The sequence below is a fragment of the Nelumbo nucifera genome, chromosome 4 (assembly GCF_055504915.1).
Source record: "Nelumbo nucifera cultivar China Antique chromosome 4, China Antique-T2T, whole genome shotgun sequence".
Lineage (NCBI taxonomy): Eukaryota > Viridiplantae > Streptophyta > Magnoliopsida > Proteales > Nelumbonaceae > Nelumbo > Nelumbo nucifera.
The window spans coordinates 12,499,395-12,571,483 of NC_142652.1; the positions used below are offsets into that span (position 1 = coordinate 12,499,395).

At 40.9% G+C, this 72,089-nt stretch overlaps 3 protein-coding genes, 1 long non-coding RNA gene and 1 pseudogene across 4 annotated transcripts; 1 reads left to right on the top strand and 4 right to left on the bottom strand.

Annotated features, from left to right (window-relative positions):
- Nucleotides 1-204: 204 nt before the first annotated feature.
- LOC104607912 (RING-H2 finger protein ATL46) lies at nt 205-2,747 on the bottom strand. The gene is made up of 2 exons (XM_010273687.3): nt 735-2,747; nt 205-472 (listed from the first exon to the last, which is right to left on the bottom strand). Exon 1 carries the CDS (start codon nt 1,936-1,938, stop codon nt 763-765), a length of 1,176 nt encoding a protein of 391 aa, XP_010271989.1. The 5' UTR covers nt 1,939-2,747; the 3' UTR covers nt 205-472; nt 735-762.
- Nucleotides 2,748-12,340: 9,593 nt separating this feature from the next.
- On the top strand, nt 12,341-14,538 carry LOC104607913 (tropinone reductase homolog At5g06060-like). The gene is made up of 6 exons (XM_088903946.1): nt 12,341-12,480; nt 12,572-12,928; nt 13,020-13,227; nt 13,482-13,698; nt 13,817-13,992; nt 14,157-14,538. The coding sequence occupies exons 2-6, from the start codon at nt 12,840-12,842 to the stop codon at nt 14,343-14,345; spliced, it is 879 nt and encodes a 292-aa protein (XP_088760072.1). The 5' UTR covers nt 12,341-12,480; nt 12,572-12,839; the 3' UTR covers nt 14,346-14,538.
- Nucleotides 14,539-27,011: 12,473 nt separating this feature from the next.
- LOC109115472 (secreted RxLR effector protein 161 pseudogene) lies at nt 27,012-27,752 on the bottom strand (annotated as a pseudogene).
- Nucleotides 27,753-29,173: 1,421 nt separating this feature from the next.
- LOC104607914 (ubiquitin-conjugating enzyme E2-23 kDa-like) lies at nt 29,174-37,219 on the bottom strand. The gene is made up of 7 exons (XM_010273689.3): nt 37,029-37,219; nt 32,553-32,630; nt 32,272-32,351; nt 30,528-30,642; nt 30,179-30,231; nt 29,836-29,964; nt 29,174-29,576 (listed from the first exon to the last, which is right to left on the bottom strand). Exons 2-7 carry the CDS (start codon nt 32,594-32,596, stop codon nt 29,443-29,445), a joined length of 555 nt encoding a protein of 184 aa, XP_010271991.1. The 5' UTR covers nt 32,597-32,630; nt 37,029-37,219; the 3' UTR covers nt 29,174-29,442.
- A 9,533-nt stretch (nt 37,220-46,752) lies between these two features.
- Nucleotides 46,753-51,642, bottom strand: LOC148792025 (uncharacterized). Its single transcript, XR_016085343.1, has 3 exons — nt 47,969-51,642; nt 47,565-47,897; nt 46,753-47,487 (listed from the first exon to the last, which is right to left on the bottom strand). It is a non-coding gene; the product is annotated as an uncharacterized LOC148792025 (long non-coding RNA).
- Nucleotides 51,643-72,089: the final 20,447 nt, after the last annotated feature.

Consider the following 72,089-nt stretch of genomic DNA (forward strand, 5'->3'; position numbering starts at 1 on the left):
ATGAGGACGAATTTTATCCCCTTCCTAGCTGCATGCTGCTGTCTCTGCCCAGTTTCGAAGATTTCTTTAGCTGCGCGCCTTGTACCCAAAAAAACCATACAAGAAAAAAAAAAAAAAGAAAGAAAGAAAGAAAAAGTATACATCAGCATTCAGCAGAGCTTCTCTCCCACGCGCAGGCGCACGCGGAAAAGGATGGCTCATATCTACCCAAAACCAACCTCTTTTTCACAGTCGGCTCAGCTGGTCACAAATCCATTATTCAACCCAAAAGGGCCAAAACAAAGTGCGACTCGATAGATAAAATCCCACGAAATAGCCGATTAAGGAGAAATTTTGGAACAACAAACAGTAAATAAACTCTGAAACACAAAAACATTTGCAGCTTTTCGCTTAGATGCCTCGGGAAATTGCTACTATGGTTTCACTAGACTGGCTCGGATCACTTCATGAGTCATGAATCATCATCACCTAGCTACATTCATACACACATATTCAATTAAAAAGCAAAAGAGAACAGAAAGAAACACCACAAAGGCTTGCTTATTGTGCTCGGAATTTAATTAAAAGATAAAAAGTACATCACCCAAGCCACAAAAGGAGAAGCATGATTTGGTCAAATTTGCACCCCCAAAAAAAATCAAGAAAATATAAACAGAAGATCAACACTTTGTATTGATGGTTAATGGATGAACGACTAATAAAAAAAAATAGAAAAGAAAATCAAATTCACATGCCTTGAGAGTTAGAGACCCGATTCCTGAGTTACACTAAAGAACGTAAATTCACAGGCCCTGACTCCTGAGTTCTCCCCGTCGTCCATGGCAAGCCGACGTTAACTGAAGAATGAAACTGAAAATCCGTATGGGCATCTGACGAAAAATCTGGAGATTTATTACCCTTCTTGGACCAAAGCCAGATCTTGGAAACAGAGAAGCTCTCCCCTCTGCTCCAACTGCTTAGCTTCTTTCCCTCAACGTCCCCATCAACCGAAGAATTTCCATTCTGTCCTCCTCTCCCTTTCACAGGCTTCACACGCCCGGCGTCATTTCTTTCGGGAAACAAGGTCACTTGCAGGTTGGAATCGCCAACAACATACTGAAATGAACCCATGGAGTAGCATCTCCTCGCATCCAAATTACTACTACTGGTCTCTCCTTCTCCCCTTTCTCCTCCGTTCATGTTTCTAAACTTCCCAAGTGTCACAGGGAAAACCCTCTTTTCAGTAGCAATCTCCTCCGTTTCTACTACTGTTTTCTGACTAGAAGCAACCCCACACTCTCCATCGCCCGGATGCCCACCCTCCTCCCTTGATTCGTCAAAATCAAAAACTGGGTTTTCAATGGAAAGGCTAGGGCTGAAAATGGTTCCTCTACAGAGAGGGCATGTTGAATTTGAGAGGAGCCATGTGTCTATACAGTTAATATGAAAAGCATGGCTACACATCGGAAGTAATCTGAGCTTGTCTTGTTCTGAAAATTCACAGAGACAAACTGCACAATCGAACGGCTCTTTGAGACCCATTATTTCTTTGTAGAGGAAGACGGGGAGAGCATCTATGAAAGCTTGATCTAGACCAGAGTCATGTAGATGGAACAGCTGTTGCAACTGTCTTTGGAGAGCATCGGATCCAGACATTTCTGGGTATTGGTTTGACTGTGATGTGGACGAGGAAGACGGTTGCTTTATGAGGAATCTGACAAGCAGGTGGAGTAGACCAGAGATGAAAAAAATAACAGCTAGAATGACTATAATGAAAAGAATAGCAGGGCTGATTCTGCTGCCAGATGATGATGGGGTCGACTCTTTCTGATAATTATTACTGTAAGGAGACGAGAAGGAAGAAGAGGAAGAAAGAGCAGGAGAAAGCAGTGGAGAGACGGGAGGTGGGTGGGCCAATAGACCCTCTTTTTCCTGCACTTGAAGCCGAATCCAAGACATTTTGGTAGATGGTTAGCTTCAAAAAACCATCTTTATTCTCAGCTTCCCGAGATCAAATACAAAAGTGCTGGTAGCTAGACCCCAAAAATTCATCTTATTCCTTGCCTTGTAATAAAAAAGAGTCGTATCTTTCCGATGTGAACAAGCCGAAGCACCGTTTCTTTTTTCAGACAAAACCCAATTCGTTTTATAAGATGTCTTGGCCAAAATACCAACTTTTTCTTAGATTTGAGATAAAAAGCCAATTGCTTGGAATGTAGAAAAATAGCTTTTCCCTTTGCTTGGTTGCAGAGTTGCAGTTGCTTCGGCTAAACCCAAGTTATTTATTGTGAAAGAGAAGGGAAGAGTGTACTTAGGAGAGTTAAGGTTGCAGCTTACCTACCTCAGATTTGGAGAGAGCCCGCCTTTAATGGAACCCATTTCATTTGTTTGGATGCTCTTGTCCTAGCGTTACAGCAGCAGAAACCCTAAGCAGACGGGTTGCTTCTGGAAGGGTTTTTATAAAACTGGAATGGAAAGGTAGGTTGGTTGAAGTCTGGTATAGACTTTGGTAGTAGCTTCGAAAGGGAAAGGGAACAGAAGGGGGAAGCCAAAAAGAGAAACAAGGGTTGTTCGTGTCATTCCATAGACCGACTAGTGAGTAGTGACCACACACAAGGGTGAAGGGTGTTTTGGTAAATTAAATTCTGAGGGAAGCAAATCATCCAGAGTCCAGACAAGGAGTTAGGACGACTTAAGAGGTTGGTTGGTTTGTGTTTAGCAGCAATCTAATCACAAGGCTTATTTGATAAACAGGACCAATCAGGGAAAATAAACCTGATAAAATCTAGATAATGAATGGCACTTATGGGCGGGCCCAAACCTATGGATCGGTTAGAATCCTTCGGTACTGAATATTTAGAACTAAAAATGGTACAGGCGCAAATATTTGATTAAATAGTTTTGCACTGAATCAATTCCAAAAGTTGAGAGAACTAACCACCCATTTGCAATTTTGCAGTACCTCCTCCACTAGGGTCAATTGACTTGCTTTCCAGATTCAGACGATTCATTTCCTCGTCGCCATGATTGTAGGTTGTGCCTTGTAAGGATGAAAATGAAACTTGTTATTGCTCTCCTTTTGATAATTTGAGCGAGGTTTAAATGAACATGAAGTACACAACCGAAGAAAAGAAAGGGAAAGAATTATATTTAAATGCTTTTGTTGTCATATACTTCTAAGCACAATTACTTGTTCCTCACTTTATCATCGCAATTGGTGGAAATTAGATTAATTATGTTGCTTAGTTTTATCATTTCTCTTTGTCATGACTCATGACACCATCATGACCATTGTATGATATAGATTTTGAGGGTGATGCTGTCACGGAAGAAATAAAATTTGATCAATCAGTGGTTGGCAACAGAAAAAATGTTATGAACGGATCAACTGGTTGGCCGGGGGATTGTCCATGATGACCATTTTATCCCTTCACAACTGTTTTTCTTGCCAAACAAGGTGCACGATGGTTCCCAAATTTTTTATTTTTTATTTTTCTGAAGTTCAGATCTTTGGGTTTAAAACCTTGCTTAGGCTCCATTTGTTTACAGTTAAATTTTGAATTGGTGTAAATGCATGAGAATATAAATGGGCTTAGTGTAAATTTTGATTTACTTTTTGTTACAGGTTTGACTTCTTTTTGTTTTTTGTTTGTTTGTTTGTTTTGTGAAGAGTAAAATGACAGGTAAAAGATTTGGTCCCCACTTTATGTTAACGAGGATGAAAGGAGAGAGAAATTTTGGTTTTTGGGAGGAGTAAAATAGGAAGCCAAATGACATCCCAACTTTACACAATAGTCCATAATACTTGAAAGTAGGGATGTTCATAAAAAGTCGAAAAAACCAAAATGAACTGAGTAAATGGAATAAAAAATGTGATATAAAGAACCGAAACGGTCAAAAATGAAACCGATCGACTGGAGGTACCAGTTTAGAGAAATGCTAAAACCGGTAAAACCAGGTTGATATCCGAAAATTGTCTATAATTTGATTGACCAAATCGAAATCGTGAGTGCCCCTACTTGAGAGAGAGAATCAAAGTGGTGCAAATTCAACAAAGTACAAAATTTGCATCAGGTAGGAGAGTGAATCATGGAAACAAACAAACAATCATATAACAAAATGCAAAATTTAGGTTGGGTTCAGATTTGTATTACAAACAAACAAACCATAAGTTTGGTGTGAATTTCATATAATAAGCTAACTAGGGAAGACTTGTGTCTATGTTCATGAACCAACAGAAGTATTAGTGGGCCGGGCCGGGCCGGGGCAAGGAAATGTTGGTTGATGAAGACTTTTAGATATCAGTTGTGCCAATATACTTTAATGAACGATGGGTTGCTTGGACTTACGAAGCTAAGCTGGACAGACGAATATCGGTCCAAGAAGACCAGCTATAAATTATGTCTATGACCTATTGACCTTTGTGGGTTGTTTGGAATTAGGAATCATTGATTGATTCTATTTGATTTTCTTCTGGTCAATTAGGGCATGGCATTGATGAAAAGCAAAAGCCAATATTACAAGGCGACCAGATAAGATTGTTTCTCCAAGGAATGACTGACAGCCTCCTTAATTACTTTATACCTCTAAACTACCTCTTGTCAAACACATTTATAGGTTAACTACATAACTACCTTCCATTAAGTCATTCTTTCATAACGAAAGTACCTAATTCTAACTTTTAAACGGTAAAAGTGACTTGGACCAATAGGTTAGTTTTTTGAACAATTTTTTTACATGACCAAATTGCCTTTGTCATTGGCATCCTCTAAATTGATTCGCTATAAGGTTGTGATTTATTTGATAAATAAACAAACGAGAAAGAGTAAGTCGAGGAGGGAATGTTGTAAAAATTCCTAAGACTCGGTTTGGAAAGAATACAAATACAATTATATACAATACAAGTATATATAAAATAATATAAAATAAGGTTTTGTGCGCACTCTGCATACTTGTATTTGTAGTCCTTCCAAATGGAGCTAAGAACTTTCCTTCAACTTTCTTTATCTAATTTTCTATCAAACCAAATTCAGCATAGAAACCCAACACCGACTCAATAAAATGCCAGGGGATTGACCCATTGACATTGATGCAGTATTAAAACATTAGTGTAGATAGCTTTTTCTTTTCTGTTTGTTTTTCTGGGTTATGGAGATATATAGAAGAAAGACTCCAAAACAGAATTACCACCACACAAACATCCAGGGAGGGCTATCTAAGTACCTAACACGATCATTCTAATATATATATGTGCCATTGTGCCAAGCTAATACTTTCCAGCTTTATGGTTTCTTCTCAAAGTTATTTATCTTTTTCTGGTTTTCTCTCAGAAGCATTAATAATTTTTTCTGATATTTTGAATTTTTTAATTCTAAAATTGAAAAAATAACTCAAGTACTAGCCAATATAATCACCTTTATTAAGAATTTTAACACTCCTTAACCCACCATTAACTCTCTCTTTCTCTCTCTCTCTCTCTCTCTCCTCTTTCCCATTAACTCTTTTAATTATCTCTCCTCAATTATTATGCCATTAATTCTCTCCTTCAATAACTAATGTCACTAATTATCTCTCATCTCCATTATTCTATTAATTTTCACAAAATTCGTTAACTTTATCAACATCTCTATTCACTTCAATTTAACTATATATATATATATCAGATATATTTAAATTAAATTGTAATTATTAGTAAAGATTAATTATATTGAAATTGAGATATTCAATGATATATTGTTACGCTAAACAATGTACTTCCATTTAAAATTATAGTCCATTTATATTCCATTTGAAAATAATAAAAAATAATGAGCCATAATAAGAATAATTTAGTAAATTATTTAAATAAAATAAAATAAAATAATTATTAATTGTTGTTATTGATAAAAATAATTTCATTAATATAATAAAAAATAATTTAATTAATACAAGAAATAATTAATTTACTAATATCAATTTAAAATTAATATAAAATTAATACAGATTTATAGATCGATTTCACTGTTGCTATGGCCATTTTTACTATTATCCCCAATACCATTTATCCCTCGCTGAACAAGAGACTATGGGGATATCATCGATTTTGAAGGTGATGCTGTCACGAAAGAAATAAAATTTGATCAATCAGTTGTTGGCAACAGAAAATGTTATGAACGGATCAACTGGTTGGCCAGGGGATTGTCCATGACCATGAGCTTGAGCCCATATCTGTGGTTCCCCAGGCCCCAACCATTTTATCCCTTCACAACTGTTTTTCTTGCCAAAAAAGGTGCACGATATTTCCCTATTTTGATTTTTTTTCCTGAAGTTCAGATCTTTGGATTCCAATGGAAGAAATTTTCAAAATTTAAAACCTTTCTTAGGCCCCATTTGTTTACAGTTAAAATTTTGATTTACTTTTTGTTACGGGTTTGACTTCCTTTTGTTTTTCTGTTTGTTTTATGAAGAGTAAAATGACAGGTAAAAGATTTGGTCCCCACTTTCTGTGAAAGAGAATGAAAGGAGGAAAAGTTTGGTTTTTGGGAAGAGTAAAATAGGAGGAATTTAAATGACATGGACCCCACTTTACACAACAGTTCATGCTTGAGAGTAGTAAATTGAACAAAAAATGCGATATATATATATATATATATATATATATTATATGTCACATATTATCTATATATTATAAATATATATATATATATATGCATTATGTATAAATATATACATATTATATTTATAATCATCTATTTATATATAATATAATATATATATATATATATATTTATAATATATTATATTTTTTACAATATATATTATAAATATAAAAAACCAAAAAACCGGAACAGTCAAAAACTGAAATTGATCAACTGGAGGTACTGGTTTGGAGAAATGTAAAAACCGGTAAAACCAAGTTGATTTTAAAAAATTATCCATAAGTTGATTGACCAAACTATAAACACCCCTACTTGAGAGAGGACCAAAGTGGTGCAAATTCGACAAAAGTACAAAATTAATATCAAATAGGAGTGTGAATCATGATAACAAACAAACAATCATATAAATACCCGAACAGAATGCAAAATTTTGGTTGGGTTCATATTTGTATTGCAAACAAACCAACCTCAAGTTTGGTGTGAATTTCATATAATAAGCTAACTAGGGAGGACTTGTGTCCATGTTCATGAACCAATAGAAGTATTAGTGGGCCGGGGCAAGGAAATGTTGGTTGATGAAGACTTTTAGATATTAGCTGTGCCAATATCTTTTAATGGGTTGACCTTTGTCGGTTGTTTGGAATTAGGAATCATTGCTTGATTCTGTTTAATTTTCTTTTGCTCAATTAGGGCATAGCATAGATAAAAAGTGATGACGCCCGATCTGACGTTATCTGTTGGTAAACAGCTTGGATGTCATACTGAGCAGGTGGCTTGGTCGAGTTGTAAGAGAAGAGTTATTAGAGTGTTCGGTTTGCTATATTCAAGGTGGGTAATCCGATGTTTAAATTAGCGAATTTGATGTATAGAATAGAAAGCGAGAGAGTTAGAAGATTTTGACAGCTAAGTCACATGTATCTCGTGAGGTTAAAGGAGAGGTCTTTATATAGGCTAACAGCCATGAGCTTCACGCAGCACGTCTGAGATATCTGGGAGGACATGGCTCCCTGGTCCACCATCCTGGTAGGTAGTTTCAAACACGGAGTAGGCTTTTGTATGAAGTGATAAGGCCTAATCTGATTTCCTCTGGAGTGGACGTTCCGGGAGCTGACTGCCAGAGGACTCGGGAGTGATAAGGTGCATGTAGAGGAAGTTGACAAACACATCGCGTAGGTCGCCACCTGGACCTCAATCAGGTCGACGAGTCCTTGGGGGAGGTCGTCCCTCACGCCGAGGTCCTCTGGACCGATATTGATGAAGTACGAAAGGTCGGCCCTGGATGAGGTGCTGCTAGCCGCTCTTCCAAGGTGCCCAATTTGTATACAAGGTGATTGGATTGATTCTGGGAAGTGCCTCCTTGACTTAGCAAGATTCATGATTGTCCACGTGGTGCTGAGGTGTCATACAATGAGGACGGATGCCACATGTTGCTGGGTCACTGGAGGATCAAATCACCCCTCATCAAAAAGCAAAAGTAAATTATTTGTCAAAGACCCAAAGGCTGTGTTTGATTGCAATACAAATAAATATTCAGTGATACAAAACCATGGTTGTGCAAATTATTCAGGTGTAAATTCTAACCTATTTTTGTTTCAAATTTTAACTTATATGGTTTGATTACAGTGCAAATGAAGTAAATTAAGACATAAAACATAATAAAGTAAAATCCAAAACAAAATTAAGCAAGAAATTGCATTTTTTATATTCACACTCCCATACATTTTACTAGTGCAAATAAAATTACATTGCAACCAAACACAGCCAAAGGGAACAAGAAAGTTTCTCCAAGGAATGACTGCTCTTGCCACCAATGAAACTGTATGATCTCTCTCTCTCAACTGCATTTGTGCATATACAGCCTCCTTACTTTATACCTCTAAACTACCTTTTGTCAAACACATTTATAGGTTAACTACATAACTACCATTCATCAAGTCATTCTTTCATAACGAAAGTGCCTAATTCTAACTTTTAAACATTAAAAGTGACTTGGACCAATAAGTTAATTTTTTGAACAATTTTTTTTTATATGACCAAAATGCGTTTGTCATTGGCATCCTCTAAATTGATTCGCTATAAGGTTGTGTACTTGTGTTTCATTTGATAAATAAACAAAAGAGAAAGAGTAAACCGAGGGAATGTTGTAAAATTCCTAAGCCTAAGGGTAAAATATAAAAACCTCCTCTGAACTCCCCTCCCCCCCACCCATATATGAGCAAGCTTCTATTGCTTAAGGTACACTGAACAAAACAGAGGACCAAAAAAGTACAAAAATTACCTTCTATAAGCCACTGGAACAATCCCAGCTCTGTACTGAGCAATGCGTTGGAAGACAGGCTGAGAGAGATCAAAATGGTGCTGGGGAGGGTTACACCAACCCCCTGCATTGTTATGAAGGGCATTGTTGGGTGGGCAGAAATTAGTTGTTGTGACGACAATGAAGCCAGGCAGGCACCACTTTGGGTCGTTCACACACCTAATCTCAAAACAAGCCCCACAGCTCAGGCCATTGTTGAACAGAGCGGTACTCAGAGCTGCAGTATTAGTCCCGTAACCCTGGCTGTAGAGGTTTCCATAGCCGCAAGCCCCGCCTGCAAAGAGGAAAAACAACAATCATAAGAGAATGCCGAAATAGCTAGTTTGCTAGCTAAGGTACGCCTTGGGTTCTTTATATAAACGAAAAAAAAGAGAGGAACACACAGCGAAAAGAAGGGAGGTATTGCCGTGTGAAAAGAATGTCCCTTCTCTCTCTCTCATTCTTCAATCTTCATCAATGACATCTCTGTGTCTGGTGTGGAAGCCTCAGTCAGAGACAAGAAGAAGAAAAAGGGAGAGCAAGAGGAGACGTAGAGATGCCATTGATGAAGATTGAAGAATGAAAGAGAGAGAGAGAGAAAGGGGTAGAGATGCCATTGATGAAGATCGGAGAATGAAAGAGAGAGAGAGAGAGAAAGGGGAATGATGAATCGTGCTATTCCCTATTGGTGAGGAGAGAGAGAGAATAAGAGGGAAATTAAAGTAGAGGGAAGGTTGGAGGGGGGAGTGCACCGCCATTCTGTCATTTTGCCTCGTGATGAAGATGAACAGAGTTCATGAAAGGATAAAATAGGTATTTTAAAAAAATGATAATCTCTTTAACCTTTTGGATCGTGGTCATTGATGAAAAAAAGGTATTTGTTAATTTTGTAAAAAATAGAGGGGAGGTTTTTGTTAAGATAAAACTATAGAGAAAGTTTATACCCTAAACAAAAATATGTATAATATAAATATAATAAAATAATATAAAATACAAAATTTTGCACTCTGTATTTATACTCTTTTCAAATGGAGCCTAAGAACTTTCTCTCAACTTTATCTAATTTTCTATCAAATCAAATTCAGCAAAAAAACCCAACACCAACCCAATAAAATGACAGTGGATTGACTCATTGACATTGATAGATAGATTTTTTCTTTTTGTTTGTTTTTCTGGGTTATTGAGATAGAAGAAAGACTCCAAAACAAAATTACCACCACGCTGACGTCAAAAAGAAGCAACCATCATTAGCGGTGCAATTTGGGCGGGCCCAGCCTGAGACTGATTTGGCCCAACCCGGAATTCTACACGGATTGGACTTGGATTTTTGATCCTCAGGCTGCATTCGGGCCCAAGAAAGTTTTTTTTTTTAATTTTTTGGGCTAGGCTAGGCTTGGGCCTAGCCCTTAGGCAATAATCAGGTTAAATCCAAAGATGATAATTCTCCGGTCACAGTTGCAGGTAACTGCATCGACTGTTTACAAAATGGTTTCTTTTTGGTGATTCTGTATGCTTTGTTGTGTGCTACTTATTTTTCATCCATCACAGTTGCATTAAATGGAACCCTTGCTTTTATCCTTTTATTTATTATATTTTTTTGGCGAGTGTTCTTCCAGTTTTTCCCCTTTGTTATTATTTTTTTTTTCTTTTTGAAGGAAATGGTTCTGCTGCTAAATATGAAAATTTGTTATTTGTCTGAGGGACTGAGGGTATGGGTTCCGTTTCGTTTTGTAGTAGCCAGATCTTGAATTTGTTGGCTGGTTTTGGTTTGGTTTGATTTACAACTGAAGTCTGGGAGATTTTACCAATATAGGTGGATTTTTGATTTTGGTCAATGGAAGAGACAGAGTTGCAGATGTTGCAGCGGTTCTAACTTGTACACCCGTCAGTTCAGGATACAAGATCTATTTTTGTGGAATACCGTAACTGAAGTGAAAGCAAATATTCTCTTTTCTATTTTTTGTGGGAAAACCAGATATAGTTGTGACAGAGCAATTACTTCTATGACATAGCAATCAATCAAATCAAATATTAGTTTTAGAGAAAATAAAAAAGATATAAAGGAACTAACACACCTATTTGTTCAAATGTAGGAAGTACTGTTGCGGATCAGACCAATACAGAATGGGAGGCAATCACTTTTGAGGAAACTCTTTCTTATCAAGAGTAGATATAGTATGACGCTCTCACTTGAGTTAAGGTACTCCACCAGGTAAGATTGCTCTCATACCATTGAAAACACCTAACAAGATGGAGTTGATGATGATAAAAGGCTCGGATTGCGACATCTGTTGGTGGTTTATGATACAAGACCTTGTACCATTCAACAGCACCAATATAATTGATTTGCAGAGAGAGAAAAAATATATTTCACTTGTGCAATTTCTCCAATTCTTCATTCCTTTTTATAGTGCATGACGAATTTGTACATTGGAAACATCTTGAATATAGATAACCACTTTTGCTTTTAAACCTGCCACTTATCCTCACTCTTAGTTGGGCTCTAATCAGGACATAGAATGGGGATTAAAGCCTATTTTTCTAAATCACTCTTGCCAAGTACTCTATTCCTAACGTCGATAAACTTAACCCAATAAATGTATACATGTGAAAATGTATAAAAGGCTTATTTAAAAAAACATTTTATTTATATAAAAATAAAATATAATATAATAAAATAAAAGAAAAGTGATATTGTGAATCACATTGTACACCAAAGCTAAATCAATGAGGGCCATAGGCCACTCCAATCCAACAGGTTCTTCGGTCCTGAGAAGTTTGAGTCGTTGAAAGGACATAATCCTTCGATGGTATATGGGAGTATGGGACATGATAAGCGGTAGTATCAACGATGGTGAGCATCAGGTTTATATGGTCAGCTGGAATGATCATTTCTTCAATTTGAAGATTGAATCCAATGCCTGTTATATAATTGATACTTTGGGAGAACGAGAACGACTGTTCGAGGGGTGCAGGGGGCGTATCGGACATGTTGATATTTTGAACCTGACCCGATTACTGATCTGAAGACTGTTTATTCAAACAAAACGACGTTCTTTGTCTCCTAACGGGGCCCATCACTCTCTAATCCCATCATCAAGACTCGAGTGAGGATTGACCGATTGAGGAGGGAGAATAATGTTTCTGTGTTGCGAGTTCTATCTTCCTCAAGTAAGTAGGTCTCGCCAAAGCGTGGAAAATGACGAAAGTGCCAGCAGCAGCCAACGGGACACGCAACGCAACCGCAAGCACTTCCGGGCAACGGGCAGCAACAAACGGCGTTGCTCTCGATTCACTGAAGCCGTCGACGGCTCTGACGGATAAACAATCATTCGCTATACAGTAATGAACAGTTAATTTACAGTGAATTCTAAATAGCGATAGGGCATCCCTTAATATATATATATATATATATATATATATATGTAAGATCAGTAAAGGCTCGCAAGGCAGAACAGAATCGTGACCGGGAGGCGAGATGGCTTCTTTGGCCGAAGAGTTGAGGAGGATGAGATGGTCTCTCCAAGGAATGACAGCACTCGTCACCGGAGGAACCCGAGGAATTGGGTCTCTCTCTAGATCTCTCTCTAATAGTTTGTTCACGACTCACTCTGTGAATTTATGTAACGGCGGCATGTGTTTTTCATCATCTTTTCAGGCGTTCAATCGTGGAAGACCTTACTCGCTTTGGAGCCTCTGTACATACTTCCGGGCAACGGGCAGCAATAAACGGCGTTGCTCTCGATTCACTGAAGCCGTCGACGGCTCTGACGGATAAACAATCATTCGCTATACAGTAATGAACAGTTAATTTACAGTGAATTCTAAATAGCGATAGGGCATCCCTTAATATATATATATATATATATATATGTAAGATCAGTAAAGGCTCGCAAGGCAGAACAGAATCGTGACCGGGAGGCGAGATGGCTTCTTTGGCCGAAGAGTTGAGGAGGATGAGATGGTCTCTCCAAGGAATGACAGCACTCGTCACCGGAGGAACCCGAGGAATTGGGTCTCTCTCTAGATCTCTCTCTAATAGTTTGTTCACGACTCACTCTGTGAATTTATGTAACGGCGGCATGTGTTTTTCATCATCTTTTCAGGCGTTCAATCGTGGAAGACCTTACTCGCTTTGGAGCATCTGTACATACTTGTTGTCGGAATGAAACTGATCTCAACCAGGCCTTAATCGAGTGGAGTAAATCGGGTCTCCAAGTCACTGGCTCAGTCTGCGATGTATCAGTTCAACTTCAGCGGGAAAAGCTCATGGAGGAAGTTTCCTCACTGTTCAAAGGGAAGCTTAACATCTTAGTGAGTATAGTCGTCTTCTTGTATAATTTCACTGGATTTCGAAAGATGTATGGTTTCTATCTCATCTCAATCTATTTTGACCCACCCTTTTCTGTTGTCCTGTCCTCCTTGCAACATCTTCTTCTCCATTTCTAGCTTTGTCTTTCAGTTTTATATCTTCCTTGCTTAATCAATTTCAGACTTTAGCTTCATTAACCAACAACAGTTTTCTTCCATACAAGAATGCGGTTTAATGCCAGGCTGCTCTGTCCCAGGTAAACAATGTAGGAGTAAACATTGGCAAGCCAACCGTGGAGCAGACTGCAGAAGATTTCTCCGTGGCGATGACTACCAACTTCGAATCTGCTTATAATTTCTGCCAACTGGCATATCCCCTTTTAAAAAATTCAGGTCAGGGAAGCATCATCTTCATCTCCTCTGTCACCGGTGAGACAGTTATTAAATCAAGCAGTCTTTATTCAGCTACTAAAGGTGCCTAGTTCTTCCAGAAAATTAGAACCTTGTCAATAGTTCTGCAGCTTTTACTTCTCAGAATTTGAAAAGCAAAATGTTCACAATAATACAATTCATAATTTCTGTGCACCATCAGCTGCATTGAATCAGACCACCAAGTATTTGGCATGTGAATGGGCGAAAGACAATATAAGGGTAAATTGCATTGCACCTGGGATTACCAGAACATCCATGCTGGGAAAATGGGTAAAAGACGATTTTCAGCCTAGTAGCTCTGCGGATGAACGTATGACAATCTCCTTGGTGGATAAAGTAAGATTCGCCTCTGTTTTTCTTTTCTTTTTCTCATTCAGGATCTCATGTGCAATTCAGAACCTAATTTTGCATCTAGTGAGTTAAAAAAAAATACTAAAATAGTGTGTTTATAAATAAATAGTTCATAAATCCTAATGCTTTTACATTAACTATTTCTTCAGGTTCTTGAAAATAACAAAACATTCGCAGATGTGCTCTCCAGAATTCCTCTTCAGCGGATTGCAGAGCCTGATGACATTTCACCACTAGTCACATTCCTTTGCCTACCGGCTGCTTCATACATCACTGGACAAATTATTTGTGTTGATGGAGGATGGATCATCAACTGTTTCTACCCGTTGAATGATTAAAGACTAACCAGTGGTTAGGCTTCGCAATGTTTCTTCTCTTCTTCTGTATTAGCAAATAAAATCCATAAAATAAAACTTCCCTGATCTTTCTGGGTTTGCATTTGTAATCTCATTTTCTTGTCTAAAAGCTTCAACTTGAAAGTTTTATATCTACTCATAGAATAAATTGATGGGAACATTGGATTTGTTGTAATTGGTCTTACATTTGAAAATTAAGAATGTGATTTGTGGTCTAATTCTAATACCAATAGATTAGTTTGTGTTAGCAAGATGCCTCCAACAGCTTCAACCATTTGGAAATAGAATTACTTCTATTCTATCTTCACTCCGGGGGACAGAGGCACAGAGCAGAGTCCCACTTACGCGCGACGCAGGTTTGAATATTTTATCCCTTACCTCCATTTTCAGAGGGGTGCCGAATTTCACTTTAATGGCTGCGTATGTGAGAATATAGCTTCTCATCACCCGCGAGTTTTACATAAACTAAAATACCGGGAACATCTATTGTGTTCATAAAACAAAAATGATTCAATGAATTTAAGCCAATCGTGACAACGATTTCTTACCTACTTTACTCAAATTCCCATTCTTCGTTTTAAACGATTTAAATCTTTTCGATTCAACCCGCTCAAACCACCTATTTTATTAAGTTTATGGGTTGTGACTGATGGATGGTCCAATATGACGCCTGAATTTAGTTCCGTGTACGTTTGATGATAGGTATTTATTAGAAAGTTGTCATGTCATTGTCAAAGTAGTATTTTTTATTTGATTTATGTGGATAAGCGTTTATCAATTATTTTTCTCAGTTTTGAAGATAAATCAAATATAAACATTTATTTAATAAATGGAAACTATAACAAATACATAAAACAATGTGACAGATGTTTGGTTAAGGGTATTTAACGGAATCAGAATGGGCTGTTCCAATTCGAATTGTTTGATTGAGCAAATTCAGAGTTCCATTCCTATTCTTGTGGGAATGATATTTGATAAAATGGCCATTCCCTATCCATTCCTTGGGAATGAAATCCCCATTCCTGCCACATAACAATTAATCAATGTGTTTGTAGAAGCTATGGAACAGTCTGGAAGCCTTCTATGTTGTTGGTACAACAATTAATCAGTTTTCGTCATATAAACTAGTGTCAATTTAGTAGTAAGTTGAAAACATACCTCCCAGCCAATCAGGGCAACTCTTAGGGACCATTCTCTGATTCTAATTATTTAGTTGGGTGGAACTGGAACCTCCTCCTTATTCTTGGTGGAATGACATTTCGATGGTCATTCCCTTCCCCAATGAAAATCCATTCCATCCAATTCTGTTTTCGATTCAGATTTCAAACTGAACCAAATGGGTCCAGGGAAAAGATCATTCCAATTCCAATTGTAAACCAAACGGGCCCTTACTTTTTATGGACACCCTCAAAGTAACCAATGACTTGAAATCTGGAAGGGTTTTAGTCTTCGTTTAAATATCTCCTCAGGACGACATCACGGCATCCACCTTTAGGACGTCCAATAAAATTACCATAATGCCCATCCAGCCTTGTCTAAGGCCATGAAAAACTTCATCTCATTCATTCATTTTATATATCTTAAATTTGTAGACTCTTTACTTGGATGTCAATGGATCAGGTTCGACCCAGCAAACACAATGGACCTGAATCGATTAGGTTAGTTCTGGTTCCAAAATGTGATACCAATGAATCAGTTTCGGTTTTTGATATATTGTCCCGACTATCATTACTTTAAAATTGATTTTACCCATTCCAAACTAACTCCAGACCCGATTCAAATATGTATAATATTTTCAGAACCGATCAATTAAGTTATGAGTCTAAAATTAAAGACTCTAACGGGTCTGATTCGGTTTCAATTCCTGAATATTTCTTGCCAAGCCGATTCTGGTACAAGGGATGCAAAAAATGCTGGAAAATTTAGACAGAACCTTGAGATATTAAATTTTAAACACCTCCCCTCCTCCAATTGGAAGGAAATCTAAGATCCATTTTCTACCTTTTTGGACTGAAGTGTTATAATAACTGAAACTGAGGGGGAGCAATCAAATCCTAATCTTGCAGTAGCATACCAATACAACACATGAAGAACAAGAAGCCATGTTGCACCCCAAGTATATCATGCTGCAGTTATCAAGGAGGTTGAATATAAATACCTGTATCCATCGTAGCAGGCAAATCCTTGCGGAATAAGTGATGAATCAAGCTTGGCCGACTGGTGTGGTTTTCCTCAGTTAAATCTTCATTTTTTCTTAGGTTTTCTTAGATCTTTGACTCTAATGGGGGTAGAGCAAAAGGGCGGCTAGATGATTTAACATATTGGGAACCATAACTTAGGAGCCTTTATATTTTGACGTAATAGGATCCCATTAAGCCTATATGGGCGAAAATGTGGTATCCACTCATTAAGCCCCATACCTTCTTGTTGAAATCTACGGGCTTTGCATAAATGAATCACTTGATTTAGCCCATTTACAAAATAGCCCATCAATGCAATTGTTTCACTGAATATGTAAGCCCACTTAACAGAGATTAAAACCTAACAATCTCCCACTTGGGCTACATATGAGAACTGAAACACTTATATTGAAGGAATTCTTTATGTGTACACTACTTATGCTAATTTCTTTAGACTTTTCCTTAGTTTCAATCTGGTCCATCTCCTGTACTAATATGAGACCATGATGGCTTTCGCCACATACATGCGTGACTAAGCCTTTCATGCTCACCATATCAATGCATTTAATGACATAAATCAAGTATGGATGAGTGGCATGAAAATTACATGCAATGTGATCTCAAAACATGCCTATTTCCAACTGGTTCTACTTTATTCTTTAGAGAGATCAATCAAAAATCACAAACATATTCAGAGATGTAGATGATGGAAAGAGTCATAAACTTTGTTATGTGTAAATGTAGACATGCAAAACATGCCTTAATCCATAGTACATCCAGAAGCAAAAGAAAAAAAAAACTCCCACTAAACCAAGGTATCATAAAACATGCCTATACCCATACAAGCAGTGTGCTCATGAAAGACCTTAGGTGGCAATCCCTTGGTCAACGGATCCGCTATCATGGAGTTTGTCCCTATATGCTCTATGCAAATCTGATCACTCTGAACTCTTTCCTTAACAGATAGAAACTTGATATCAATATGTTTCAACTTCACAGAACTTCTGTTGTTGTTGGAATATAGAACTACAGATTTATTGTCACACAATAACTTCAATGGCCTTTCAACGCCGTTAACCACTCGCAGCCCCGTGACAAAGTTACGCAGCCATATCCCATGATCGGATGCCTCAAAGCAGGCTATGAACTCTGCTGCCATAGTTGAAGGGGCTATGGGTGTCTGTTTGGCACTTTTCCAAGATATAGCTCCTCCAACTAACATGAAAACATAGCCCGAAGTGGATAGTTTGCTGTCTTGGCATCCCGCAAAATCAGAATCGGAATACCCAATGATCTCCAAACTGTCCGATTTCCTGTAGATTAACATGAAGTCCTTTGTTCTCTATAAATACCGCATGAGCCGTTTGGCTGCTCTCCAATGATCCAGTCTTGGGTTACTTAAATATCTGCCCAATAGTCCCACTATAAATGCTATATCGGGACGGGTACAAACTTGAGCATACATCAGGCTTCCTACAGCCGAGACATAGGGAACCTTTTGCATCTCCTTTATTTCAAGGTCTGTTTTGGGGCACTGACTGAGACTGAACTTGTTTTCTTTAGCCACAGGCGTATCACCCGCCGAACAACTTTTCATGCCGAATCTGCTTAACACCTTTTTGATATAGCCCTTTTGCGATAATCCAAGAATGCCTCAAGAGCGATCTCGTAGTATTTGTAAGTGTAGCACAAAAGAGGCGTCCCCAAGATCTTTCATCTCAAAATTCTTATCGAGAAATTTCTTGGTTTCGTGCAGCAAGCCTATATCGTTACTCGCTAGTTGTATGTCATCGACATATAGTACTAGGAAGATAAACCTGCTCCCACTGAACTTGTGGTATACACAGTCATCAACCACATTTACCTCAAAACCATATGAGGTAATCACTTGATGAAATTTGCGATACCATCGACGAGAAGCATGTTTGAAACCATAAATGGATTTCTTTAATTTGCAGAGCATAGACTTTGAATCTTTGGATTCAAAATTTTCTGGCTGAACCATATAAATCATTTCATCAATGTCTCCATTGAGAAACGTTGTCTTTACATCCATCTGATGTAGCTCTAAATCAAAATGAGCTACAAGTGTCATTATTGTCCTAAAGGAGTCCTTCGAAGAAACCGGAGAAAATGTCTCTTTATAATCATTGCCTTCCCTTTGAGTGAAACCTTTGGCGACTAGACGAGCCTTATATCTTTCGACATTGCCTATTGAATCCCTTTTGGTTTTGAATATCCATTTGCAACCAATGGGTTTCGAGCCTTCAGGCAACTCGACAAGATCCCAAACGTCATTGTCTTTCATGGATTTCATTTTTTCTTGCATGGCATCGATCCAGTGTTGAGAGTTGGAGCTTCGAAGAGCTTCGCGAAGGTTGATTGGATCATCTTCCGCTAAGCCTACAGAGTCTTCCTGCTCCAGGAGGAACACGATATAATCATTTGGAATCGCACTTCTCCTTTGTCTGTTGGATCTCCTTAATGGCACTTCTTGAGGTTGTTGAGTTTGCTCTATGGAAGGAACTTCATTGTTGTCTTGAACCGGAATTGCTTCATGAACAGTGTCAGGAATTGTTGTCTGATCACTGTCGATAATAATATCAAAAAGAAAAATGAGTTTCTCTTCTTGCATGACAACTATTTTGTCAAAAAAGACGTTCCTTAATTCTTCCCCTCCAAACTCAACATCTTCAAGATATCTCGCATTTCCCATCTCAAAGAAGGAGCGGGTAGTGGGATCATAGAACTTGAACCCTCGAGAACGTTTCGCGTATCTAACAAAGTAGCAACTAACTATCCTAGAGTTCAATTTCCTTTCATTGGGCCTATAAGGCCTCGCTTCAACTGGACATCCCCAAATGTGTAGGTGCCTTATGATAGGCTTTTTCCCAGTCCACAACTCATATGGGGTTTTAGTTACTGCTTTGCTGGGTACTCTGTTAAGGATATACACTGTAGTTTTTATTGCTTTTCCCCAAAGTGATTAAAGTAAAGAATAATGACTAATCATGCTTCTTACCATGTCCTTAAGTGTCATGTTCCGTCTTTCAGCAACACCATTCATGCTGGGTGTACCCGGCATGGTGTACTGTGGAACGATACCGCATTCCTTTAGGAAGTTAGCAAAGGGTCCAGGGCGTTGCTCTCCTGATCCATCATATCTGCCATAGTATTCCCTGCCACGCTCAGATTTGACGGTTTTAATTTTCTTACCAAGTTGAAGTTCAACTTCAGCTTTATAAGACTTGAAAACGTCCAGGGATTGAGACTTCACTTATTAAGTATAGGTACCCATACCGTGAATAGTCATCTATGAACGCAATGAAGTACTGCTGGTCATTTCATGCAGGCGTAGAGAATGACCCATAGATGTCCGTACGTATAAGTTCTAAGACTTCCGTACATCTATTGGCACCTATTTTCTTTGTGTTCGTTAATTTTCCCTTAATACACTCAATATAAACTTGGAAGTCCGTTAAATTAAGGGAATCAAGAATTCCGTCCGACACAAGCCTCTGAATTCTCTGTTTAGAGATGTGGCCTAAGCGCTTATGCCATAAGGAAGCAGAATTCTCAGTTAATTTACGCTTTGCACCTTTAGTACTTGCATGCAGGATTGCATTGTGGGAAGCAATAATTTCTAACATATAAAGATGATCAATTAAAATACCGGTACCAATAACATTTGAATTTAGAGAAATACTAATTTTATTATTTCCAAAACCACAAAAGTAACCAGATTTGTTCAAATGGGAAATAGAAATTAAGTTCCATTTAAATGACGAAGCTACAAACGTCTCAACTAAATTCAAATAACAACCAGTTTTTAAAATCAATCTAAAATGTCCTATAGCTTCCACAGGAACTTTATTGCCATCGCCTACATAGATGAATCTTTCAGCATCAGTTGGCAGTCGGCTCCAGATGCAACCCTGCATAGACACACTTATGTGAGTAGTAGCGCCAGAATCTATCCACCAAGTGTCTATAGGTACAGAAGCTAAATTAGCCTCAAAACAAACTAAAGTGAGAGACGTACCCTTCTTTATGTGCCAGGCGGCGTATTTGGGACACTCTTTCTTCATGTGTCATTCTTTCTTGCAGAAAAAACAGGTGAATCCATCACCTTGCTTCTTCGCCTTTTTCTGCGTGGGTGTTCCATTTGCAGTATCCTTAGTCCTCTTCTTTTTATTATTATGAGAGGTTGATGTTAAGTAAGCACTTTCCGTCTTTTCTCTCTGGATTCTTTCTTCTTCTTGCACACATTGAGAAATGAGCTCATTAAGAGTCAATTTCTCCTTTTGAGTATTATAATTCACCTTAAATTGGCTGAATTGTGTAGGAAGAGAAATGAGAACTAAATGCATGAGCAAATCATCATTTATCTCTAACTTTAGTGCCTTTAGTTTACCTGCAAGATTCGACATTTCCAGTATGTACTCCCTTATATTTCCTTTTCCCTTGTACCTCATAGAAATTAGAGTAGCCAAAAGGTTGCTAGTTTCCGCTTTCTCATTTTTGGCGAAATACTGTTGTATCGCCCCAACGGATTCCTTAGCATTATTGCTCTCAGAAATAGAGCCCCTAAATCCATTTCTCAACTTTGGCCTCATTGGAATTATCTTCAACCGGGATGGGTCACTCCGTCCTTAACGCAAGGTCTAAATCCATGTAGCCGAGAACGATTTCCACATTCTCTTTCCAGATCTTAAAGTTTGTACCATTCAACATGGGAATGACACTAATTTGAGCAAAAACATTATTTGCAGTTGTTGAAACTGAACAGAGAACAAAAACAACATATAATCAATAATAATATAAATCGCAAAGGCAAGATACCCATCACAATCAAACATTGATAATAAATCCTGTCAAACAATAGCCTTTCTTTGGACCGACTACTATTCACATGGATAATAGCTTTACATTATCAATATTCATCGTCGCATGTGTGTTCATTGCCTGGCCAAACATCAACCTTCCTTTGGGCTGATCAATGTCCGCATGGACAATGAACACACAAAATCTTTATATTTCAAATCAAATCAATTTTACACTGCAGAGGCTACTTTGGTAACATGTTGCTTTAATCAATTTAATTTGAAAAGAAGAAAAAAAGTATTCATCCAAAACTGTATTCATCGCATGCATGACAAAGTCAAAAGAAAGAAAAAAGGTTCAAGGTTACTTCCATGCAAAGGAGAGAAAATGAACGCATGCAAAGTACTTACGTGCATGCAAATCACGATCCAAATTTTTTTTTGAGTCGGGTCTGAAGATGCATCGAATCACTAATGCGAAAATTTTTGGGTTCCAGAGACGCATCGCAACACTGATGCGTTGTTTTTTTTTTTTTTTTTTTTGGGTTCCAAAGACGCATCGCAATACTGATGTGTTTCCCCTTTTTTTTTTGATCAACTGAAACCGCATTGAATCATCACAATGCATTTTTTTTTGTTCGACTAAAACCGCATTGAATCATCACAATGTATTCCCTTTTTTTTGGTCAAAACAGCCTTGCTTCATGGCTGTTCGGCAAGAACGCATAGCCGAACGACTGTGCTACCTCAATCGAGACGCAACCGCAAATAAATCGATCCAGAAAAGGAAAAACAACAACATAAGGCAATCCTAATAACCCAACATGATATAAGGCTCTGATACCACTTGTTATAATAACTGAAACTGGGGGGGAGCAATCAAATCCTAATCTTGTAGTAACATACCAATACAATACACGAAGAACAAGAAGCCATGTTGCACCCCAAGTATATCATGCAGCAGTTATCAAGGAGGTTGAATATAAATACTTGTATCCATCGTAGCAGACAAACCCTTGCGGAATAAGTGATGAATCAAGATTGGTCGACTGGTGTGGTTTTCCTTAGTTAAATCTTCCTTCTTTCTTAGGTTTTCTCAACTCTTTGACTCTAATGGGGTAGAGCAAGAGGGCGGCTAGATGATTTAACATATTGGGAACCATAACCTAGGAGCCTTTATATTTTGACCTAATAGGATCCCATTAAGCCTATATGGGCTAAAATGTGGTATCCACTCATTAAGCCCCATACCTTCTTGTTGGAGTCTATGGACTTTGCATAAATGAATCACTTGAGTACGTGGGGTTCTAACTCACCCCCTCAAGCAATGTCGTGGAAGTCATGGAGAGCTTGTCACGGAGGAAGGAGAAGCGGCGAACGTGTAGAGGCTTGGTGAAGACATTTACCGTTTGATCAACAGTGAAGAGAAATTTGATCTCAAGGAGGCGACGTTGAACTTTGTCCCGAACAAAGTGATAATCCAGCTCAACATGCTTACTGCGAGAGTGCTGAACGGGATTGGAAGCAAGGTACGTGGCAGCGATATTGTCACACCACAAGAGCGGAGAGGAAGTGGGAGAGAAGCCCATTTCATGAAGGAGCATTTGAATCCAGACCAGTTCGGCTGCAAGGATGGCGAGAGACCTGTACTCTGCCCCAGTGCTGGATCTAGAGATAGTGGAGTGTTTCTTGGAGGACTAGGATATGAGATTTGGCCCATAGTAAATGCAATAGCCGCCATGAGACCATCGGTCATCAAGGGACCCGACCCAATCCGAATCACTATAGCCATGAAGTTGAGTCGATGGAGTGCGACAAATATGAAGACCAAGGGTGTAGGTGTGCTTGGTGTAACATAGGATACGCTTGACAACAACCCAATGGTTAACCGTGGGCTTGGACAAAAATTGGGCCACCTTGTTCACAGAGAAAGCCAGGTCCGGTTGAGTCACAGTCAGATACTGTAGAGCACCAACAGTGCTTCGATATAACGTTGGATCATCAAAGATGTCAGAATCATCAAGGAAGAGTTTAACAAAATCCGCCATAGGGGCGGTGCACGGTTTAGCATTTGTCATGTAAGTGCGATGAAGAAGGTCCAAGGCATACTTGGACTGAGAGAGAACCATGCCACCGGCGGTGGGCTAAGGTTCAAGCCCAAGAAAGAAATGCAAAGGCCCAAGGTCTCGTACGGAGAACTCAGAAGCAAGGGCCTGAATGAACTGATCAACAAGAGCGGGGCTAGAACCAGTAATGATGATATCATCAACATAAACGAGCACCAAAGTAATGTCACGAGGAGTGTGATGAATGAACAGTGAGGCATCAGCTGGACTCAATAAGTCATGACTAACTAAAAAACTGTGCAGCCGAGTGAACCAAGCTCGTGGAGCCTCCCATAAACTATAGAGAGAGCGATGTAGTCGGCAGACATGATCGGGGTAGGACGGATGCTGAAAACCGGGTGGCTGACTCATGTAGACTTCCTCGATTAAGTAGCCATGAAGGAAAGCGTTATTGACGTCCAATTGACGGATAAACCAGGACTTGGACGTGGCGATGGAGAGAACCATCCTGATTGTGCAAGGTTTAACAACTGGGCTGAAAGTATCCGAAAAGTCAATCCCCTCTTGCTGGTGATATCCTTTGGCAACGAGACGCGCTTTGTAGCGTTTAATGGTATCATCAGTGCGGCGCTTAATCTTGAATACCCAATGACATCCCACAATATTTTTGTCTTGTGGTAGAGGAATGAGGGACCAGGTTTGGTTTTGGACCAGCGCAGAGAACTCGATATTCATGGCATCACGCCACTTTGGATCACGCGCAGCTTGAGTGAAGGAAGTGGGCTCAATGTCAATGGTGACCGTAGTGAGAGCATACTTGGGATTCGGTTTGAAGACCCCACATTTGGAGTGGGTCTGCATTCCATGAGTAGGAATAGTAGCGGAGGTGGAGGACGTCGCCGGATCCGAACCCGGAAGTGGAAGAGGAGCGGCAGTGCTGCTGGACTACATCATGGAAGACTCGAGGGAGTCCACAGGAGAGTGGGCCATGGGAGAAGGCGAATGGGCTAGTGAGGAGACTACAACAGGTGGAGAGGTGATCGGGACGGCAATAATAGGTAGCTGATGGCACGGGGCCAGAACTGGTGGCGGGCCCAATAGGGAGAGCATGTCTTGGGAGCATGAAGTCGTGCTACGTGGGGATGAACCATCGCTGTAAGAAAAAGATGTCTCATCGAAGATAACATTATCAGAAATGTAGAGACGACCAGAAGGTTTGTGCAGGCAAAGATAACCCTTATGACGAGAGCTATAGCCGAGGAAAGTGCAGCGAAGAGTACGGAAATCAAACTTGTTGCGGTTGTAGGGATGCAGGTTGGGGTAACAGTCACAACCAAAAACTCGGAAGCGGCAGTAATTCGGGGGATGTCCAAAGAGTAGCTCGTACGGAGACTTGTGGCCAAGAAGCAGGGTCAGTAAGCGGTTGATTAAGAAAACCGATGTGGCAAAGGCTTCACTCCAGAACTGGCAAGAAAGCTTGGCATTGTCGAGGAGTGTCAGACCGGTATCAACAATGTGGTGGTGTTTACGCTCGGCGACACCATTTTGAGCGTGAGTGTGTGGACAGCTATAGTGGTGGACAATATCGTGTTCCTGTAAGTAAGTATGGAAGTGGCAGTATTCACTCCCTTCATCGGTGTGTAAGATTTTGATAGGCCTATTCAGTTGTTTTTCAATCATGGTCAGGAAACGAATAAAAGTATACAATGCTTCAGATTTCGTATGCAAAGGAAAAATCCAAGTAAATCTAGTAAAAGCATCCGTAAACTCAATGTAGTAACAGTGACCATTATTGGAGGGCACAGGATAAGGCCCCCATAAGTCAAAACAGACAACATCTAAAGGAGCAGACACACTAATTGATGAAGGTGGATAAGGGAGACGATGAGACTTTCTACGAATGCAAGAAGAGCAAACTTCTAAGACAGACTTGGAGTCAACTGATAGGTGGTGCTGCTGAACAATCTGCTGAACTACACGGTGTTGAGGATGCCCGAGACATCGATGCCAGCCGTCAACAGTAATACGAACCCCGAGAATGGCCACAAGTCCTTTATTTGAGCTACGGAAAGAAACAGAGAGCTGATAGAGGCCATCTTTAATCGACCTGAAAAGGATTGGTGTCCCCCGAATTTTGTCCTTCACAACAAAACCAGAATCATCAAATTCAAATAGAACATTATTGTCTTGGCAAAACTGACGAACAAATATACGGGAAGAGGTATGAAGAGAATTCTGTCCAATGTGTTTGATGTCCAAACCTGTCCCATTACCTACGACTATCTTGTCATTGCTGTTGTAATTAGACCGAAGAGAGAGATTGCCAAGATCGGCTGTAAGGTGATTCATGGCACCGGTGTCAGGGTACCAATTGCCATCAGATGATTCTGGGGTATTGGAGGCAACAAAAGCCTTCGATGGTGGAGTACTTCCGGATGCCTGAAAGCTGAGATCGAAGCGGTGGAAGCAAGAGAGCCGAATGGCCAACCTTGCCGCAAACATGGCAAGTGACCTTCGGTTGAGATGAAGTGGTGTTGTTGTAACGACCCTTACCTCTGCCACCACATGGAGAGGGGTTGCCACCACGACCACCCCAGTGAGAGTTGGGTTGGAGAGCTCTTGGTTTATGAACAACTGAGTTGGCAGAGAGTTGAGAGTTAGTGATAGTAGAGTGTTGGCGGTTGAGGCGGAGCTCAAACTGATAGAGGAGACTATGAAGCTCTTCGAGAGAAAGAGGATCGTGTTTGGTGGTGATGGTGGTGACAAGTGGATCATAGTCTGGTCCCAGACCTCCCATGGTGTGAAGGATGATGTCATCGGACAAGAGACCTTGGCCGGCAACTTCAAGTGCATCCGTGTATTGACCTGTTGGAGATAGTCAGTCATTGACTTGGAGCCTTTGTGGAGATGATGAAGGTCATTTTTAAGTTGCATGATCTTGGCTCGTGAGGGAGAGGCATATATACAAGTCAGGGTTATCCATGCATCATGAATGGTTCTGCAGCCAACTACCTGAGCAAGAGCTCCTTTAGTGAGAGTCACGAGTAACCAGCTAAGCAAAAGCTTGTCTTGGATCTGTCATGAGGTGAACACTGGGTTCACGGTTTTGACGCCTGCGGTGTCTATCGTATCATTGAGGAACTACGGGGGACATTAGGAAGAGCCATCTAGATAGCCGAACAACCCTAGTCCTTCAAGCATAGGTTGGTATTGGGCCTTTCACAATAGATAGTTGTGCTTATCTAGCTTGACGGAAATTAAATTGGCAAGATTGTCAAAGGGGGAAGAGAAAGGAGAAGAGAAAGAGGAAGGGTTGGCGGTCATGGCTCTGATACCAAGTAAAAGAGGATAATTAGTTAGGAGTAGTTAAATGTATTACTGATTGATCAGGTGTTTAAATACAAGGTTGTTAGTTTATAGGATAAGTACAATAGTTAGGATAACTCTATCTAAAATAGAGTTAGAGATGAACTACGACTCTAGAGGATAATCACCCTAGAGGATAACCATTATCAAGAGTTACAGGCCATGCAAGGATATAGGATGATCCATGCAAAGGTGACGTGAGTACGTGGGGTTCTAACTCGCCCCCTCAAGCGATGTCGTGGTAGTCATGGAGAACTTGTCACAGAGGAAGAAGAAGCGGCGAACGTGCAGAGGCTTGGTGAAGACATCTACCGTTTGATCAACAGTGAAGAGAAATATGATCTCAAGGAGGCGATGTTGAACTTTGTCCCGAACAGAGTGATAATCCAGCTCAACATGCTTGCTGTGAGAGCGCTGAACGGGATCGGAAGCAAGGTAGGTGGCACCGATATTGTCACACCACAAGACTAGAGAGGAAGTGGGAGAGAAGCCCATTTCACGAAGGATCATTTGAATCCAAACCAGTTCGGCTGCAAGGATGGTGAGAGACATGTACTCTGCCTCAATACTGGATCTAAAGACAGTGGAGTGTTTCTTGGAGGACCAGGATATGGGATTTGGCCCATAGTAAATGCAATAGCTGCCATGAGATCGTCGGTCATCAAGGAACCCGGCCCAATACGAATCACTATAGCCATGAAGTTGAGTCGATGGAGAGCGACGAATATGAAGACCAAGGGTGTAGGTGTGCTTGATGTAACGTAGGATACGCTTGACAGCATCCCAATGGTTAACCGTGGGCTTGGACATAAATTGGGCCACCTTGTTCACAGAGAAAGCCAGGTCTAGTTGAGTCATGGTCAGATACTGTAGAGCACCAACAGTGCTTCGATATAACATTGGATCATCAAAAATGTCAGAATCATCAAGGAAGAGTTTAGCAAAAGCTGCCATATGAGTGGTGCTTCAATTCGATTCAAATTATCCGAATTCGATTCGATTATGTTGAATATTGAATTCGAAATTGGATTTTCGAATACCATTGACAACCCTAAGTTCACGTTCCTTCCTCATTCTCCCTCCCCTTTTGTAGAGTTTTGTTGCTTTTCCTCCACTGAACCTATCCACACATCGATGACCATACCACAACGGACAATGAGCCCAACCAGTGGCCATTAGCAACAAGAGCTCCGACGATACACTTTCTGGCCTCCTCCTCCTCTTCTTCTTCTTCTTCTTCTTCTTCTTCTTCTTCTTCTTCTTCTTCTTCTTCCAAACGGTTTGTTGTTTTCTCTTTTCAACAGATCGAAGCCTTACATCGGCGGGATTCTTCACTTGAATGAAGGTGGGTCAACACCAGCAAGCTTCTTATTTCTTTTTGGCTATTTGGACAAGGTCTGATCAGAGTCTAGCCATTGATCTGTTCAAAATAGAAAACAATGAATACCTTTGTAAGGAGGAGGATGCCAGACAACGTATCAGCACTGGAGTCTCACCGTCGATGGATGACGACTGATGGCCGATGAACAATGGCCAGTGTGGTGTGCTCGCCGATGTGTGGGGTAAGAGGATTTGGTGGAGGAGAAAAGAGAATGAGAGGTAGGGTTTGAACTGAAAGGGGTTTCAATTTAGTTTTTGTCGTTTTGTGTCCAATTTAACCACACTCCAATTAATGTTCGCCTGCCCGTTAACGTTAGCCCGTTTTGGTAAAGACAACATGATCGTCTCTCATTGGCGGGTTCACCCATCGCCGTTCACAGAACGCGGACTCGTCAAGTTCAGCACTTGCGTTTAGTGCTCCAAAAATGACCCACAGCACATCCTAAGCATGCATTGGGAACATCTCCCAACGACAAGTACGGGAGATGTTTTCAATGCACGCTGAGATGTGCGTGTGGAATATTTTTGGAGCACATTCTGTGGGGAGCAGATGTGAACTCTCCAAACGAGCAACTATGATCTTGTTCAATTAAGCTGACATCTGGCTACCCATACCCAAAGTTCAACATACCGATACACATGATATGCCAGTAGAGGCGTATCAGGCAGTATCAGTAGCTTATTTTTATTTTTTTAGTTTTTTCAAATCTTGTTCAGAGGGACCGGTTTAAGATTCATCCACCCTTGAACCAATTGAGACCTTGAAACACCCCTGGAGGGGCATATCGAGAAGCCCCCGATACGATACGTATCAACTAATACAGCCCAATATGTATCGAAATTTTGAACCTTGCCCACACCTACACACAAAGGACGATACAGCCCAATATAGCACAATAACTAGAACCCAAAAGAGGGATCATAATACTCGTGAAAATTTCTCATAAAACAGGGGATGACAACAACGAGAGAAGCGTGAAAAAAGGAATGGCAAATGGTAGAATGAAGTTTTCAATTTAAAACATGAAACTAAATATAAATGTTTTTCTTTTAATTTACTTAAATCATCTCGTTGGTTTTTTCATGTTTAGCTTTGTTGAATTTAACTACACGATGTTCACATGCTACCATTTATAAACTACCTAAATAAAATTTATATAAACAATTGAATATATATAGTTTTACAAATGGAGGATGGTAATAAACGGGAAATGATGGGTGGGTTCAAGCTGATGAGTGATGACAACAAGAGCATACATACTCCTCATGGGTCTGCATGCCCTGCAACTTCATCATCACTTGACTCGCATTCCCCATCGCTAATGTCCTCATCATCACTACTCTCTTCGGTGGGAACGTTGGTAATGTTCTCCCTCTTTGCATATCGCTCACAGTACTCTGTTGCCATGAATAATATCATGTGTTTTTTCACAATAAGAACCAGTGCTTTCTTTATGATGAGCAGAAGGAAATCCCGTTTTATATAGGCTCAGTTTGGAATCAGTACAAATACAAATATGTACAGTGCATACAAAATAATACAAAATGCAAGGTTTTGCATTCCACATATTTGTATCTGTACTCCTTCCAAACTGAGCCATAAGTACTAATTTGCCCTGATGACAAATTAGGAAGATAAACTTTGAAAATTTCTTACCTTTCACTTTGTGCTCATATTGTTGTTGGTCCTTGAGCATCAATGAAGCTGCATCCCCATTTAATGGATCTGAAGGATTTGGGTAACGCAAGAGCTGTGGAAGGAAGACCTCAAAGACATTCAGCAAATCTGCATCCACAATAACCATCGTAACATAATGAAAACCTCATCATGAATAACCCAGAGTAACTCGATAACAAAATGCAATAAAGGAGTAACATGTAATACATATAAAGAAGAGCAGTATGTATTATTTATATCTGCTTGTGTGTGTGAACAAGCATAGGCTTGTGGATGAATGAACACATAAATGCATCCTAAAATGGTTCAAAAGCATTTTTACCAAACATTGGACTCCAAGATTGGTTGATAACATCCAAGCATACAGAACCAGACCTGCAGTACATAATAAAACAGGAGATTGTAAGCATGGAACAACACTTTGCTTTTGGGGATTAAGGGAAATGACACTGGAAAAAAAAAGCAGATGGTACTTAGTTTGAAAGATCAATAAAGTAAAATGACATATAAGGGGACTTTTAAATTCCCTTGGCACTTGAATACAGGATAAGGAAGCCAAGCTACCCAATTTTTAAGTTTAAAATTTTGTCTTGATGGTTAATTCTGACAAAAGAAGATATGTTAAATAATTGTATGTCATGGCTGCGTGTGAATACATTAAATATGCTTACAGCTCATCAACGTTTGGGTGGAATATTTTGTTTAGAAATCCAATGGAAGGGGACTTGTAAGGATAAGCATCTGGCAACTCAACACGGACTTTCCACACTCCACCTTCATAAAGGCCTGCAAAGTGCAAACAACACAGTCCAATGGAACCAATTAAAGAATCTTCACATCAATAAAAAATGAGCTTAATTTGAAATCAAAATAATAAAATACATTTGAAGACGTAATCTTAAAGAAGTAGAACGGAAAAGAAAAAATCTGAACTCCTAGTGGTTCTGTGGCCGCCTTGTAAATTGAAATCGAACAACTCTCAATGGTTTCATATTGTGGAAACAAATCTAGAATGCAGACGTTCAGCCTCAAAATTAAGGCTTATCATGGTTTGCAACATATCCAGTGGCATAATTTTTTGATGTTGACATTCTGGATATTTAGCACCTGTTCAGCATACCAAGGTAATACTGCAACCAACATACAGTACCAACAATGTTACAGGCAGTTATTAAAGGGGAGTTACTTGGCCACTTCCCATTCTGATAAAGGGGACTTATCCCCGATCATATATTATGTAGTACATATTTTGATATACAGAAACGTCCCAGGATGTTGACTTTTATCATTGTGAAGTATAAATAAAGTTTCTTTGTCTTTTCACTACGAGTATTCCCAATTTATAAAATGTAGGACATGCCCAAGTGCATGAGATAAAATCTCATTAACTAGATGTCAATCCATCTACAAGGCATACTTCCATCACCCTCTATGTACCAAACAGGTTGGAAAATTCATTTCCAACGATGATAAAGGGGACTTATCCCCGATCATATATTAACCTGCCACATTTTTAGCATGAAGCAGCTTCTCTCAGACTTAAACCTGCATTCTCACACTTATTAGACCAATATTTTACCATGGCACCAACTACCCCTAGGACTCCTTAAATTACTAAAGCTAATAAATTTAAGCTTCCTGAAATAGTAAAGTTGGAATTATAATAAATTTAAGCTTCCTGAAATGATAAATTTAAGCTAAAAAATATCTCTAAACTAATAAAAAAGGGAATTATAAAGTCTATGTTTCCCCAGAAATAGAAAGTGAAGACTCATACAATCTTAAATATCCCTCTTGAACCAGTAACAAAAGAAGGCAATTACCAAACGTTGGTCCCAGTTATCTTCGGCCTGTTAAACCAGTACCACAAAAACAAAAAGAAAAAAAAAACTCTTAAAAATTATTTGAAATTTTGCTCACACTTAATTTTTATTGGAATCAATGATAAAAGAAAAAAGATTTCATTAAATGTAAGGAGAAATGGTAGAAATTCCTAAAGCCAATGGTAATCACACTTCATATGTCCTTTGTTCCACTTAAACAAGTCAACAATTACCCCCATCTGAAAGCATGGAACAAGTTAACGACTAGCAACCATTAAACTACTAATTTGAACCACAGAACTCAGAACTAAGACCACACCATTAACATGCACAAAACTGAGAATTAATGCTATCCTCAATCCATTGAGATTAGTCAAATTTTAAGCCAACGATGAACAAATTAATGAGATGCACTCACCAATGAATCATTTCCCCACTAAAATGCTTAATCACCATTCCTAATTCAGAACTAGTACATAGTAACTGCAGATAACACATCCACTAAACAAACTATAATTTTTTTTTCCTTTATTTCAATGGACAAATTTATGTTTACAGTAGTAGTAGCAAGACAAAGGGAAAATCAACTTACTTTCTTTTGGACCGTGGAATTCAACATTGAATTCATTAATTCCATCATTGATTGGCTCCACAGTATAATCACTCATCATCCTGAATAACATCAGATCAATGGATCAGAAGCACCATAAAAAATAAAATGAAAACATCATTAACCAAAATTCTGACCAGCTGCAGTTACACATCAAGCTAAATAGTTCTCATCTTGTCAACTGGACAGCAAGAAATAGAAACAGTACCAATAATGCAACAATTCATTCAAAATGGAATATGGAAACAAAATTTTAAACTTACAGCTTCATGACATCCATATCTCTCCTCTTACTTGGGGAAGACATTATTCTCCTTTAATATTATAGCTCAACTCCTAGCCTGGTACATGTCCAGGAGATACATTTAAATTTGCCATTATGTGATGTTTCCATTATATTAAACTATAAAAAACACTTATTAAATAAAGAAATAAAAAATAGAACATTCAATCAATAATAACATATTGGCTAAGATCCACATATGACATCAATCATTCCAAGAATGGCAAAGAAGAAAATAAAAGGGGAAAACTCAATATCAATAAGAACACACATGCTATTAGAAACATGTCTATTTTGAAGAATGACTGAAATTTGAAATGAAGATTCAATGAGTTGACATGTGCTTATATCATTAGCCAATATATGAAATAAATTTTCATTGCCAAGTTATAAACTTATAATACCTCTTAAGAAATAGATGAAATCATTAAAACCTTCATGAAAAATCTGTATGCATCTATCAATGAAGAAGGAATGAGATTGTTTTCAAGAAATAAGAGGTAACCTATGACAACAACACCGAAAGGGCACTTTTAGAGTATACTTTATAGCATTAACACTTTTAACATATATAAAATGGATTTTTTTTAAACAAATCATAGTATAAAAATCTGTATATATTAGACGTTTAATTAAATTGGCAAGTTATAAGTAACTAAGTATTGATAGATGATACTTTGCTCCAAAAGTTTGACACTGTAGAATGATATAAGAAATATTAAATAGGATGATGATTGTACCCATATGAGTCAAGGATCTTAGGAAAAAGAGAGCTATTTACCCATTTCCCCTATTTGTGCCCTTATCAATATCCATATTCAGGCATCATAGGAGACAAGACAATGCAGTCATCAACCAAAGAAAATTCAAGCATATTTTTTAGCCAAGAAACTGATAAATATTTCAATTCGGAGATCTTAAAATCTCTTTTTGCCTGGGAAAGGAGCAAAATAGAAAAGAGGAAAAATGCATATATTTTGCAATATTGGATAAAGACAAAACTATAAGTCAAATGCAAAAGCGAAAGATGCCATGGAGGAAAAGGAAGAAGGGACGTCAGCTTGGCAGGAAGAAGTGGAACCATGTATAGTCTTTTCCAACTAATCAGGTAAATGGTGAAAACAAGACTAACTTGGATGACAGACATCTGATGCAAGTTCTTAGCGGGAAGGCAATAGGATGGTTGATGACAGGGAGTTAAGTCTCTCACTGGGCAATGCAGGAAGACAGTATGCTGAGAGTGATAGAGAAAGTCGAAGATAGTAAAATGGTTACACTGCTTCAATGGAAAAACAAAAAATTTTATAGCAACATATTATCTCAGCCAAGCATGGTAGAAGGAACTTGGACTAGGATCTAGAGAGGCAAGAGACTTGTATTGGGGCACGGCTTGGAAAGGAATCAACAAAAGCTACTTGCACTTCACTAAAGGGATTAAATAAAAGGTTGGAGGGGCCCATGGAGTGATAAGTACAGAGTCATGGAATCCCATTTTTATACATGGCACCTAACAATATAAATGCTCTTGTAATTGGATATTATGAAAACCAAAACCAAGAAGAATAGGTAATAAGGAATAAGGAATCCTAGACAAAGAAGAAATATCGAGAATTGGAAATTTGATGCCATGGCAGATATGGGAATCAGTTAGCTATTTGTTACTACACTGTTCATATTCATACCAGGTGTTGACCCACTTCATAAGTCCTTTTGGTAAAAGTTGGGTACCATCAAGTGACATCTGTTCTCTGTTCTCTGCATGGCCTGGTGGTGATCTCAGCAAGAGGAGCAGGATTTTGTGGTTGTTCTCTCCCCTTGTTATATGCTGGGTGCTGTGGGGGTAAAGGAACAATGGCATTTTTAAAGGCAAAGCTCTGCAGGTGGAGGCAGTGATAAGTAAAACAGAAAGGTTACTAGTAAAGTGGGGTTCTACAAAAACGGAATTCGGGGGTATCTTGTTTCAGCCTTTATGTAATCAATAGCATCAAATTATTGATCATTACCCCGGTTGACTGTTACTAAAATGAACTTTTGTAAATGCTGCGTATAACACACACTGGTGCCCCCTTTTCTCATTGGGGCCTTTTCTGTAATTTTGAGGTTCTCCCCCTCTTTCAGTAATACAATTCTCATACTTATCTTTCCAAAAAAAACTGCATGTCTTATCATATAAGAAAAAAAGGGAGTCAATAATCTCCTAGGACAGAAACTATATATGGAAGAGTGCAGATAAGTTGATGTATCAAAGATTAATGTGGGAAATTAATCATGCTTCTCTACAATTGTTTCTAAGAATAGGACCCTTTTAAGGATAATGGTCACCATACATATTAGAAGTGGAGAAAGTGATGCCACCATATGTGTAGTAAAACATGGGAACAAGGATACTTTTTGTTGGATTTATCAAAAAAAAAAAGATACTTTTTGTTGGGGGAAACATTGATTGTTGTGGATCCAGTATGTGTACTGTTGGTTTTTCAAAAAGGTCTTGGAGCACCAGTGTTTATTTGTTAGTCATTCTTTTAATAGGCCACAAAGGGTTAGGGTTATACAATTTCTGTTCTTTTTCACATTTCAGAAAGCCAACAGTCTAGATTAAAATAAAATAATTGCTAGATCTCTATATACAAGCACTGAGAAAAGAAAAGGTTTTCCTCCTCTTCTAGGATTGAAAAACCAGCAGTACTGAAGGAATGTTTGGGTTGAAATTTGATGGATTTTTGCAGTAGAAACCTCAAGAAACCAGATCTTACTCTCTGACCATCTTAGGAAGTGTGCAAATGTCTCTACTCAGCTCTTTCTATATAAAAAGATAAATTGGAAAAAATTGGAACTTTAACAATTGAGAACTTAGGGTAGATCACTACCCACAACAATGACAGGCCTCAGAGTTCCCAGAAGCCCAGCCTGTCCAAACCCATAGCATCTACTTTGACTGAGCCATGCCAAATGGCTGGAGAAAATAATGATAATAAGAAATAAGCCTTGTATAGATGTTATACACTCGCTCCTTAAAAGCCCAAAACCATCTAGGGAAGTTTGCGTTTGGATTGGGTTCTTGTGAGAACTTAGGGTAGATCACTACCCACAACAATGACAGGCCACAGAGTTCTCAGAAGCCCAGCCTGTCCAAACCCATAGCATCTACTTTGACTGAGCCATGCCAAATGGCTGGAGAAAAGAATGATAATAAGAAATAAGCCTTGTATAGATGTTATACACTCACTCCTTAAAAGCCCAAAACCATTTAGAGTTTGTGTTTGGACTGGGTTCTTGTGAGACCCCTCTCCTCCCATCAAACACAACACCCCCCCCCCCCCACCACCCACCACCCACCACCCCCAGATAACAATTCTACTAAGATTATTATAAATATAACCGTTCTATTAGTTATTGTTTGTGTTTCTTCACTTTCAGAATTCATACTACAAATTGTTTCAGATATGTTAAATATAGTTCCGCAAACCCACAACAATATATTCTATATGCTCCCATAGAATTTAAGAATGGATATGGCACTGAACAGAACATATTGGTGAAACAGGATTTTATGTACTCGACCCCTTATAGTTGGGACAAGGCTTAGATGATGATGATGATGTTCCTATAGAACCCTCAGTTTGCAGCTGCTTCCATTGCTTAGTCTAATTCCTCTTATATGTTATATCAAAAATTGAGTTTTATGAAGACTTTCTGGTCATCGAGAACAAAGAAAATACCTTGTCTCTACGAAGAAATGTGTTTGTAAAGAAACATAGATTTAACTCTATGATTTGGTTGCATCTTGGGGATGGATAATGCCTTAATACCTTGCACGTTTGTTTGCTGCCTAAGCATGTAAAGGTGGTATTACATACCTTTTAAGGGTTAAATTTATTTCAGTTAATCATATAAAGTTATTGAATTTTGTTTCGCAAGAAATTCAAATGCAACGTGCAATCCCAACATCCTCCATAAAATCAGTACTCTTCACAACATTTGGACACTACAGTCAAATACTTTTTATGTGGATATGAGAAAACGGGTCCAAGATAAATTTATTGAGGAATTAATTAAAATACATCCTTTACCAAAAAAAAAAAACTAAAATACGTTACTTATGCAGCTTAGCAACAGAAACAACAAAGGTCATTATCTATCTGCTTAACTTTCTCACCAAGCAACAGGGAAACACCACCCAAATAGTTAGACGAAGTAATTTCATCGACAGATCATATGCCAGCAAAGATTTAATCTAACCAAATAAGCATCTTCATTAAATTAGTTCGTCCTAAGGTCTACTAAATCACAAAATCCAAACATGCAGAGATAGATAATAAATAACACAAAACTCACAACTCCTCATTCGACCAAAAGAATGAAACAAATCGAAAACAAGATAACGCAGATCTAAGAAGCGCAGACACGATTTAAATTTTGAATGTTTTCGAACTAAGAATAATCGCGAGAGACTAACTGAAATGGTGGAGTAATCACTGGGGATTCCGAGCATGCTCGAACACTGGGGTTACGAGAATCAAAAGACCAATCGATTGATCGATTCAGGATGTCGAACAGTAAAGTATCCCTTTTCTCGTCGATCAAAAGGACCGCCCCAAACCTCAAAAGGAAAACAGAGAGACATGGAGAAAACCGAAACAACAGACTTATAATTATAGAGGAGGGAGACAGGATGTCGATGAATTGAGACGCACGTGATAAAACTAAAACCGTTTGCGTGGCATGCAACGGCAAACCCGCTTTTGGGGATCGCAGAAAGGCGCGCAGTCGCACGGCACCCGCCCTTTGCTACGGCAAAGGATTGCCGCACCGCATATGCAGCCACAGGTGCCCAAGTTTTAAAGTTTTCCAGCCCACAGCCCAGTGTCGTACATGACCTGGGCCGGGACAGAAGACTTCACAAAATGGGCTGACCTCGAATGGGCTTAGGATTTACGGACTATCAAAACCAGATAGATCCGGTTTTAACTTGAGTTGATAAACCAGGTAGATCCAGTTTTAACTTGAGTCTGTCCCGTTTGACGCGTCTTTTTGCGTGGGCTGTCCATATTTTAGAAGCCGATAGTGCGTGTTTTCATCTTTTTCTGTTTGGTTGAGAAAATATCTAACCATAAAAAATCACAGTACTGAAAAAATATAAAAAGTTTGGATTATTTTTAAAAAGCTTTAAATGGAGTTTTTTGTTTTTTTTTTTTCAATTTATCTTTGTGTGAAAAGATCTTCTAAAAGAGACTTACCAAATGGCTCTTCTCTAAATCATCTTTTTTAGAGATCTGCTGCTCACGACTCTATTTGTAATGGGGTGGTTACGTAATCAATCACAATTCACAAGCGAATATCCTATTGTTCATGCGTGGTGAGCAGAAAATCCCAAGTGGTATCAGTGATCGACATGTATAAATTATTGGCCAATGAAAACAAGGATGGTTGGAATCAATGTTTTTGAATTGATGTTGATTCAAACGGTCAAGCCATTTGGCCCGAGAACTGTTTAAACAATTGGTTTTATTTTACCGCAAATCTGGTCTCTGACCAAAAAACCATTGAATTAGTCAAAGATTCATTGACCAAGTGGTCAAACTGTCTACCCATTCAAAGTTTTTTAGCTGTTTTTATTTTAATTATTTTTTTATTTTTTTTATCAGAATGGATCATTCATTTGAACTAGACACTTAAACTATCAACCCAAAAATCTATGGCCAGAACAATCCCGTTCGTGTCATTCTTTAAAACATTGGTCGGAATAATGGAAGCCTCTGATCGAGGGAGGGGAAGTATAACTGTACAAGTATGGCTGCAACTTGGGCAGCCCAACCCGATCCAATCCAAGTTTTTATATGGATTGGGCCTAAGCCTTGGCCAGATCTTTGGGCATTCTAAAACTTGCACCCTGTTCACCATGCCCACGTGTCATTTTCCAAACGTGCATTGAATACTGAATTTTGATTCCACCATAGGTTAAACACGACTTGGGCCAGTCCTGAACCCCAAATATGCACCTTTAGGATTAATTAATAATTAGGCCCGAGCTGACCTTCAATCCGATTCAACTCGCCCGAGTTGCACCACTGTTTAGTCTTTTTACAAGATAGCGCTCTCCCTCGTGAGAAACGTATTAATTGGATTGGGTTCTATACTTTTAGGTCAGTGGTGGTGAGTACTGATCAGTCTGAGTAGTGAGAAGTGAGAAGTGAGATGGACCCTGGCCGTATCATATTCATGAATCGGACCGGAATGGATGACATGTAATTAAACGGACTGTTGTTCACTGTTCCTTGCGAGTTGCGACGCCAAAAGCGAGCTGTGAGACAAATAGGGACTGTTTGCCATGTGCATGAACAGTTCACTAGTCGTCCTTTGGATTCAACGTCAATGTCCTATATAATGAAAATATGCCCAACCACAATACCTACGAACCCTAATGTTAGTTTAGCGCCTATCTAGTATCTGCGTGCGTTGTTCTTATTGTTACGAGTCCGTTTATATTAATTAAGTTGACTTAAATTTCTCCCCAATAAGGGTTATATTGGCAGTTAAATATATTTACACTAGTTCGGAAAGAAAATAGCCATAGCCATATCTCAGAAGTTCCATCTGCCGATGGAGCACAAAGTGTAAGCCACGTGGAAAGAGGGCCTGCCTCGTCAGAACTCACAAGCAAATACATCTATTAAATTATTATGGGATATGCCATTTTGGGTTGACCACGTCAGCAACATTAACCTATCAGCATGTGAGTTTGTTTGCTTCTCTTTTTCCTAAATAGACAATGGGGGAGGCAAAATTAAAACGTGTACTTGTCAAACCATGTGGCTATTGTGTCCATGGGGTTCTATTTTGAACGGCACCATAGACCTGATTTACTACGAAGGAAGGACCCACCAAGGGTACATAAGTTGTGTTTGTTTATACGGGCATTTATTAAAAAAATGATGTTACATGATGTTTATTGCATATGAAATAATTGTTTGGTATTTTTTGAAATCAAATGCTGATGAAGCATATTTTAATGGATATCAATCTGAGGTGAAAAGTAAAAACCATTTAAAATGAGCTAACATATCCTGATTTTTCCGAGATTACGATAAGGACTCACCCCGACTCCGCCGGGGTCGGAAGTAGAACGATAAGCCTTACCTGTATACTGCTCCTTCGGAAGCAGAACGAACTCTATCTCCACACCCCGGATATCTCGGAGCTCTTTCGTGAACTCCACAACTACTTCAATATATAAACACACCAACCCCAATGGCACAAGGTACACGTGATTTTTCTACTTTCTAGCTCTCTAAGCTCTCAAAGCTTTTCAGCTCGCATCAGATTATTGACTTAAGCATCAGAGCGACATCGCCGGGTTAGCCACCCCGGGTTCTCTGATCCTGTCCTGCATATTCACTTAGCTCGTTGTCTGACTGGAAACCAGATCATCCTCCAATAGGGAGTAGTCAGATCGCGCTACATCAATAGGCGTCGTCTATGGGAACTCGATCAAAAAGCCTCTTTCACAATCATCACTCTAAATCGATGGTGTTTTCCAATCACGCCAGATAGAGCAGCGAGATGAATGTCTCCAGGGGGCAACCTCAACTTCCTTTAGTGTGCATTGGCCAGTTCACCATCCCGCTTACTGCGGCTGGAGTCCCAACACTGACCATGCCACAAAACACCACACAGGTGAACACCCCACTTCCCTCAATGGTAGGCGTAACCATTTCTGAGCCGTCTATGGTTCCCCCCGGAGTTGGACAGTCCCAGTTCGATGACCTGGTGCAGTGTGTGCGGGCCATTCAAATCCAAATGCAGCAGGTCCAACAATTTCAGCAGTTCCCCCCACTGCCACAGAGCTAGCAGTCGGTTCCACCTCGGCACCTAGGGGCCCAGCAGAACCAGAACCGACCTCGCATGAACCAGGACATCACTCGATCTCCCCACCGAAGCGAACAGACTTCCAAAGTCCTAGTTCCTCCTAGAAGACAAGTCTCACCTCGTGTGAGGAGAGACGGTCAAATCACTCCACTTGCTTCATAAGGGAACCTCGAAAACAGGTTCGGGGATACTCAACCTAACAGGGCTAATCTTCCTCGACGTTCGCAGCAAGATGGGTCACTCGCAGGTAACCAGTTCGGGGTTCTGGGTGTGAACTCAAAGCAAGGCCTCTCTATCCATGATAGTCAGCCCCAGAATCCCCCGAGGAACTAGGAGTTACCTCGCGGCAGAACAATACCAGAGCATACCGAGGTTAGCAGCACCAATGCCGAGCCTATAAAGAAGAAGCAATGGAGGCGTCGCAAGGCACGCCGAACTTCAGCTTAGAATAGCTAGCTCGCGAGACCGAACCAACAAGAACAGGCTAAAGGTTAGGAGGAGCCGAGCTCGGTAGCTACAAAGGCCGCTCCTCCCCTACTTTCCGAATCGTCTCCCCTGTCTCCCGAACTCTTCGCGACCCCAATGCCTAGAGATTTCAAGATGCCTCCCCTGGGCAAATATGACGGATCTTTTGATCCTAATGATCATGTGGACTTCTTCCAGTCCCAGATGCACTTAGTTGGGGCTGACGGGTCTTGCATGTGTGTGGCTTTCTCCACCACTTTCAAGGGAGTAGATCGGACATGGTACCAGAACCTCGTGCCGGGGTCGATCAAGAGCTGAGCACAGTTCGCAAAGATGTTTACCTCGCATTTCATCAACAACAAGAAATGCCCGATGTCGCAAGAGAGCCTCCTCAACGTAGTTTAGAGAAGGGGAGTCGATTAGAAGCTACATCAAAATCTTCAACGACACCTGCCTGCAGCTCCCAGACCTTGACCCGACGGTAAGACTAACGGCAGCCAAGAAAGTCATAACTCATAAAGAGTTTAAATGGCATGTGGTGGCCAATAAACCTAAAGACATCACAGAATTCCTCAAGCTAGCTAACCAGTTCATCAGAACCGAAGAGGAAATGAACCAGAAAACTGACAACCCGGCAGAGAAAAGAAAAAAAGACAATGACAATGCAAGTAATGACGGGCACAAGAAAAGAATGAGCAAGTCCCCGAACAGAGGAAGAAACAAGTCTGGGAGCCGATCTCCTTCGCGATCTCGCAAGTCAGGTCGGCGCTCCAAGACCCCACCTGTTGAAAGGACGAACTAAACACCCCTCAACGCTAAGCGAGGAGAAATCCTAATGGCCATCAAGGACTCCTCTTTTGTCAAGTGGCCTCCTAAGTTGATGGGGGATCCTGCCACAAGAAACCAAAATGTCTACTATCATTTCCACAGAGACTACGGACACAGCACAGAGAACTGTAGAATCCTCTACGACGAGATTGAAGAGCTCATCCGTCACGGGTACTTGAAAAACTTTGTACAACGAGAAGAAAGAAGTCAGGCAGATCGGCAAGCAGATCAACAGGGGGACCAGAGAAGGAATGCCCCCGAGTCCAGCAATAGACAGAACGAGCAGCCGCCACGACAGTTGCTCGAGGAGAGACCGGTCCGCGGGAAAATCAATATGATTACTGGTGGGTCCATCATCGCAGGGTGTACTTCAGCAGCCGGACAAACCTTAGTTCGCGAACTAGGGAATGAAGAGGAGAACCCGCCGAAGCGACCCCGACTTGAAGACCCAATTTACTTCATGGAGGATGATGCGCGCGGGATCTAGTATCCTCACGATGACGCTTTGGTGATAAAGCTGAGGCTCAACGACTTCGAAGTCAAGCGCATCCTAGTGTACTCGGGTAGCTCGGCAAACATATTGTTCAAGGACACATTCGACAAGTTGCAACTCCAGAAAAGCGACCTAAAGCCGATAGATACTTCCCTGGTAGGCTTCAGCGGTGAGGAGATCAGACATCTAGGGTGAGTTCCAGTACCCGTAGAGGTCGGCACGTGGCCGAATATCGTGAGGTTCGAGCACACGTTTCTGGTGGTCGCAACTCTCTTTCCTTACAATGCCATAGTAGGTCGGCCCATTACACACGCCCTACGTGCAGTAGTATCCACCTACTATTTGGCAATGAAGTTCCCAACGAATTATGGAGTGGGGGTTGTGCGAGGTGACCAACTCAAGTATCGCAAGTGCTACGTAGCCGCCCTCAAGGGGAAAGCCAAACTAGCGGCTGACATCGAGCTCGAGTGATCAACGGAGTATGCCAACGAGCGAGCTGCACCATTAGAGGAGACGGTCCACATCCCGATCTCAACTGATGACCCAGCTAAGATTCTCCAGATCGGCGCTTTGATCGATGAACCACTTCGCTCTCAGCTGATAAGTTTCTTACTACAAAATTTAGACATAATTGCTTGGTTTGCAGCAGAGATGCTTGGAATAGATTCCAATATTCTAACTCGTAAGTTAAATATCGATCCCTTAGTTAGGCCAGTTAGACAGAAAAAGCGCAACCTCGCCCCATAACACTGGAGGATAGTCGACGAAGAGGTCGGAAAGCTCTTAGTGGCAGACTTTATCAGGGAAGTCAATTACCCGAGCTGGGTAGCTAACCAAATTCTAGTAAAAAATGCCAACGACAAATGGCGCATGTGCGTCGATTACACAGACCTTAATAGAGTCTGCCCAAAAGAATGCTTCTCGCTGCCCAAGATCGACCGCCTAGTGGACGTGACCTCAGGGCATGAGTTGCTGAGCTTCTTGGATGCCTACTGTGGTTACAACCAGATCAGGATGGACCCCGCTGATGAAGAAAAGACGGCCTTTATAACTGAGTTCGGGTTGTATTGCTACAAGTTCAAGCCCTTCGAATTAAAAAATGCCGGGAAAACCTTTCAAAGAATTGTAAACAAAATTTTTGAGCCATTAATCGACAATAAAGTCGAGTGTTATGTTGATGACATGGTTGTGAAGACCCAGTATTCAAAATTTTTGTTAAATGATTTGCAAAGTGTTTTCCAAATTTTATGAAAATATAATATGAAATTAAATCCCAGCAAGTGTGTCTTAGATATGAGACAACCCGGGTAAATTTTTGGGCTACATAGTCAACCGACGTGGCATCGAAACCAACCCGGAAAAAATAAAGGCCATCTTAGATATGAGACCACCCCGCAAATTAAAAGAGGTTCAGAGGCTGAATGACCGGATATCCACCCTGAGCCGTTTTATGTCCAAGTCGGCAGATCACCGCCTACCCTGTTTTAAAGCCGTAAAAAAGAGTAGAGACTTCGAGTGGACTGTAGAGTGTCAACTCGCCCTCGATGAGCTGAAAAGATACTTAGCTAGTACCCCGGTTCTAATCCGACCCGAGGAAGGGGATATTTTAAAGTTGTACCTCTCCGCGAGTGACGAGGTGGTCAGCTCAGTACTAATCAAGGAAGTAGATCGGGTCCAACGACCCATCTACTATGTTATTAAAGATTTGCAGGATGCAGAAACCAGGTACCCGGACATCGACAAATTAGTGTACGCGCTAATCATAGCAGCTCGCAAACTTCGTCCTTACTTCCAAGCCCACACCATCGTCGTCCTCACCAACAAGCCTCTAAGGCAAATCCTACTCAAACCCGAGGTGTCTGGTAGATTGACGAAGTGGGCTATCGAACTGAGTGAGTACGACATCGGGTATGAACCTCGGACGACTATCAAAGCCCAAGCCTTGGTCGACTTTGTGGCAGAATGCACATTCAGTACCACAACTCTCGAGTTGATCGAGCCCGAATAGACGATGGAAGCATCAACCAGTGCAGCACCGGTCCCGGTCAGAATAGATCCAACCTAGGATGAGGAGCCCTGGATTCTCCACGTCAACGGCTCGTCCAACCACCAAGGAAGTAGTGCAGGAATAATTATGTACGACCCAAGCGAGGTGAAGTTGTAATACGCACTCTGATTCGGGTTCGCGACATCGAACAACGAAGCAGAGTACGAAGCATTAGTCGTCGGGCTCACCCTAGCCAGAGAGATGAGGGCAAAGCACATCGTCATATGCAGCGATTCTCAGCTCGTAGTCAACCAAGTCAGCAGCGAGTATGAAGCCCGCGACCCCACCATGGCTGCTTACTTGGCCAAAGTTAGGGAGATCCTACGGGGCTTCATTTCTTACTTCATTAGACAGATTCCGAGGTCTGAGAACGTTGAGGCCAATGCCTTGTCCCGATTAGCCCGTACAAGCTGCAACATCATGCAGACCGTGTATATAGAGGACTTACCTCAGCCTAGGATTCTCAAGGGGCAGGAGAGGTCGCTCCCGTAGAACAAGCAGAATCAAACTGGATCGACCCACTCGTGAGTTACCTGCTTCACGGGACCCTCACTGCAGAACGCAATGCAGCCCGAAGGGTAGAGCGTCAGTCGGCTAAGTACTTCATTATAGACGGACATCTGTACAAAAGGTCCTTCGCGCTCCCCTACTTGCGCTGCTTGCGACCCTTAGATGCCGAGTACGTACTCCGCGACACCCATGAAGGCTTGTGCGGCGGACACTTGGCGGCAGGGCTCTCGCACAGAAGGTGTTACGACAGGGCTACTACTGGCCCACGATGAAGGCAGACACACTCGAGCTCATCAAGAAGTGCGATAAATCTCAGAGGCACGCTAAAATCCACCACCGACCTACTACCGATCTGAAATACCTCACTAGCTCGTGGCCCTTTGCGTAGTGGGGAATTGACATCCTTGGCCCATTCCCGCCAGCGACAGGACAGAGGAAGTTTCTGGTTGTAGGAGTAGACTACTTTACGAAGTGGGTGGAAGCTAAACCTCTAGCAACAATCACAACCCGCAACATACAAAACTTCTTTTGGAAGAACATAGTGTGTCGCTTCGGGCTACCTCGGGTACTCATCTCCGATAACAGGGAGCAGTTCGAGAATATAAAATTTCCGAATTGGTGTGCCGAAATCGGAATTCAACAAAATTTCACCTTTGTGGCACACCCCCAGGCGAATGGGCAAGTAGAAGTCACCAACAAAGCTAAACTTCGCGGAATGAAAGCTCGCTTAGCTCGAGCCAAAGGATTGTGGGTAGATGAACTGCCCAGTGTACTCTGGGCCTACCGGACTACCATCAAGACCGCCACAGGTGAGACTCCTTTTAATCTCATTTATGACACAAAAGCGGTGATCCCTACAGAAATCAAGGTGCCTACACTACTCTTGGAGGCCTAGGACGAGCAGACGAATGATGACGAGCTCCATACCAACCTAGACCTGGTGGAAGAAGTACGAAACCTGACATACATCCGGACTACAACTTACCAACAGAGAGTAGCTCGGTATTAAAAAGCCTGGGTCAAAAAGCGACACTTTCGCGTCGGTGACCTGGTTTTTCGGAAGGTTATGGTACATGAGCCTGGTGTCGGTAAGCGCGGACCAAATTGGGAAGGTTCGTACCAAGTAAAATGGGTATTCGAGGAAGGTACGTACGAGCTCAAGACTCTGGAAGGGAAGCAAGTACCTCGAGCGTGGAACATTGGCAACCTAAGAGAATACTACTTGTGATCACCAAACTGGAGAGAGACTGCTAGTCACTCACAGAACCCTAAGGGCCATGATGTTGAGCTGGCATAAGACCTTGGCACTACGATAAGTCCCAGTCGCCTCTTCGGCATGGGCGGATAAGTCCTAGTCGCCTCTTCAGCATGGGCGGATAAGTTCCAGTCGCCTCTTTGGCATGGGTGGATAAGTCCTACTCGCCTCTTCGGCATAGGCAGACAAGTCCTAGTCGCCTCTTTGGCATAGGCAAACAAGTCGTAGTCACCTCTTCGGCATAGGCAGACAAGTCCTAATCGCCTCTTCAGCATAGACAAATTGGTTCTCATGCCTAAGGCATAGATAGCTCAGGTACAAACCCTACGACGTCTAACCCACCTCGGCATATAACAACAGGTTATCCCATTTGACATCAGGCCCGACGGCTCGATACTAAGGGATGACCGACACCTAAGCGAGTAGCTTGCGCGCAGATAGGTCGGGTATATACCCTACAATGTCTGCTCACCTCGGCATACAATAATGCAAAGTTACCCCTACTCGGAGTCCAGCTCGTTAGCTCGACAGTTCAGGGTAACCAACACTTAGAAAAATCTAGTTCGGTTATCCCTACTCGTAGTCCAGCTTGTTAGCTTGACAATTCGGGGCAACCAACACTAACAAATTTTTGCTCCTATGTGGTTTAGTTCGCTAGTTGCGGGAGTTGTTTACACTTAGAAAGTTTTTGCACAAAGATAGTCAAAATGCTTATATTTCATTGATGTAAAGTTTTGAGTTAAAAAAGAGAAAGAAGAAGAAAAAAGATAAACTTTCACTATGAACCGAGCTCGGAGGCTCGGGATATACATCATTAAAGGGAAAAGAAGAGGCATCTAATCACTTCGGGGCTCCTCACCCTTGTCGAAGGCTTTGGCAGGAGGATCTGTCTTCATGCTGCTCTCGCCAGCACTGGTCTCCTCAACGTCATCGAACATGTTGCTGTCGCTTTCTGCTTCGGAGTCTGGATCTTCAGCAGCTTCAATGGCCATTTCCTTTGTGATCCTTGAGGTAGTAATGACACTGAGGTCGAGCTGGGGGAACTCGCGTCAGGTCAGCCACCTGCTAAGTTTAAAACATTTGCGGTAGCTCGTTGTCCCCACCTCGACCATCTCCTTCCGGTACTCCGCCGAAGTCTTGTACTCCTCGACGGCCTTAACCTTGGCCTCCTCCACTGCTTGAAGAAGTATCTCAATCCACTCCTTCACATGAGCCTCGAGGTTCTCCACCTCCCTCTTCAGCACTACCTCCCGCTCCGCGAGCTCCTTCTTCTCAGACATTAGCAACGTGATCAGCCCTTTCTTAGCTCGCGCGTCCTTCTTCAGTTAGTTGTTTCCGTTGCGGGCTAAGTTCAGCTCGGTGTGGGCCTCGTGGGAAGACTCTTCGGCTACGAGGGCCCACTTCATGTTCACCTCGGACTAATAAGCCAAGGCGTGGATGGCAGAGTTCACCTACCAAGAGAAGAAAACAAGTGTCCGTCCATGAAAAGATAAATACAAGATCGAAGAAGATAAGTCAGAAAACGTACCAGCAACCTCCTCGGTAAACACTGCGCCTTTGCTCTTGAGGAGGCCATATTTCGGAGTCAGAATGCTCCAAGCTACATTGTCACTGCCTGAAGAAGCAGCAGCTGCCGGGGCGGGCTCCGAAGACGTAGCCTCCACGGGCGCACGGAGCGGGGAGAGCTTGCTAGATTCCTCCTCGACCAAGTCTATCATAGGAGGTTGCTCGGCGGTTGATGGATGCTTGGGCACTGGGATGGTAGCCGGCGGGGACTCAGTGCGAGCTCTTTTTGAAGCTCGTTTCTTCTTCCCCTCCTTCATACTTCCGAAGAGTTTGGTCATGGGGATGTCCATGATAGCTGCAACAAGAACGAACTGTCAGAAATAGTTTTGAAATAAAACAAAGGAAATACAATAAACAGCGACCTACCAGGACTCAGACCGGCCTGCACAAGCTTTTCCTCAATCACGAAGTCTACGAATTTCAAGCCGAGCTCCGCCCAAGATCGGAGTGCCTCCCTTGTCTTTAGGTCCAACCGGAAACCAGGGTCTTTGATGGCTCCCTCCAATGGGTTGGGAAAGGCCACCCCTCAGTGTTACGGACCACAAAATAATACCTTTTCTAGGCCAAGACCTTGCTCGGGAGCTCGTGCAAGAGTTTGAAGATTGGACGTGGTGACAGGTAGTAAGTTTGCATGTCCTCGGGCAGAACACAAGAAAAAGAATAGAAGAAAAGATGTCGAGGTTGAGAGGAAGGTTGTAGTCGTGGAAAAGGGAGATGGTTCCTACTACGTTACGGATGGAGTTCGGGTGCAACTGGTCTATGGTGATGTTAAACAGTTTTATGACTTCGACTGTCAAAGGGTGAAGTGGAAGACGAAGACCAGCTACGAGCTATTCCTCGAAGATCACGATTTCATCATGACCATGCTCCCAAGGGAAATTACCTAAGGGGATATTGTAGACGAAGTTGTTTGGAAGTCTGTACTGGGATACTAGGGACAAGAGCCTATCCGTCATCACCAAGGGCCTCTCTCTCCCCCCGGGGTGAGTCCACCTCAGGAGCTTCGCGGACCGCATCCTAACCCGAAGTAACCTCTTCGGAAGGACGAAGATCTACAGCCTGAGCCAAAGTACTTACCTCGGCTCCAGCGGACTCACCGCTCCCACCGAAAAGGCTATCGAAAATAAAGCTAGACATAATGGAAAGACGTGAAATCGAAAAGGAAAGCTAGGGAAGACTCTCCAAAAGAAAGACCGGAGAAAGGAAGACGACCTCGAAACAACACTGAACTGAAGAGACATCAAACTGAAGGACTCGAGCACGACCTCAGATTGAAGATTAGCGGACTTGTGGCAAAGAAAATGAGTCCCTTACCTCCTATTTATAGCCAGTGTGTTCGAGAATCAATGGTCGAGATCGTCATGATCCAACGGCTCCTAGGAAAATCGGATGCACGACCCCCGAGGTTAAAATCGGTTTAGCGTGTGTTTTGACGTCCGCGCGTACACCTGATGCGACCTGGGTTATTCCTGGTTGAGCCAAGCGATCGATCTGGTCCGACCAATGAATTGCTCGTCAAACCGCCTAGACCTCGTGCCAAATCCACCTGGACTTGTCATAAACTCCCCGCACCAAGTTGAGACCCCTGGCTCGGGGAGTGGAGGGCAATTGATGAAGGTGATTTGGCCCGACCTAGCGAAAAGGGGACACGTGGACACGACCTGACCAAGAGATGACAACTCAGCGTAGCAAGTTTAGTTCGCAATAATTGAGCTTAGGTCAGTCACCTCGGCACAAGGGCCACCTCGGCATAAGGCTCACCTCGGCATAAGGCTCACCTTGGCATCGAGGCACCTCGGTATTCAATCCAGTTCGGAGCTAAAAGATCGAACTACCAGCTCGGGACCAACAACTCGAATCGCCACGTAACTAACTCCCGCTCCAGAGGTCTCTCCAACGGATCCCGAATCTCTCGAGGTCACGATGAGCTAACAGATCCCAACTTTTTTGAGATTATGATGAGGACTCATCCCATCTCCGCCGGGGTCGGAAGTGGAACGATAAGCCTTACATGTATTCTGCTCCTTCGGAAGCGGAACGAACTCTATCTCCACACTCCGGATATCCCGGAGCTCTTTCGTTAGCTCCACAACTACTTCAATATATAAAGGCACCAACCCCAATGGTGCAAGGTACGCGTGATTTTTATACTCTCTAGCTCTCTAAGCTCTCAAAGCTTTTCAGCTTGCATCAGATTACTGATTTAAGCATCGAAGCGAACTCGCCAGGTTAGCCACCCCGGGTTCTCTGTTCCTGTTTTGTAGATTCACTTAGCTCACTATCTGACTGGAAGCTAGATCATCCTCCAACAGGGAATAGTCAGGTCACGCTACATCACCTTGTGTTGTGAATAGCCCCTTGGAGGGCATAAACCTTTCGGTGTACTCTACATAATTTCTTCTCTTTTTTTTTTCTTAATAAATTTTTAATTCTGTGGGAAGAGAAATAACGAGAAAAATATTAATAAAAAAAATTAAATGATAATATGATAAAATGAACAAAATACCATTAACAGATTGGTGATCCTGAATTCATGATCACTAATATTTTATGTTATAATTTTCTGACTCATATCTGCGATGTCCTCAACTTTTTTATGTGAAAGATGGAATAACCACATGAGGTTAAATCATGCCACATTGTTGATTGATAAAAATTTTAAACCAAGGGACGAGAAAATCGAGTCAGGCTGCTAAAATAATGGGCAAAATCCAATCATTAACTTGAAATTGGGAACCAGCGGAAGCAAAGGTTGGAAACCCATTAGGGTTTTTATCATATAATGCGGTATAATGATAGTCACATGTAATTCTTTTGCTTTACCAAAAAAAATGTAAAAGATTTTCCTTTTTTTAATTTTCTAATTTATTTGTAAAAGAGAAACAATTCTGTAGAAAAGGTCTTCTTCCTTTGAAACTGAAAATCAAAGAAAAAAATAGAACATGTCTCTCTTATATAGTACCATCATTTTTCTTGAACAAGTAGATCTGCTTATCCATAGCTCTTGAACTTGCATAAAATGAGAGAAAAACAGAAAAATAAGAAATGAGAGAGAGAGAGAGAATTCTTCAAAAGGAATATAATATTTCCAAATTCTAAAACAGAGATTGAGCTGTAAAAACCTACAAATGGTGCTTCAGTAAGTGAACAACGGATACATGAACACAGCTCACCCTATTACCCTTGTAAGTGTTACAATTCACAGAAAGAAAAGAAAATATAATTAAAAAAGGAATAATATCACTCCTTTAATTAGACTTTCGGAGAGAATGAAGAAAAAATAAAACTTAAAACTAATAAAACCAAAAATATTCAATGTTGAACTGGATCCTACTGTCCACCATGTTACCCCTTTCTCCAACCACCCACACTCACGAGAAAGGGAGGAAAAAAAGGAGCCAAGAGAGACCCATCAAAAGTCATAAAAGCCAATGACCATGTTCGGAGTCTAGAGCTTACAGAAAAGAAGAACAAAGAAACATATAGCCTGATAATACAGAAGATATAACGAATAAAAAAAGAAGAAGAAGCCATTAGTGGTGTTGTGCTCTGTACTTGGTAGTCTCATGACGAATACAACTTGGAAAGAGCTTGTAAAAGATTAAGTTGCAACCTCAAATGCAATATGTAATTGGCGGTGTGAAGGAAAAGCCGATCAGGTTGCAATCCTCTCCCACCCGGCACGAGCCTCTGGAGCTTTCTGACCTTCATTCGGACCGACGTACGACGACCAACCCTCCTTCCCCGTCTCCGTAAATTCAGATCAGACCTTCCTTTACACATTGTTGCTCCTCTCACCAGCCCGAATGAATATAGCTTGTCGCAAGTCTTGAAATATGTTATATGGGATATATACAGCAAACGCAGAACCACCTAGCTAGCTAGTACTTGCCAGAGAGAGAAAGAGAGACAAGTTCTACTTCTACCTCTGAAGTAAGGAAAGAGAGAGAGAGAGAACCTCTCTACCTCTGAAATATAGAGAGGGAGAGAGAGAGGAGGGGTGTTGAGGGACAAAGAAAGGAAAGGGAGGGTGAGGTATAAATGAGAAGAGAAGAGGAAGAGGCACTCAGTCAATCACTCACCCATGTGCGCCAACCTGCTTGGCTCGGAGGGAATTTCCTCTCACACGTTCAGCCTTTTGTCGTTTTCTCGTGGCCACATCGACGACTTGCGCACGTGTCTGACAGCTTCGCACGCTCACGCCAGCCACTACTTTTGTCAAATTGACAGTATCTGTCCTCGTAAGTCCCCGAATCCCGATACACGCTCACTCGCACGTGTTCAGCTCCGATCCCCTGCGTCGAATTCCTCGTGATCTCCTCAGCTGCGTTTGATGCAATGCAGATCGAATGGTCCATAGTCATCAGCTGAAGCCTAGCATAACGATGCTCCACTTGCCGAAGGGTGGAGACACTTAAGGGCCCACCCATAAGGGCGATGTCCCACTTCCACGGTCCCACCCATAAGGGCCTTTGATCAAGTGATGCACTTTCTTGTCTTCTTTGATTATTTTTGTACATCAGAGATACGGAGAACCACGGACTACGTTTTGATTACAGTGAGATACACAATCATCTTTCTTTTGGGTTGAAGTGTACATCAGTCATCAGCTAAGTGCTAAACCTGTCATTTTGTCTTTTAATTATTATTTTATTAATTTTTTATTTGATATATAGGATGCAGCTCAGTTGCTCAAACATGAATCATTGAAAAGTCTTTTGAGTTTTAAACCTGGCGTGGACCTCCGGTCGAACCGGTTGATTTAGGCCAGGACCCTAGATTAAAGCATGTTGGGGTCTACGTGGGACCAGTCTTTGCTTAAAACCGGTGAAACCCGAAGGAACCTTTGCAGTTTTGTCTTCAAAGTTTCTGACCGGGGGCAGTTGGATGGGATGAACAATCCTACATTATTTCATATCCTCATAGATTTTTATTCACAATCACAAGGGTTGTCATCAACTTTGTCCGGTTTGAATACTATTTGAAAGTTGAAAAGTTCAGCTTATAAACATTTGAACTTGTGGTATTTTTTATTGCAAATTTTCACTCCAAACGTGGCAAAAAAAAAGGGCCTTCACTAGTATTTTGTTACGTCCATGTCACTCGCGGTAATACAATACAATCGCTGCTATTTAACTTCACGTGGAATTCTATTTTCTCCTCGCAACACTTTGCAGTTGTGCATTCCGATTTCCGAGCATACAAGCTTGTATTTTAAAATTTTTATTATATGATTTACTTATTTTCATCGATTGTAATTTCATGTTTTATAAGATATATATATATATATATATATATATATATATATTTATCATTAAAGATTTTACTATCATTTAAATATATATCATTTTGATATATCCCTTTATGAATAGCTAGTTCGTTCACATTTAACTTATACAACAGCAATTTCCATATATAAATAAGATACACCGTAGATTTTACCTTATTAATTAGTCAATTGGGATCATCTTGACATAGCTATCATTTTTCCTTTGTTGTTTTTCTGTTTTTCTTTTTTTTTCCCGAGTCGTAATATTGTCGGCAATACAGGAAGGATAGACAATAATTCATGCAAATCAAAATCGATTTACTGTTGAGATCAAGACCGTCCAAATTAGAAACAAACAGTATATATGATAAAAAATGAAAAGTCGGACCATCCCCAACATCAAAAGTACTGGTTATGGATCAAGATTTGATGATTTCAGCAGAGAGATGATGAGAATTTGTTGCAAGAAGACATGCAAGGTGAGACAACCAGCCAGATGCTCCCAACACTGAAAAGATAGCGAAGGAAGCCAATGCGCCAGTAAAGCCATGGAGGTCAACCCCTATAGAATCGTACACAAAACCGAGTCTAAGGTGTGTGTGCATGTCTGTGTATTTATAATCTAATGCATACAACCCACGTGAGCATGCGTGTGGTCCCCCACTACATGTGAAGGATGATGATGATGGCATTGACATATACATCTATATATATATATATAGTGCGAATATAAGTTAAAGTTTTTTTAGATTAAAATTATTCGTATTTTTTGAGCATATAAAAGTCATTTTATAATAATTTTAATGTCAGTTTTAATGACTACTAAAATATTTTTAACTTTCCACTTCATTTACTAGTTATATCTATATCAATATTTTTAATAATATAAATCCATATATTTTAAAATTGACTCAAAAATAAAATCATTTTTTATCTAAGCAGTGGCTAAACAATTCAACCATTCTAATCAAATTGATCAACCTATGAAGTTAGTTAGGTAATAAAATTTTTAAAATAGACATAAATATAAAAATTTATTAAAATGTAGAAAAAATACACATATATGATATTTCATTAATAAAATTAAAAAAAAGTGTAATGAACAATAATTAATTGTATTGATAATGAAAATGAAATATATAATTTAAAACTGACAAAAAGTAAAATTATTTTACTATTTGGCAAAGATCAATAGTTCAACTTTTGGGGTCAAATGTGTTAACATTTAATATCATAAATAAATAATAAAAACTAATAAAACATAAAAATATAAAAACAAAAAAAAAACATAAATTTTGCTAGAAAAAAATATCCAGGCACAAGTATAATGTTATATAATTGTCATATTAAACAAAAAGTAAATGTTGTATATCATAATTACTTTTACACACAAAAAATACAAAAAAAAAAGTTATAGAAAAAATTGAACACATACATCTATAGTTCTATATTTACACTACTATCAAAAATATAATAAGATTGTAGAACTTTTTGTGACTAAAATACTCATATTTGAATTTAGTCCCTATTTAATTGTGAGGTTTAAATTGTAAATTGAATTACTACTTTTCACTTCATTCAATTTCTTCTATTTAAATCTTGCATTTCTTTATATATGAACAAAAAAAAAAGATACAACAAAAAGATGAAGCATTACAAAAATAAGAATCTAGCCAAACAGGTAGGCACGTCAATGATATTTGAAACTTCACAACTTGATCAAATTATCACATATGTAGACGAGGTGTTTATGTAATCAAATTTGGATTTTGCAACCTATATCTAATTAATAATAAAAGACAAAAAGTAAAAAATGCATATTTATAAAAATTTTTGGATACATTATTACTATCAATATCATCATCTAAAACTATCACGTGCTTCTTTTGAAATAAGATATGTATGTGTAGGAATGGCAATTTCTACTCTACCCGGTGGGTATCTGCCCCTACCCTCCCCGATGGGGTGGTTTTTTTTTTTTTTTTTTGCTTAAATGACGGGTTTTGGGATTCTACAACCCATACGGATACAGGTAGGGTAGGGTACGTTATTAGGCTAAACCCAACCCTCCCCAGATGCATATTGTTGGAAAGCTATAAACTTTATGTACTAGGTGTTGGATTTACTAATTTTTTAAATTTTATGTGAAGTATAATTGATAGTTTATGTATTTTTTACATCTCGTAATCAAATAATTAGAAATCTTGATGTTTATTTGTGTTATTTTACTTATTTATTGCTTATATAAGACAAGCAATAATAGGAAATTAGATGTGGGTTTTAAACGTAACCCACGCCTACCCCTTGAATGTAGGGAGGGTAGGGTTGGGTAGGGTTTTGCACTTTCATGTGCCAGGAGGGTTTGGATTCTGAAAACCTAACCCGCTACGGGTTTTGGGGCGTGTATGGGTTGAGAGGTTTTGAGAGATGGGTAGGGTCTAGAATTTACAAAATCCTCCCCAAACCCGCCATGTTGCCATCCCTATGTCTGCGTATGCTAAGCTGTATATATAAACATGATCACATCATTCTTGACTTTCTTCTCCATAGGAAAAGTTTTTTCATGTTGTCTTTGTTTCGGAGATGGTCCCTCTTCCACTTGTCCATTAAGGCTGCAATTTGGGCCGGGTTGGCCCAAACCCAACCCAAAGTTGGGTTGGGTTGGTGCTTGGGTTAGGGTTGAAATTTATGAACCTGACTTTACTTCGGGTTGGGTTAGGGTTGACCCCTCGAGCAACCCGACCCAACCCAAACCCGACTCTATAGTACATATCATATATAAATATATGTTATATATATGATATCATACATTGATTTGTTTATATGCATAATAGTTGTATAACCCCTACTACATACTATTATTTATTTCTTTTAAGATAATAACTTCACTTAATCCTAATTGGAAATACCAAAACCTTAATAATATTTTTTTTATGTTTTTTGAATATTTTATTCTTTATCTCCTCTTTGTTGTTTGCCACTCATAGCTTATTGCCCATAAAAGATCTATTATAAGCTATAACTCATAATAAACTATAATCATTTCAAACACTTTTTTTTTATTTTGTACTTAAAGAACCAATAAAAACATCAACAAACAAATACTAATAAAACATAGGATTATATATATATATATATATATATATATATATAAAAGTTGAGTTAAGATCTAAGATTAAGAAGTTCTGCGAGATTTTAAGGAATGAGAAGAAGGTTGGGTTGGGCCCAACACGAAATCCCCAAAGTTGACTTCAGGTTGGGTTGGAGGTTTAGAACTTAGGGTTGAAGTAGGATAGACCTCAACCTGACCTAACCCGGCCCGACTTACAGCCCTACTGTCCATTATGGTACGATCAGTGGATCTACAAAGCTAGGGTGGCCAGAGAAAGAAAATCCCTATGTCAATGGCCAAAAATTTAGGATCACAGTTAGAAGTTAGAAGTCAAAGCAAAGATTAGATCATCATATATACTAATGGAGAGTAGGCATAATAATTTCAATTTTAATTACATTTGATGAAGGGCGATTTGGCCCGACCTAGTAAAAAGGGGACACGTGGACATGACCTGACTAAGATGACAACTCAGCCTGACATGACCAGTCCGCAACAGATCGAGCTCAGATATTCAACCACCTCGGGACGAGATCACCTTGGTACAAGATCACCTCTACCCCAAGGCACTTTGGCATTCAATCCAGTTCGGAACTAAAATGCATCAGCTCGGGGATACCGACTCAGACCACTACGTGATGATCCCAGAAATCCCTCCAACGGATTCCGAATCTCACGGAATCACGCCGTGTAACAGCAAGCATTATCTCCTCCCCGCCCGGTTCGGGCGGAATTGATAAGCCTTATCAGTTGATAACGTTATCCCCCAATTAAAGCGAAAACGAATCCCATCGTGACAAAGATCCCGAAACTGATCCGCAAAACCCGCAAGGACTCAACTATATAAAGACTCCAACCTCGATGGCTCAAGGTACGCGTGATTTTTCTACCCTCTAGCTCTCTACATTCTCAAAGCTATCTCAGCTCGCAACAACTTACTAACTTAAACATCGGAGCAACCTCGCCGGGTTAGCCACCCCAGGTTCTCTGATCTTATTTTGCAGATCCGCTTATCTCGCCGTCCGATTGAAAATCAGATCATCCTCTAGCAAGGAGTAGTCAGATCACGCAACATCAACATTATTTGTAAGGATTTTTTGATAACGAAGATTACTTGGGTGGTGACGATTTAATGCATGTGTGCAAAGTGGGTGATGACGATTATATTTCATATTGGATGGATGGCGTGCCAAAAGGAAGATGGCCACAGCCCATGTGGCCATGTTGATGCCAAACTTCAAGCCGAATGGCTGAAGTGGGAGGTGACCTAGGTTAAACAAGATGGTATATCTCCTACCCAAAGACTCTTCCCACATCCCTACCCTCATGATAATTCAGCCGTGCATTGGGAATATTTCCCTTGTCATGGGAAATGTTCCCAATACAATACAAGGCGGTTGTGTTTTGTGGGTAAGAGATCTAGAGTGAGGTTAAACACCATTATTGTAGTTGCAATTCACAACTCAAGAGATACATGCTTCCATGTTTGAATTTTGAAAGGGAAGTGAGGTTTAGCTAGATTAGGAGGAACCCTTAACATTTCATGTTAGGATCCATTTGGTTTACAGTCAGAATTGAAACCAGAATCGGAATGGTCTATTTCTCCCACTTAATTGGTTCAGATATTCTCACTCCTTATGGAGGATAGGGATGGACACGAATAAAAATTTTCATGAGTTATTCGAACTTGATTCATAAAAAGCTTGATTTAGCTCAGTTTAAATCGAGTTTTAAGTCAAGCCCCAAATCATAGGCTTGTTTCTTAATCGAGTCAAGCTTGATAGCTGAATTCGAACATACGAGCTTTTGAATTGAGCCAAATTCAAGCTCAAATCTCTAGCTTGAATTGAGTTCGAGCTCAAATAATCAAATGTTCAGCTTGACTCAAATCCACCCCTAATGGAAGGAGAGAGAATGAAGAATGACTATTCCACCAATAATGGAAATGAGACTCCAATTCCATCCAACCAAACAATTGGAATTAGAATGGACCAATTCCATACCCCTATTCATACAAATCAAATTAATGGATTAATTTCTAATTAAAAGTAGCAAGGCATGAAGAACAAGCATTGATTTGAAGTATAAGAATCAGCATGAATGTAACCATGCATTAACATATATATATTATTAAAAAAGAGGCTTAATAAATAAACGATCTCGTCAGTGAGAAAAATTGGGAAGACAGTAATGAAAATTTCGGTCGTCAATAGGCCAAAACCGTAGCTAGGGTTGAGATTCTACAACCCAAGTACGTGGGATGAGATAAAACCATAAAAATAAAAGCAGGACAGTCCTCTTAACTCGTAAGGACGCTGGCCTTAAATTTTAGTGGTTGCTCGATCATTATTGAAGGGGATTCAGACTTGATTATCCTTTGCTTATAACAAGTGATTGGCCCTCCGTGGAGACTAAACAACATCATCATCAGTGACTATTTGCAAATTAAGAGGTTGTGTGAGTCAGAAGCGAACTATCAACATTCTTACCGTTACCGTGAGGCCAATTAAGCTGCTGACTGATTAGCTCGTGAAGCACAAAGTTGGAAGATACTATTCCTAGATGCTCTAACCTTAGAGCTTTTCCTAATAATAATTTTTGTGTAATTGTTTTTGATGATTTTTTGGGACGTGCTACCCCGTCTTGTAACCCCTTTCGGTTTGTATCAAAAAAGAACAAAGCAGCAGAAGAAAGAAAAATGATATAAAATGTGGAGGATAAGCGCAATGGAGTAATACTAACAGACAGACAATGATACGTGGTGTGAACATAGACATCATACATGTGACTAATCCAGCGAATACCTCCACCCTTATCATATAGCATATGCACAGTCTGAAATTACCATGCCACCCTTCACAAACTAACAAGAAAGAAAGTGAGAGATGTCGCCGTCCGTGTTTGCACCGTAGGCTAGCTATCTGGAAATTGAGACTGGATCACTTGCAACCGCACATGGGAATATGTCTTTAGTATTTGTACATTGTCACTTATGAGAGGAATTCCCAATATTGTACAGCTGCAATAATATACTATGAAATTGGTACGAGGTATACACTGTGAGAAATTCTCAAATCCGAATTCCTGGAAATTACAGCAACGGTAGTCTAGACATATAAAAGGAAATAATGCATACCATACCAGTAGAGTCAAGAGTTAAGACAGTTGTGTATTACTACTTACTACTATCAACTGTCCATGGTCCATACCATCAATTGATTTTTTATATATAAAAATAAATCAATGATAACCGTCATAACTGCTGATAAGATCGTTGGGCTCGAGGCCAGAGCTCATATGGTCCAGACACTGCAAATCCAGCTGGACCAAGGTCATGGTCATGGCCTACTTCTACTACCATTACCACTAACTAGTAGTAGTAATAGTAGTGTGAGTGAAAGTAGGAATTAGGATGAAACAATAATTGTTGCATATGCACATGCTTCATAGACCTTTGCGGGACCAACTTGCAGTAATAATTGTTTATGAAGTATGTATAGGAGGTCAAACACAAACCCCCCCCCCCCCCCCCACACCCACCCGAAAAAAAAATCTCTTTGTGTACTCGACAATATATATATTGGTCTCTCTCTCTCCATGGAAGATTATATGATTTTCTGGACACCCTTTGCTCTGTAGACATATCCAATTGCAATTGGGGATAGACAAGGTGTATTGATCGTCTTGAACGGACGAGGGACAACCCCTAAAACCCTGCGCGTACGTACGCCTTAAACGGCCGGTGAATGTTAAAGGACAATTCATTAATCCAATTGCTTCAACAAAGCAAGACAAAACACCGTGACGGAGCCAACGAATTGAATTAGGGGAACCCACTTGAATGGTCAGGTCACTGTTTTAGCAGACGATGAAGACAAGCTGTTTTTGATGTGCAAATCCGTCCGCCCTATTTTTTTTTTTATTTCCAAAGGTATTTTTGTAAAGTTGCATTATTAATAATTGAAACACATGCAGATAGATAGATAAAGAGATGGAGGGAGAGTTGGGGACCGCTTTCCCTTAGGCTGGGACTTGGGAGTTCGAATTTCGTATAGCTGTGAGGTGTGTGTGGATATATATATATATATAGAGTCAGTGCCAGAGTAGTGATAAGAACGGTAAAAGGAGTTGCTAGTATGTTAGGGTGGTGGTAAAGGCCTGATGGAATAACTGGTGGGTGTTTTGAGTGGCGTCGCCCTTTAGCTGTAACCTGGAGTTGGTGGTGGGAAGTGGGAACGAAATGCAAATGGTTGCACATGACCATTGCTTTGGCTCCGTCCCCCCTCCCCCACAACTTGATTGTGTTTACGGGATGACCCACACCCACATTCATACTCTTAATCGGTCACCTTTACCTCATCGGTCCACGCCAAGGCCTCGAACCTGGACCCGCCTAGTGTTTCTCCGACTCAACTTTTTTTCAATGGAATATAAAGGAAATTTAAAAAAAAAAAATGACTGTACATAACTTCTCATCATTTGTTATTAGACGGCGTCGCCCAGTCGCCGTCGTAAATTTAAACAATGGTCGATGATCTACGGTGCACAATTTGGTGGGTGGCCACTTCAACCATCGTAGAAGCATCAAAAATAATTGGAGTGGGTCAGTGGTTCGACCATCCGATTCAAATGGATGATCAATTTCAATTAAAAATTTGAAAAAAAAAAAGGTTTAGGGTGAAACGGAACCAATACCGTACCGGTCAACCACGCCTTGAAAACATCAATTCCATGGAATTTAAATGTTTTGAGTCCCATTTGAATTTGAAACGCCAAAAAAGATGTCTTAAAATTCAAGTTTCTGAATTCCATTGTGCTGCAAAAGGTGTGCTTTTCGAGGTACTGTTCCCTCCAGGAAGTTGTGAAATTGAGAACCTCTAGTTTCTTTCCATAGAACTCTGTCCACATCTAAATAGGCAAATACAGTTCTGGTTTTGTGAACGTGGTTAAATCTTATAGCCGCAATTGACCCTTCAAATTAGAGTTTACATCTCTGCTCCACAACGCCCCACAGCACATCCCTGCTGTGTATTGAGAGCATCTCATCATCAGTTCTAATACATCATCGGAAGATGTTTCCAATACACGAAATATACGGCAGGAATGTGCTGTGGGGCATTGTGGGGCGGGACGTTGTGGGGCGGAGACGTGGTCTCTCCAAATTATAATCCTGGTATATATGACATCTTTCTTAACTATAGTAGAGAAATGAATTAAAAAAAAAAAAAAACTATTTGAGAGTATCGGTTAAAAGAAACTATTAAGAAGTGTTTCACTACCCAACTGAACTTCTATTTAAAACATCTAGAAATTTATATTTTATATATAGGCACATAAACATTGGGCTAAGCCCCTCCCCGGCTCTCCCGGCCCACATCCACCCTCCCATTCCACAAAGAAAGAAAGGACAAACAAATGGTCTACTAGCTGATACTTCGCCTTGATCAACAATAAATAAATAAATAAGCTAGATTAAAAAATAAGAGAATCTAATATATATATATATATATATATATATATATATATATATAATCTTCACCTCTACATCCAAACTACGACAAAAAATATTTCAGCAAACTCACCACCACCCGCTACACCCGAACTGCAACTTTGCAACTAAGAAACACAACCTCTACATCAAATGCGATCGAAGTTCTGGATCAAAACCGGGAACCGAGTTTAGTAGAGTATCTGCTACAAACTGCAATTTCAAAGAATTAAGCACAAATTCAATCTAGTTAGTCTATTATTACATGCTCTATTTTTTTATAGTAGTTTCAGGTTAGTTTAATATTACATGATTGTAGAATTAAGTTTGGGGTTAGTACTTTCGTGTTTCAATCTATGTTCAATACGTAAAGGAACTGCTTGCAGAACTAAGTCCAAAGCACTTATCTGCATTATATAAAGGTTTTCTTTTCAAAAACTTGAATGACTCCCAGCACGACCCTTCTCAAGCTCCTCCTCCAAAACCCTTCCTCCAGAGGCCATACAGCATTGAAAAGGGAAGAAACATGTTACTCATAAGCTAGCGATCTCTGTTCAATCTTGATACAAAATCACGAGCTTTGCTAACGTGCCAATCTCTCAAGACCTCCAAGTTCAATTTAACAAATTGCAATTGCTCCATAAGCTTTCATATTGCCAGAATCCTCCCCTTCTCGCTCTGATATTCCTAGAACCATAAACTATATACCTATTTATCAAAGTTCAAACTACAATTCTCATTAGTATTTTGATATAGGTTCACACAAAGCAAACCACAGAAACAGGCAATGATGGTGCATTACCTTTCTGAGACCCACTAAGTTGTTGTGGCCAGTTTTTGTAGTTAGAAGAGGACCTATTAGCCGAATAGCCACCATGGCTGGTTATTGTAGTTAGAAGGTTCAGATGATTCTAGTAGTTGATTCCTTTCAGCTCCCTGGTGCTTGCTTGGAATCTTTACAGGCATGGTGTTCCTAATTGTATGTAGAAGTTGTCTTTTCATTACGAATAAAGACAACTCAGAGTTAGTCGTCTTACAAGATACGAATTTGTTCATCAGGATTTGCTCTCTTTAGCATTCTGTTCAATTACTGCCTGCTTACTCCCTACTTCACGTTTAATGGTACCCGGTGCACCAGAAAGTCATGATTCAAAAGATGGAATCAGTACACGATCTGAATCTGAGGAATATACCACTGACCTATTACAAGTTCATGTAGATTTGGTTTGGTTTATTATTTCTTACGACTGTCTGTTTTTAATGCTTATTAGAAGTTCAAGTAGATTTTTGTTGTGTTGTATGAGTTTTGACGAGGGCAGATTTGGCCCTCCACTGAAATTGCGACACGTGGCACCATGTGACTTGGCGCGGCCAGCGCGCGACCTGGGCGCGGCCTGCGCTGCCTGCCAGAGGCCTGCGCGCGAACTGGCACGCAACCTGCGCGACCTGGCCGGATCAGCCTGCCACATGCAGCGACCTGGCAACCTGGCCCGGACACAGGCACCGACCTGGCAACATGGCCCGGACACAGGCGCCGACCTGGCAATCTGGCCCGAACACAGGCGCCGACCTGACAACATGACCCGGACACAAGCGCCGACCTGATGACCTAACCCGGACACAGGCGCCGACCTGGCAACCTGGCCGGACACTGACCCGCCGACTGACAGGCGCCGACCTGGCAACCTGGCAACCTGGCCGGACACCGACCCGCCGACTGACAGGCGCCGACCTAGCAACCTGGCCCGGACACCGACCCGCCGACTGACACAGGCGCCGACCTGGCAACCTGGCCCGGACACCGACCCGCCGACAGACAGGCACCGGCCTGGCAACCTGGCCCGGACACCGACCCGTCGACTAACAGGCGCCGACCTGACGACCTGGCCCAGGCGCAGACCTGGACGCCTGGCACAAGCGCCAGCCTGACAACCTCGAGGAGTTCATCACCGTACCCCGGTTCTGACGGGATATGACGTCTTACCATTTGAAGGCTTTTTCACCCACCTAACCCGCGAGGGCACCACTATATAAGGACTCCGACCCCCAAAACCAAGGGGAGAAGAAAAAGAGTATGGTAACCCCCGCTCTCTAGCTCTCTCATTTCTCTCCAAGCCCTCTGTAATTAGAATGCTAACTTAGGCATCGGAGAGTCCCCGCCGGGAAAATACCCCGGGTCCTCTGATTCAGTTCCTGCAGGTCCCTCAGCTCCCGCCGTCTACAAAGGAGAGAAAATCACCTCACGCGGGGGGTAGTCGGGTAGCGCTGCACCAGGGAGCTCCACCATCCTCTGAGTTGCAGACCGCCTAGGAGCAAGTCAAGTGACGAGTTCGCCACCAGGCAGTTCGCCATCAGGCAGTTCACTACCGGGCAGTTCGCCACCAGGCAGTTCGCTGCCGGGCAGTTCGTCACCAGGCAGTTCGTCACCAGGCAGTTCGCCATCAGGCAGTTCGCCACCAGGGAGCACTGCCGAGCAGTTCGCCACCAGGCAGTTCGCCATCAGGCAGTTCGCCACCAGGCAGTTCGCCATCAGGTAGTTCGCCATCAGGCAGTTCGCCACCGGGCAGTTCGCCACCAGGCAGTTAACCACCGGGCAGTTCGCCACCAGGCAGTTCGCCACTTGGCAGTTCGCCACCAGGGAGCATCACCAGGCAGTTCGCCACCAGGCAGTTCTCCCCCGGGAAGTTCGCCACCAAGTAGCTCATCACCAAGGCACGTCACCACCAGGTCAAACGCGAGGTACATAGCCAAAAAATGGTACGTGACCAAAAACGGTTACATCAATTGGCGCCGTCTGTGGGAATATGCTACGAAAAGCTAAGTTCTCATCCTACAAAAGCTAAGTTCTCATCCTACCAAAGCTAAGTCCTCACTTTTTTGAAATATCACTTTATAGTTTACATTTTTTATGAACTCAAAAACTATGCAGGGGGCTAACAGACTAAGTAGCTCTACCAACCTTACTTTCGATTCAGATGATGCCTCATCAGTCCTCTCCGCAAGGTCCCCCTACAAAGATGAGCTCTTCGTGGCTTCCGTGGGAGTTGACGGCCAACAGACTACATAGGCACCCTTACCGGTCGAGCCTTCCAAGGCTCCCGTGTGAGCTGGCAACCTAAAGTTAGTAGTGCTGCCCCCGAAGGTCCAGCCCCTAGTAGCTTCTTGTAGGAGTGGGTGACCGGCATTACGAAGCTGATGCAGCACAATCATAGCTCGACACCTCACAGGCAAAGCCTACGGGCCACATTACTGCTTAAGACCCGGTCGCCTCTCCGGCACGGGCAAAGTCAAAAAAGAGTAGACCACGGGTCACTCCCAAAAGCCTACGGGCCACATTACTACTTAAGACCCGGTCGCCTCTCCGGCACGGGCAAAGTCAAAAAAGAGTAGACCACGAGTCACTCCCAAAAGCCTACGGGCCACACTACTGCTTAAGACCCGGTCGCCCCTCCGGCACGGGCAAAAGTCAAAAAAGAGTAGACTACGAGTCACTCCCAAAAGCCTACGGGCCACATTACTGCTTAAGACCCAGTCGCCTCTCTGGCACGGGCGAAAATCAAAAAGAGTAGACTATGAGTCACTCCCAAAGCCTGCGGGCCACACTATTGCTAAATATCCAATTGCTTTCTCAACAGGAACAAAATCAGCAAAAGTGAACTATAAGTTGCCCCAGAGCCTAAGGGCTACACTACTGAAACCGGCGGAGACCCCCTCGTCTTACTGGCAGCTCGCCACATACAGGTAGCTCCCAAAGCCTAAGGAATTGGATCAAAACTTACCAGCTCGTCGACTTACGGGCCAAAAGAAATCTACTCCCTTCGCTAAGTTACTCTCAGCTCGGGAGTGGGGGGCAATTGATGAGGGCAGATTTGGCCCTCCAGTGAAATTGCGACACGTGGCACCATGCGACCTGGCGCGACCTGGCACGGCCTGCGCACGACCTGGGCGCGACCTGTGCGCGAACTGGCGCGCAACCTGCGCGACCTAGCCGGATCAGCCTGCCACATGCGGCAACCTGGCAACCTGGCCGGACACCGACCCGCCGACTGACAGGCGCCGACCTGGCAACCTGGCCCGGACACCGACCCACCGACTGACAAAGGCGCCGACCTAGCAATCTGGCCCGGACATCGACCCGCCGACAGACAGGCGCCGGCCTGGCAACCTGGCCTGGACACCGACCCGCCGACAGACAGGCGCCGGCCTGGCAACCTGGCCTGGACACCGACCCGTCGACTGACAGGCGCCGACCTGACGACCTGGCCCAAGCGCCGACCTGGACGCCTGGCACAAGCGCCAGCCTGACAACCTCGAGGAGTTCATCACCGTACCCCGGTTCTGACGGGATATGACGTCTTACCATTTAAAGGCTTTTTCACCCACCTAACCCGCGAGGGCACCACTATATAAGGACTCCAACCCCCAAAACCAAGGGGGGAAGAAAAAGAGTATGGTAACCCCCGCTCTCTAGCTCTCTCATTTCTCTCCAAGCCCTCTGTAATCAGAATGCTAACTTAGGCATCGGAGAGTCCCCGCCGGGAAAATACCCCCGGGTCCTCTGATTCAGTTCCCGCAGGTCCCTCAGCTCCCGCCGTCTACAAAGGAGAGAAAATCACCTCACGCGGGGGGTAGTCGGGTAGCGCTGCACCAGGGAGCTCCACCATCCTCTGAGTTGCAGCTCGCCTAGGAGCAAGTCAAGTGACGAGTTCGCCACCAGGCAGTTCGCCACCAGGCAGTTCGCCATCAGGCAGTTCACTGCCGGGCAGTTCGCCACCAGGCAGTTCGCCATCAGGCAGTTCGTCACCAGGCAGTTCGTCACCAGGCAGTTCGTCATCAGGCAGTTCGCCACCAGGGAGCACTGCCGGGCAGTTCGCCACCAGGCAGTTCGCCATCAGGCAGTTCGTCACCAGGCAGTTCGCCATCAGGCAGCGCCACCAGGCAGTTCGCCACCAGGCAGTTCGCCATCAGGCAGTTCACCATCAGGCAGTTCGCCACCGGGCAGTTCGCCACCAGGCAGTTCGCCACTAGGCAGTTCGCCACCAGGGAGCATCACCAGGCAGTTCGCCACCAGGCAGTTCTCCCCCGGGAAGTTCGCCACCAAGTAGCTCATCACCAAGGCACGTCACCACCAGGTCAAACGCAAGGTACTTAGCCAAAAAATTTTACACATCCCAAAAAATGGTACGTGACCAAAAACGATTACATCAAGTTTGAGAAATGTTTCTTACTACAACCTCTATTTTTAATGCTTACTATATTCCCTATTCCTTCATTGCTGTTTATTATAAATTTACGTAGATTTCTGGTTTGTTGTATGAGTTTGAAGCATGATGTACAAATTGAGAATGCTGACCACTAATGATCATTTCTGTATAGTCATCGGTGGCTGGTAGTGCCATACCATATGTATTGTAGTCGGTGGACAAGAGTCTAGGCCAGAACTGTTGACAGCGTTTGAGAAGAGTTGTTTGTGTCAATGTGCAATGCCCCTTTTTTAACAGTAGAGATAGCCGACCACCAATGACCATTTTTGTCTGTCATAAGAAGGTGGATACGATTGCCTGAGAATAAAGGTTGGTCCGTGAAGAAGGTGGATACGATCAACCAATGACCATTTAATACCGGCGATCACAGGGTTGTCGTTCATTATAGAGGTGTCAACCGTATTCAAAAATCCGATTTTAAATTCGATATTCAGCATAATTAAATCAAATCAAATGAATAATCTAATAACCTTAAAAGCATAAACAAATATTTTGGAATGGTACAATCATAAATAATCTTCATAAAAAAGAATCAATTGCATTAGTAATGGTGGGAGACGCTTTAGACGACAAAACATCTGCCCGTGAATGGGCGCTTGAAAAGGTGTTGCTGACAGGTAAAATTGATTGAGAGAAAGAGAAAAAGAATAGGTGAAGATGGAGAAACATGCTGAATTGGAATAATAGTTGTTTTCTTTTTCTTTTCTTTTTTTAATTTTTGGATGATGAAACATCTTTAGTTCTTGATTGGTTATTTTCATAATTGATTGCGTATGGCAAAATGTTGATCTAACCTGCAAACCCGACCCAATCAAACCTGAAAAAACAGGTTAGGGTCTATTATTTAACTACTTAAATTTGATCAGAATGACCTAACCCGACCCAATATAGGTCATGGATCACTCTTTAACCTTTACTATTTAGTCTTTGCTTTTTATAGTTTATTTTTTTTAATTGTTGAGTACTCAAATTTTGTATTTTATTATTTTTATGTTTGGAACTTAATTTCTTTAATTTTCGTATTTTCAAGTATATTTTTTATTTTTTTTAAGTTCCGGCTATTTTTAGGCATGACCCAAATCAACCTTAACCCGAACATTTAAGATTAAGGTATAACATTTGCCAACCCAACCCAAACCTAATCCAATTGTCAGGTCTACTCGAAACAAAAAAAAAATACAAAAATTAAAAAATAAAAAGAGAGAGAGAAGGAGAGAGAAAATATAATTCTATTTTGTTCCATCTCAATTTCTTTCTTATCATATTTGAACTTTGAAAAATGTAATTTGAAGTTTAGTTCCTAATTAATTTTGGGCAAGGTTTTTAAAACCGATCCGGAGAATGAACCGATCAGGGGTCAGGTTCCCGGGTCGAACGGTCCGACCATTCAAATCGAACGGTCAACCTGTTCTAACAAAAAAAATAAAAAATAAAAAACGGTTAAAATCATTAAATGATTCGAACAGTTCAACCGCCCGAATCAATAATTTATTGACCAAATCAACATTTTTTTTTGTAAATATCCAATTTCGAGGAAAAACAAACCAATTCCCGATTTTTCCGATCCGGTCCGGTTTTAAAAGCCATGTTTTGGGGCGCATAGGATCCATGCAAATCGTTTTAGATAGAACCTGGGTATGGGACCAATGCAGTTGGGGAAACCCACACATGTTTGTTTTATTTTATATGAACAAGGAAAATTTGTTACGAATAAAGGCACTGGGAGTGGGAGAAGTAATTGGGCACATCCCCACAAGTCTTCAAATGAAATACATTCTATTCTACCCGGCGGTCCTGGCCCTGATTGACAGTGAAGCGAGCTACTAGATGTAATCATGTAAATATCACTTTAACCTTCAGGTCCGTACGGCCAAACAATTATGTCTCAAGCCCTCAAGTGTCAATGGTTGTTTAGCTGACCTCATTATTCATTTTTTATAATTAAAGTTTTTAATTAAAATTATCTTATATGTTTTCTTTAAGTTTTACTCTTTTAAATATAAAATATAACAAAAATTATAAGAAAATCAAGAAACTTATATTTAATTGGTTTGAAAATAGCAAAAATCAATCCCAACCTATTTATTAATGAGGATACAAATACATAATATCTGTTTGGTATAGCTTCCGTTTATTAAATAAATCTTTGTATTTGAGAAGCATTTGATAAATCATTTATGAAGAAATAGGTGTTACATCAGCGGAACAATGAATAAATACTCAATTGTAATTATGGATGAAGCATTACGTAAATCAAAACTTATTTTTATAAATATCAATACATACAGATGAATATAACAAAAAAAATACTAATTTAACGATAACATAATGACTTTTTGATAAACACCTATCACAAAATGCCTATAAAACAAAGCACAGGGATAGTGAGAAACAATATAATCCGTTCAGTTGGTTTGGTTCAATAGGATAGACTCAATCGATTGACAATACAAAACCTCTAGGCTTTTTATTATTTATTGATCATGGGGTGTGACTAACAAGTTGGGATGTGCTCCCAAACATGTTCCATCGCAATTCTAAGCGAGGAATCTCAAACATATTTCGTTTGACCACATTAACGAATAAAGCATGTTTCAGATGTGTAGGTCGGAAGGGTATTAGAACATGTTTTGCTGGAAATTGATCTGTCTGGTGACCGGGTAATAAATTCCCATAACCCCTACCGTGATCGTGATGAGGTTTTGAATTCGGATTAATTGAACGCTTTAGCTCTATAGGAGGCTGAGCGACCAGTGATAAAATACATGAAACCCCCACAGTAAGGAGTTGAATGGTTATAGGAGACGCATGTATTTTATGACTGATGTGGTGTGTTAGTGTGTTACGATTAATTCCACAGCCTACTGAATTGCGTTCAAACCAATCCTGTCTCGGTCAAGTCGGAAATCGATCCAAATCTCCGCTACAACCAGCCAAGACCTTATTTGATTGATGGGCTAGTTGCTATTAATGGGCCGGTTTCTATTATTTAGTTTAAAGTGCCTCAATTGAGCCCAGCATTGTTATTTCTTAGCGCTCCTAATCAGTCCAGAATTCTTGCTTCCAATCCAAAACTGTTTCAAGAGCCCAACAATTTTCGGTCCACAGCCGGTAGGCGGTAGCCACTCGCCGGTGCAAAAGGCCGAACGTAAAAACATTTGTTGACTGCAATACGCAACCGCCGCCATTCCACCACCCATCTTAACAACGGAAAGCGTTTACCCGAGAACCGGTTTCGCTTGTCTCCCTCGGCTCCGTGACAAATTCTCTCGTATTCTGGTAGCATACCGGCAGCCGGTATGCTCCCGCCTCTGGACTCTGTACCTTCTCGTTCTTCTACTCCACTTCGCCACTAATAGGGGAACGCCCGAGCCCAAACCAGATATGTCACGCCAACAACGAAGCTTCTTAACAGAAACGCATTCGCCTCTTCGAGACCACCCATGGCCGAAGTTGGGATGGAAGTCCATTAAGTAAGAACACAAACCCGGTCGACTGTAATGTTTCGGTTTCGCATTTTGACCGTTAATCCAAGCATTTGGTTTGGAGTTATAAAACTCCAGCTATAATAATTCCACATTTAGTTTTCGTTTCTGGGTTTGATTGCAAGGGTAAAGTTGTCGGACGGAATCGTGAAGGAAGAAGTTGGTAAGATTAAACAATGGACACAGATGAAGGAATTTCAAAGAGTTTAGCTGCAAATGCTTTGACGTCTCACGTGGGTACGTTCTTCCTCATTACTGATTGCTACCTAATGCAATTGTCGTTTTCCTTCTCTCGATTGTTTAATATGAAACTTGAGGTGAAATACTTTTGTCTTCATGATATTGTTCCTATCTCATAGTTAAGCTACGGACATTTGTTTAAGGGGATCCCACTTGTATCCAAATTAGATGTTTTCTACCTTTAACTTCTTTCTTTTTTCTTATACAAATTTAGTACCTTATCTACCTTATAAAATAAGGGTAAATTATAGGTACCTTGTACTTTGGGATGGTGACAGATGGGTACCCTGAACTTTCATTTGCAACACTTGACTACCGAAATTAAAAATAAATACATAATACTAAAAGCCTAAAACTACCCTTCTATCAGTTAAATTTATACTAATTTTAAATAGGTTATTAAGTTAGTCAAGGGACCAGCCACTTCTCCCTGCAATGACTAATACCATATACCGTATTAATCAGACCCTATAAGTTTAATTGACAGAAGGGTAGTTTTGGCATTATATAATGCTTAACTGACTGAATAATAAGGGATGGATTCAAGTGTCTATTTTTGAGAGTTCAAGGTACTCAAGTATTGCAATTGAAAGTTCAGGATACTTATCTGTCACTACCCCTAAAGTACAGGATACCTATTTGTAATTTACTCTGAAAAGAAAAGGTCACGTGGGCTTTGCTTTCTGGTCTGATGAAACGTTACCTCTTCTCAACAACCACAATTGGTTAATCTATGAAGTGTCTTGTTCCAATTGGTTAATCTATGAAGTGTCTTGTTCAGTCACTAGAAACCACCAATTATTCTATCATATATGAATATGAGTACAAGAGGGATTGACTACTTTCTGTCTGAAGAGGAATAAAAATATGATGGCATCTTACATGAAAAGATGCAATACAATAATGCTTGTGCTATGAGTTCCTCCATTTTTCAACACAGAGAGTACCTATTCTCAAATTTCTGGTTAGCAGTTTCACTTTGAAAGTTTTTAAAACTTGCTGATATATGAATGTGATTGTTCCTTTTGACAACTTTGACATACACTTCTAAATTTCCTTGTGCCACAGGTAAATGGAGTTTATTGGAATATTTGCTTAGACCACTAAAAGGAGGCAGAACATTTTTTTGGTTGATAACAAGACTGTGAACAGAAGTTGTTACATTTCACACTGATGAAGAGCAGGACACTATTTGGGATTCTAGTGCCCATATTCTTGGACAGGCGACCATTTAAAAATTACATTTCTGTGCTTAGTAGCTGGTATAACTTCATATATTTTGTATATCCTTCTTCTGAGAGTTATATGTTACATCCTTCAGATAATTATTTACTTATTTTCAGCAGATATATATTCTAGTTGAGATCTTATTAGCAACTTGAAAATGTCTCCCTTTTTATATTTTAATCACTAATCCAATTTGGTTTTATCAAGATTTGATATTTCTCAGCATGGTTAGAGTGATCCTCATTTAGTAGAGTTTCTCAGCGAGGTGACAAGGTAAGGTACTTATTCCTTAGTACCTTCACATGTTGATCATAATTTTACTGTAGTAGTTAATATCACCTTCTGTTCTATTAAATTGCTTTTTGCTCATTCTGTTTCAGGAATTTGAGTTGTATTGCTTTG

Coding starts and splice junctions, on each gene's coding strand:
- LOC104607913 (XM_088903946.1), top strand. CDS start 12,840: ATGGCTTCTTTGGCCGAAGAGTTGAGGAGGATGAGATGGTCTCTCCAA. Junction 12,929..13,019: donor GGAGGAACCCGAGGAATTGG/GTCTCTCTCTAG, acceptor TCATCTTTTCAG/GCGTTCAATCGTGGAAGACC. Junction 13,993..14,156: donor CAATCTCCTTGGTGGATAAA/GTAAGATTCGCC, acceptor CTATTTCTTCAG/GTTCTTGAAAATAACAAAAC.
- LOC104607914 (XM_010273689.3), bottom strand. CDS start 32,596: ATGTCTTCCCCAAGTAAGAGGAGAGATATGGATGTCATGAAGCT. Junction 30,232..30,527: donor CACCCAAACGTTGATGAGCT/GTAAGCATATTT, acceptor TATGTACTGCAG/GTCTGGTTCTGTATGCTTGG. Junction 29,965..30,178: donor ATCTTGGAGTCCAATGTTTG/GTAAAAATGCTT, acceptor TTGTGGATGCAG/ATTTGCTGAATGTCTTTGAG.
- LOC104607912 (XM_010273687.3), bottom strand. CDS start 1,938: ATGTCTTGGATTCGGCTTCAAGTGCAGGAAAAAGAGGGTCTATTGGCC.